Genomic DNA, 72,089 nt, shown 5'->3' with positions numbered 1-72,089 from the left:
TTTCTTAATACGATGTGATTTGCAGACGACCTTGCAACTGCACTTGGTAGCGAGGCTTCGCTACAAAGATCTATTTATAGACTGAACCAAATTTCTAAGGAATAAAATATGAAAATGCTCATTCCAAAAACTAAAGTGGTGGCTTTCAAAAGGACAAAACCCCTGAAGACTAAATTCATAATAGGAATCGAAACCATTGAACAACTTAGTCATTTCAAAAACCTGAGACATATTATAAGCTAACAGAATGAACAGGACATTGACAACAAATTATAGAATTATCAAATGTCGTGCGGAACAGCCAGCCAATAACACAGTGAAATAAAGTGAGAAAAGACACAAAAATCAAATTTTGTAACTTAATAGCCGCCCTCACATTATTATTTAGAAATGCGACTTGGATAATTGCTAAAAGGCAAGAAAGTAGAATCCAAGCGGCAGAAATAAAATTTGTATGATCAGCTGAGGGCTATACAACATTAGATAGAATGAAAAACGAAATCATAAGAGCAGAGCTTGGGATATATTCAATAAATGACAAGAGCATGACTAATCCACAAAGCTAGCTAGAATATCACACTACTGGCCATTAAAATTGCTACACCAAGAAGAAATGCAGATGATAAACGGGTATTCATTGGACAAATATATTATACTACAAGTAACATGTGATTACGTTTTCACGCAATTTGGGTGCATAGATCCTGAAAAATCAATACCCAGAACAACCACCTCTGGCCGTAATAACGGCCTTGATACATCTGGGCATTGAGTCAAACAGCGCTTGGATGGTGTGTACAGGTACAGCTGCCCATGCAGCTTCAACACGATACCACAGTTCATCAAGAGTAGTGACTGGCGTATTGTGACGAGCCAGTTGCTCGGCCACCATTGACCAGACGTTTTCAATTGGTAAGAGATGTGGAGAATGTGCTGGCCAGGACAGCAGTCGAACATTTTCTTTATCCAGAAAGGCCCGTACAGGACCTGCAACATGCGGTCGGGCATCACCCTGCTGAAATGTAGGGTTTCGCAGGGATCGAATGAAGGGTAGAGCCACGGGCCGTAACACATCTGAAATGTTACGCTCACCGTCCACTGTTCCAAGTGCCGGCAGTGCGAACTAGGGGTGACCGAGACGTGTAACCAATGGCACCCCATACCATCACGCCGGGTGATACGCCAGTATAGCGATGACGAATACACGCTTCCAATGTGCGTTCACCGCAATGTCGCCAAATACAGATGCGACCATCATGATGCTGCAAACCGATCCTGGATTCACCCGAAAAAATAACGTTTTGCCATTCGTGCACCCAGGTTCGTCGTTGAGTACACTATCGCAGGCGCTCATGTCTATGATGCAGCGTCAAGGGTAACCGCAGCCATGGTCTCCGAGCTGATAGTCCATGCTGCTGCAAATGTCGTCGAACTGTTCGTGCAGATGGTTGTTGTCTTGCAAACTTACCCATATGTTGACTCAGGGATCGAGACGTGGCTGCACGATCCGTTACAGCCATGGGGATAAGATGCCTGTCATCTCGACTGCTGGTGATACGATGCAGTTGGGATCTAGCACGGCGTTCCGTATTACCATCCTGAACCCACCGATTCGATATTCTGCTAATTGTCATTGGATCTAAACCAACGCGAGCAGGAATGTCGCGATACGATAAACAGCAATCGCGATAGGCTACAATCCGACCTTTATCAAAGTCGGAAACGTGATGGTACGCATTTCTCCTCCTTACACGAGGCATCACAACAACGTTTCATCAGGCAATGCCGGTCAACTGCAGTTTGTGTATGAGAAATCGGTTGGAAACTTTCCTCATGTCACCACGTTGTAGGTGTGGTCACCGGCGCCAACCTTGTGTGAATGATTTGGAAAGCTAATCATTTGCATATCACAGCATCTTCTTCCTGTCGGTTAAATTTCGCGTCTGTTGCACGTCATCTTCGTGGTGTAGCAATTTTAATGGCCAGTAGTATATAAAGAATTGCACATTCAATACTACCAAAACAATCTTTGCATTTGAGACCTGTAGACACAAGATCTGTAGTAAGACCAAAAAAAGATTGCTGGATACACAGAAGGCGGAACAGCCCTATGGCGTAGACCAAAATGAAAGAATAAGAAGAAGGTGTCGTTTTTTGATAATTGTTGTGGAAGGGATGGTGAAATCAAGGAATCTGAGTGGCACGCACAGATTATAAGGCAGACGGTGACGTGGGACGGTGCAGTCATGCTTAAATGAAGAGCACAGTTGGAAAGTGACAGGAGCGGAGAGCTACCGCAAAACAACGTGACGGTTGATAACCGCAACAACAGCAGTTGTGCGTTTCTCGGAGCACAGATGTCGGACAGATTCGCAGATGTAGCTGTTCGATTAGCCACACAATATACCTTAAAACTGGGCCGCTTTGTGACTCTATTAGCACTTTTTGTAATATACAAATATGGACTGCGACACTTAATCTCCAAATATATGGTATTGTAAATTTTATCCTATAATTTTAAAAGCGATGAAGTTCTGAGTCAAATGAGGTATTTTGATATATGCAGTATTATAATATGCAGTTACAAAGATAATTTTAAAAAAGTGACTGTCTAACTCTGAACAATAGTTGACATGTATTCTACGACAGGGAATGTTGAGTAAAATTCATCTCTCGGAAAGATGACCTGAAATTGGGTGTTTCTTCATAATACACAGACTTCGTTACAGATTTGCCCAATTTTATGTGTTTACTTTTTCTGTGCATTCTTCAAAATGTTTGCCAATTTGGTGAGATCTATTTTTACAAATTTCTTAAAATCCAGGTAGTTACGGGGCTATCTTCATGATGCAAAATAAAATTCAAGAAAAGTAAACTACATTAAGTAAGGTAATGAAATCAAAATTTGTTTTTACACATTTATTTAGGAATCTATACAGTGGAACCGTATGAGAAACGAACACGTCACACCACCTACATTTAGCAAAATATTCTGTGAACAAGGTAATTAATTCAAGCGCTTAGATAATTATTTACAACTTCAGAGGTAAGAGAAAAGAGAAGACATGACATAATTAATATAATATTCTGTGTAGCGGGTCTGGCACTAGATATTGAGTGCCAGGGACAGAGGGTAGCAGAGGTCATTATTTTGTCAGGGATGAAGGGAGGAAAAGCGACACTTTGTGGGCGTTGGAATGGGTTCTCTTCTTGGCTCAGTGGGTGAGGTGTGAAAGAAACATAAAATCCCCCTCACAAAAGAATGATAAAGATTAAACAGAACTTAATTTGAAATCCAAAATAGATCTACAGAGAAGGACTCAAACAAAAGAATGACAATTTATAATTCAGTAGGGTGAAACAAATCGCAAAGTAACACAATTAAAATCAATTTTGACACAGCAGAAACAACACGGAAAATAGCAATTACTATATATGATCCTTGGTCACAGAGAGGAAAAGACAATAAGTATAGCTCCTGCAACTTACCATAGGACAATACAACAGCTCTCGGACTTAATTAAAACCACTCACATCGCACGCAGCTAAACAGTGTTTTGCTGCTACTCCTATCACCACCTAGTCATTACGGCAAGCTGCTATCCACTAGCCACAGGACTACCTACACATATAGTTCAATACGATCTTCTGTACGATAAAACATATAAATGAAATGCTCTCACATAGCAAAATAACAAGCTAACTTTCCTCGTACAAATGGCTTACACCAAATCAATCATTCTCAAAATGGCTCTGACCACTATGGGACTTAACTACTGTGGTCATCAGTCCCCTAGAACTTAGAACTACTTAAACCTAACTAACCTAAGGACATCACACACATCCATGCCCGAGGCAGGATTCGAACCTGCGACCGTAGCGGTCACGCGGTTCCAGACTGTAGCGCCTAGAACCGCACGGCCACTCCGGCCGGCCAATCACTCTCACTGCGTAATAAAAACCAGATCATCTTCTTTTAAGTAAATCACGCTCAAGGCGCATAATTAACAAAATTGTTCTCGCTTCTAGAGAGTACATTCGCACACCTATAGCGGGCGCCTTGGCCGCCATGCCCATCCAGACCTCGGCAACGTGCCGCTGGCTTCTCCGCTGCTTTCACCGCAATGACGGCTCTGCTCTCCGGAAGATACTGCTTCTCCCACTTGGGGTCGAAGCTCACTAATCTCTCTCTTTTTGGTCCTCCTCCACCTCCGCCGCAGTAGTGGTTGAGACAACCACGTGTACGTGGCTCGCCCTCTTGCGAGGCCATGTGACACGCTGCCAAGCATGACTCTCTGGCCGCAGGCAAGACAGGAGTGTAGCTCTACACAGCACAGCTGCCTGCCAGAAAGGTTGTCCTTTCTCCGCGAACAATTCCCCTTTGGTTACGTATATGTGAGAGTTGTACGTGTATTTGTACATGGCCCAGTCACATCAAAGTGACAATGGCCTACGTTTGGCATGAGCCTGTAATAACCATTAACTGGGGCAGATGGCAGCACTAGAACTGCATGTCTGGTGGGAGGAACGCAGAAATAGTGCAGTTGTTGTCATAATGCGAGTTATATGACATCCAAAAGGGCATGATCATTGGTTTTCGAAAACAAGTGTGGTAGCATTTCCTAGACAGCTTAGTTTGTAAACTCTTCGTGTACTGCCTTGGTTAATCTGGTACCGCGCGCCGCGGACTTTGAATCCACGCCAGACGTCATGGACGTCGAAGACCCCTGGAGGTCTCTGCACCATCGTTCCAAGCTGTGGCGGCGCGCGCCTCCTGGCCCACATTTAGTGTCAGGGCGCCACAGTGGAAGACGTGGTTCCAGCGGCCAATAGCTGCGTCCCCGATCGTGTACTTAAGTACCTGCCTCTCGCTCAGCCAGCGACTCTAATCGTTGCGTGAGTCTTGACATATCGTCTCGACAACAGACAGCGTGTTTACCGTTCTTAGTTTTCATTACTAGTGGTAATCTTGGATTCGTTTGGTTGTTTTTGCCACTCCGTTGCTTCTTGTGTGTTGTCGTCGTTAGCTCTCTCTCTTTCGTCCGTCGTTTCGTGTCCGTCCTTTCCGTTCGTTTGTTTGTTCGCAGGCCACTTTCCGTTTGGTCCCGCCGCGCTTTCTCGGTCAGCCCGCGACCGGAACAGTGGCGGTTACAACAGGTTACAATAGTTAAAGTTTATCGTACATTGCAAAACGGCGCTGCAGTTGTGTGCCATAGGCCGCAGATGACGGGGATGGCTGATTGCAGAGAGGAGTTCCGGCGAGTAGACGTGCAACAGTAACTGACCGCCCAGGTGGACAGAGGGTCTATCGACAGAGTATCCTGAGCGACCATTCAGAGAACGTTGCTGCGTATGGACCTCCGCATCAGTCGCCTGGTTCATGCAACCATGCTGACTGTTGTTCACCGGCGACGAAGGCTTCTACTTGTACGCCAATATAGCAACTGGACGCCTACTGCTGACTGGCGACAGGTGGCCTTTCCACGTTTTATGCTCTATTGGACAGATGGCCGTTGGCATTTACAACGCTATGACAATCGACTTAGAGCTCCAGACTGGAGGAGGGACCATTATCGTAAGGGGAACGTTTTTGTGGCATTCCCTGGCTGATCTCTTCACCCTGGAAGTGCATCAACACTAGTATGCATCTATCGTTAGGGATCATGATGACCCCTACATGCAGCTTGTCTTTTCTCTGACATGATGGCATCTACCAGCAGGACATTGCACATGGATGAGTTTATTGTACATCCCTGGCCACCATACTCCTCGGATTAAAACCCAATGGGACCATCTCGATTGGGCTGTTACCATGAACACGGATTCTCAACCCAGAAACCTAGTGCAGCCTCTCATGGCATGACTCCAAATTCTTTTCAGAACTTTCCGTAACCTCACTGACTCTCTTCCTGTATGCACATGAGGCAAAAGACGGTTATCTAGGCTTTTGACCGGCGGTCACATTAATGTGACTGGACGGTGCATATGGCTGTTTGTGTTGCTTGATGATGATGATGATGATGATGATGATGATGATGATGCCAAGAGATAGGAGAGGGAGACACCCTGTGGCATTACACAGCCTACTCATATCCGCAGTACCAAAGGCGCCATTGGGGTAATGTCCCCTCCGGTGGAGGGATTCCCATCAACAGTGTGACATGCCCTCATTTCATGAGACATTGCAACTGACAACCGCTGACCAACACAGAAATTTCCAAGAAATGAAGTATTTCTTTTTGAGCTAGTAAAGAAAAAAAATTTGCTCAACCAGGAGTAATGTTATTAGTGTACTGAAGACAAAGAAGAAGTCATCTCAGTGGAAAACATAAAACCAACTACAATAATTACAATGGATTTACGAAAGATGAGCTCGAGTAAAATGTGAAAAGCAACAGGTCATTATCAATAAAATGTCAAAAGAACGAGAAGCTGCACTGGATGTGTTGTCACAGATGATATCTAAAAATCTTAAACACACTACTTTAGATAAACTGGACAGGCCACTCAGTTACCCTACGAGCTGTTGACCCAAGTGGTCAACATACTGCAGAAAACTTGTACATGGGTTATTTAACGACACCCTGAAAGGTGTTCTTGTTATGACAGTCAGTGGGAGATCCAGTACAGCCTATGCCACAGCTCCGCACATGTAATGGCTGCTAGATGTTTCTCTTACATGTAACCAACCAACGCTACATTTAGACCAATCGCCACCTCGTAAGGAAACGAACTACAGCACTTTGCTAAATGTCTTTCAGCTAGTTGGAAAATCTCATGTAACATCCAATAAGCAATATTAATATAAAGGTAACGCAATAAAGATATTATAGTTTTCTTATTATTCTCAGTGTGGTCTAAACACATAGCTCAAAAATTAATTCTGAAAAAACGGCTGTGATTAGATGAATACTGCAAAACAAATATTTAATACAAATAGGAGCCATTGTAATATATTTTAATACACATATTGTAAGATGTCATGGTCTCCCGACCTTCATTGCTTACATATTCCGCCCTCACAATCATATTCTGCACATCAAGACGCTTCATTCGAACCCAAACTCGATAAGATAAAGTCAATGTTGTATGAAGTCATGTAAACGATACGCGAATAACAAGTCCGCACTGGGGTTGAGATACTTGTGGCTGGTGTACACACATACATTCCAGACACGACGGTCACAGGAGCTTTTAGTTCTAGAGAGGCAGACCGCACGCTGGGAGGCTGATCCCTTCAGAGGACGAGTCAACTTTGGCTGTTCCCCTTGAGCGGACAGCATTTGCCCGAGTAAAAGAGGAGACTGTCCCCGTGTTCGGCTTAAAAGCAAATTCTGCTACATTGTGTGGGAGCGCCCACCCTAGGCATTCTTTACAAACATAGCACGCAGTTTCAGAGGTTTTCACAGGGAGACAGAAAACGCCAAACGCCGATGCTACAGATTTCCCGACTGGTCACCTTAAACGAAACGTCATTCTCCCGTTTTAGAAGAGCAATGCTGATTGACAGACGATATTCCTGACGCCTATAGCTGAAGGAGTAATGGAAGGGACCAAAAGATACACCCCTTCATGTCTGGCATGGAGAGGAGCCATTCCATTGTCACTCTTGGAGCGAGAACGCGTAACAGAGCGTGTGCACTCGTACGTGTACTCAAAGAGCAAGGAACAAGTCTCTCCTCAGTACTTCACTGGGAGAACACCTCTGTCAAGAGTGAATCGGAGTGCGACTCTATATTGAGTCCTTGCGATTAAGCGTTGTTCACTGTGTTAGCCATCACACTTATTGTGTGGTGTGAACGGACAGAGTTATAGTTAAACGCCTGGGAGCGAATTTTTGAGTGGCATCGTATTGGACTGGTTATGTGACCGGTGTACCATGCCAATAGTCAGACTAGAGACGAATAGGAGTCCTTGACTTCATCAAGGTGAAGGGAGAGTTTGATTGGCGAAGGTCAATCCAGATAGAATGAGAGTTATATTATTTGTCAGCAGCGAGCGGCGCAGACAGCAGTCATCGCAGCTTATGGTATTGGATGCTACAGCTCTTGCGAGCCCCATATTTCCTCCACAACAGTAAACTTCACTGCATTTCACATGCGACAGCTTCGACCGTACCTAGCAACATTCTAACGAATAATTATTCAAGTTGAGTAGGCGCGGCTCTCAGACATTCTGACAAGTCAAGAACAATCTTAAACTCTGTATAGAAATCTCATTAGCGAATCCTATCCTTAAGAGGTAACTTCATATTCCGAAAAGAACCCGGGAATAGCTTGTTCAGTTCATAACTAAAAGTGCCATTGTGATTTTGCAAAATAAATAATAATTTTCGTTAGTTTCGTGTTTTTCTTACACTAACTAGCACTACTGCAGTACACAAGTATCCCACTAGTTACGTAAGAAATTTTGTGAATTTTTGTGTCATTTCCTTACAGCGGACGACTCCAGAAGATATTTATTGCTGAAAGATTTTTAGGAATATCCCTTTAAAACATTAGGAGCGTCTGTCTGAAAATTGCATCTTGCAGGAGCCACAGGGTAAAGGGTACATCTCAAAATAATCCGTTGTGCAGAATGACGGAATAGCACCCACACACTCACAACATCAAAAAAAGTTCTTGCGTAACCTCGGTTCCGAGAGTTCTGGAACCTGTACGGAAAATTGGAATAGAGATCAACATAAACATCATTTCCGCCCTTTTAATTGCTCATGAAAACCACACATTGCATGTTGTACCACCATACAGCGAGACCTTCAGAGGTTGTGGTCCAGACTGCTGTACACTCCGGTACCTCTCATACCCAGTAGCACATCCTCTTGCATTGATGCATACATGTATTAGTCATGGCATACTATCCATAAGTTAATCAAGGCAGTGTTGCTCCTGATTGTCTCTTTCCTCAACAGCTATTCGGCGTAGATCCCTCAGAGTGGTTGGTGGGTCACATCGTCCATAAACAGACCTCTTTAATCTATCCCAGCTGTGTTAGATAGGGTTCATGTCTCGAGAACGTGTTGACCACCCTGATCGAGCGATGGCCTTATCCTGAAGGAAGTCATTCACAAGATGTGCAAGATGGGGGCCCGAATTGTCGGCCATGAAGACGAATGCCTCACTAGTAAGCTGCCGATATGGTTGCATTATCGGTCAGAGGATGGCATTCAAGTATCGTACAGACGTTATGGCGCCTTCCATGACCACCAGCAGGGAACGTCGGCTACACATAATTTATTTATTTAATCGTATGGCTAGGGCCACCCATCAGGCAGGCCGTTCGCCGGATGCCGGTCTCTCAATTTGACACCACTTCGGCGACCAGCAGTTGAAGATTATAGGATGATGGTGAAGACAGCACAACACGCAGTCTCTGGGTAGGGAAAATTCCCCGACCCAGCTGGGAGTTGAACCCAGGCCCAGAGGATTAACAATCCGTCACGTTGACCATTCAGCTACCGGAGGCAGACAGGCCCCACATAATGCCAGCTCGAAACAGCAGGGAACCTCCACCTTGTTGCACTCGCGGGACAGTGTGTCTAAGGCGTTCAGCCTGACCAGGTTGCCTCGAAACACGTCTCCAACGATTGTCTGGTTGCAGGCATATGCGACACTCATCGGTGAAGAGAACGTAATGCCAATCCTGAGTGGTCCATTTGGCATGTTCATGGGCCCATCTTTACCGCGCAGCATGGTGTCGTGGCGGCGAAGATCAACATCACCCCAGACGTCGGGGGTGAAGTTGCGCATCATGCAGTCTATTATATGCAGTTTGAGTCGTAACACGACGTCGTATTTCAGCACGAAAAGCATTCTTCAACATGGTGGCGGTGCTGTTAGGGTTCCTCCAAGCCATAATCCGTATTTAGCGGTCATCCACTGCAGTAGTAGTCTTTGGGCGGCCTGGGCGAGTCATTTCGTCGACAGTTCCTGTCTCTCTGTATCTGCTCCATGTCTGACTACCATCACTTTGGTTCACTCCGAGACGCCTGGACAGTTCCCTTGTTGGGGGCCCTTCCTGGCACAAAGTAACAATGCGGGCGCGATCGACCCACGGTATTGACCGTCTAGGCATGGTTGAACCACAGACACACCTCCTTCCTGGTAGAATGACTGGAACTTACCGGCTGTCAGACCTGCTTCGTCTAATAGGCGCTGCTCATGCATGGTTTTTTACATCTCTAGCATTACGGCCACTAACTGTTTGTCACTCCTCCCATGCCTTCTTTGCCGATCTCAATTCGCCCTCGTTTCATTTTATAATTTCAGTATGTTGTGCTGTTTACATTTTACATGCCCATTGTTCTACACCTTTATTGTTTCAATCTGAATTTTTAAGTAAGTCCATAATATTTGCATGAGCCTTATGTTGAACTCATGACAACGCCACCACCTTCTCTCTACTTCCTTTCCCTCCACCAATAGAGCCTCACTCCGTCTCACCCCGGCCCTTGTCTCTACCTCCAGCATTATCTACTTAAAACATTGACCACAGTAGCAAAAGACAGTACTCTTATATGTTGTTCTGAATAGACAGGACGGGTTGCCGTCGCAACTACTCAGGTGAATTCTTCATTTACACTCATGCTCATGCCATGCAACGTGGCACTACACAAAACTGGCGCTAATTCCATAGGCACAGAGGGAACACAAGAGACAGATCTGTAAGTACATGGTACAGATGATAAGCTGAGAAAACCGTTCCGAAACACTACAAAACGGCACTGTTTCCTGTGCATGTACCCCGACATCAATATGGGATATGATCACCATGCACACCGTACACAGGCCGCACAATGTGTTGGCATACTCTGGATCAGGTGGTCGAGCAGCTGCTGGGGTATAGCCTCCCATTCTTGCACCAGTGCCTGTCGGAGCTCCTAAAGTGTCGTAGAGGTTTGAAGACGTGCAGCGATACGTCGACTGAGAGCATCGATGAGGTTTAGGTCTGGAGAACAGGCAGGCCACTCCATTTACCTGATATCTTCTGTTTCAAGGTACTCCTTCACGATGGCAGCTCGGTGGGGCCGTACGTTATCATCCATCAGGGGGAAGATGGGACCCACAGCATCCCTGAAAAGACGGACCTACTGGTGCAAAATGACATCCCGATACACCTGACTTGTGACAGCTACTCTGTCAAAGATATGCAGGGGTGTACGTGCACCAACCATAATCCCACCCCACACCATCGAACGACGAACTGCATACAGGTCCCTTTCAAGACATTAATGGGTTGGTATCTGGTTCCTGGTTCACACCAGATGAAAACTCTGTGAGAATCTTTGTTCAGACTGTGTACCTGGACTCGTCTGTGAACATAACCTGGGACCACTGTTCCAATTACCATGTACTGTGTTCTTGACACCAGGCTTTACGGGCTCTCCTGTGACCAGGGGTCAGTGGAATGCACCTTGCAGGTCTCCGGGCGAATAAACGATGTTTTATTCAGTCCTGTAGACTGTGTGCCTGGAGACAACTGCTGCAGTGGCTGCGGTAAGGTCCCGAGCAAGGCTACCTGCATTACTCCGTGGCCGTCCGCGGGCACTGATAGTGAGGCATCGGTCTTCTTGTGGTGTTGTACACTGTGGACGTCGCGTACTGTAGCGCCTGGACACGTTTCCTGTCTGCTGGAATCGTCGCGATAATCTTGAGATCACACTTTGTGGCACACGGAGGGCCTGTGCTACGACCTGCTGTGTTTGACCAGCCTCCAGTCGCCCTAGTATTCTACCCCTCATAACGTCATCAATATGTGTTGTTTGAGCCATTTTCAACACATAGTCACCATTAGCACGTCTGAAAACGTTTGAAAAATGGCTCTGAGCACTATGGGACTTAACCTCTGAGGTCATCAGTCCCCTAGAACTAAGAACTACTTTAACATAACGACATCACACACATCCATGCCCAACATCACAAACATCCTGCCCGAGGCAGGATTTGAACCGGCGACCGCAGCGGTCGCGTGCTTCCAGACTGTAGCGCCTAGAACCGCTCGGCCACCCCGGCCGGCGAAAACGTTTGCACACTTACTCGTTGCACCGTACTCTGACGTGCACCAACACACCTCCGCGTAAGTGGACTGCTGCCAGCGCCACCGTGAGACGACCGCAGGTCAAATTCACCGCATGGTCATACCCTGAGGTGATTCAAACCCGCAAACTGCCCACCAGAGCGTTGTTTCCCCATGTATCAGCATTATCCTTCATTTATGAGCGTGAGTGTATATACTGTTCTTATCATTTCTACTAACTGTAAGGTATTATAAGACACATATTTATTATTACTTTGTTTTAAATCGGAAGATGACCGAGAGTGCTTAAAACATGTAATCGAAGGAAGAATATGCAACTGAACCGGAACAATAAATGGGAAATAACTCAAATATTTGAATGGCTAGAAGGTGAAGCTCCCTTTGATCGAGAAGATAGGAACGACTCAGAATTTGATGGTCTCCGTGGAAAATGGATTCGTGTCTTCTAGCATCCCAAATGAGGAATGAGACGCAGTGATTACAGATGTACTGACTCGTTTGTTATTAAATCAGTGATTTTACAACCAGAAGATAAAATGTCAGAATGATAGTCATTAATGATTCAGGAACTTCGAGGAATGAATGCCGTGTGGACGGATGAAGATAAAGAAGAAGAAGAAGCAGCAGCAACTGGCAGTAACAAGATTACTCTGGCAGCGCGAGGGAAAGACGAAACAGAAGACGGCGCATGGTTCGTTACGGCACGACGGGGAAGTCTGCAGAGTTGGTGTAACAGGAGGCGCGGCCCCCGTGACGCGCTATCAGCCCGGAGGCACGTCAAAACCACTGTGCGGCGGGCAGCGCCGGCCCGGCTATTAGATGTGGGCCGACAGGCGGACGGCGGCGCCGCAGCGCGGCCCGTAATGAGGTTAGCCGGCGTGGGGGTAGTGGGGGCGGGGGCGGCACTGTGCTATACCTGGCACCTCTGTGCAGCGGCCGGAGCCCCGAATATCACCGCTACGTGCGCGGCATGGCACCGCTGCTGTTTGGCGACCTCGTCACCACTCATTCATTCTCAGTGTTGTAGCCCCGTGGATGCGGGTACGTACGCTCATCCTAAAATGAGTTTATCGTAATTCTTCTGTGATCATCGGGATTGCAACAAGGTGATGAATTCGAAATGAGTTTCTTCATCACAACAGGATAATATATTTCCCGTTATTGTTTCACAGTGAGCTTCAGCGTGCCTTAATTTCAATACAAATTAGGCGTATTAATACAGAGTATTTGGAAATTCATGCTACGCAGGTCTAGGACTTGTAGAGGGGAGTGAGTAGACAATATTTTTAACTGGAACGCATGTCAGGAAATGTACCGTTTCCATGCTACAAACATGTTGATGACATGACCGCTTTTAGAAGTAATTGACTAGGCGTGATCCAGTGCATCACTTGTTTTACAGTTCCACTCATTAATAGCCAAAGACATTGCTCGTGTACTCATTGATGGGTTCGATTCAACGTGACGTGGTACGACCTCCTCCAATCCGGGTTTGTGGCGTCTGCATGGAGCACCACAGTCACGCCTGCTGACGATAACGGTAGCTTTTCTCGAAGCCGTTGCGTTAATTGTAGCGAAAAGGGTATGCGATGACGTCGGACGCTGTGGAGTACGATCTCGATGAAGGCGACGAGCAGCTCTTCCATTACCTTGAGCTTCGTCATTCAGAAGGATTATGTCGGCGTATTTCTCGAACACGTACTCAACCATGTCGCTCTAATTGCCGGTAAACATTTCGGAATGTGAGGTCGTGGTCCAAGAAACTCATCTATTCCTGACGTTTCGTCCAGGATAGCGCTGGACATCCTCAGAGGCGCTCCTCCACTGAGTCTTGCCGACTGACAGATCGGACTTTTTTTTTCTTTATTGTGATTTTAAAACCTGTACAACAGGCGGGCTGGCAGCAGTACTCTATGCTGCTCTTCAGCCGTAGAATAGACAATGAGTGAAAAACATAAGGAATACACATAATTTAAATAATGGCGGGTAATGAAACTGTAGACACATAAATACAAAAACACGGAGCCGTTCACACTCGACGATAATCCACACTACAAACTGTTGACATGACGCACAAACACTGAAGATGTCGATGGAGTGTGACGGTGAACACTAAACACAAAACACGATGGCTCACACGAGAAACGGATGGCGATGATCTCCGGCGCGCTAATGTTCACGTAATGTGTGCGAGTCCGGGGACCTGCCAAGAGGGGGAGAAGGGGAGGGAGAGTGGAGAGCAAAGATGCCAACGGCAGAGGAGATGGGAGGATGACTAGAGGGACAGGGGTAGGGGAAGCCCGGGGGAGGAGTGGGAAGATAGGGAGGAGGGAGGGAAGGAGGAGAGAAGGGAGGGAGGGTGCCAAAAGGAAAAAACACAGGAAGTGGGAGAGGAGGTCAAAGTTGATAGGAGGGGTGGATGGAGGGGAGTAGGGCATCATCAGGGAGGGGAAGCTGGCGGAAGCCACCTTGTGAGAGGGTAAGGAGGGTGGAGAGATGGAGACCGGGTGGGACGTGGGAATACAGGCGCGGCAGTGGTCGGGGTGGCAGAGGATGGGTGAGACAAGTGGGTGAGGAGGATCGAGTTTACGGGAGGTGTAGACGATCCGTATCCGTTCGAGGAAAAGTAGGAGGTGGGGAAACTGAATAAGTTCGTACAGGATCCGCATGGGGGAGAGGAGACGGATGCGATATGCGAGGCAGAGAGCATGGCGATTTATAAAAGGTAGGGGCGGGGGGCGGAGATCCAGGCCGGATGGGCATAACAGAGGACAGGGCGGATGAGGGATCTGTAAGTGTGGAGTATGGTGGAGGGGTCCAGACCCCACGTACGGCCAGAAAGGAGCTCGAGGAGATGGAGTCTGGAGCGTGCCTTGGCTTGGATTGTCCGGAGATGGGGGGTCCAGGAGAGGCGACGGTCGAGGGTGACGCCAAGGTACTTAAGGGTGGGGGTGAGGGCGATAGGACGGCCACAGATGGTTAGATAGGAATCGAAGAGGTGGAAGGAAGGGGTGGTTTGACAGATCGGACGTCCGAGATCGTCTTATTTAGGCCTACTATAGGGAAAGGGGTGTGTTCGAAGTAATACGTGATGAACAGTGATAATCCTTGTCAAATATAAGACTTAACTATCGATTGTCGTATTGTCAAAGATAAATGTCAATGGCTTCTCTACATAGTCGTCGACAATAATTTGAAGCTGTAGATAAAATTTCTGTTTCAGAAAACTTCACTTCGCGGTTTCTTGTCTAAAGAGCGTGCTCTGCGACGACTGATATTTTTCCTATTCGTCTAAGACTTTCGTGGTCCCTTACCAGTATATTTACGCTCCTCTTGGTAGTTCCAATATAAACTTTATCACACGTACACGGAATTTTGTATACACCACATGTCGACAGAGGAGGGCGTTTAATCTCCACAGATCAGAGTACTTGACTTATTTTCTTTGTTGGGCTAAAGACCCGTCTGATGTCATGTTTCTGTAAAATCTTACCGATCTGATCCGTTACTTTTTTAATAGAACTGTATTTTTCCGTCGTTATGGTTCATCCTTGTCCTTCGGTCTTCTGTTCCTTGGTCGCAAAATTCTGTTTACCTCTTTCTCTGAGTAGCCATTTTTTCTCGAAGGCCTGCTTCAGATGTTTTATTTCAGCGTCCAGGTGTTCCGATGTGCATATCCGTTCGGCTCTATCGACAAGACTTTTAATGACACCTCTGTTTTGTTGTGGATGGTGATTGGAGTTTTTATGCAAATATCTGTCCATATGTGTTGCTTACCGAAAAACTTTATGTTCCAAACTTCCATCGGACCATCTCATAACTAAAACATCCAAGAAAGGTATTCTGTTACCATTTTCCATTTCCATGGTGAACTGGATTTTTGGCCTGGGCCCATAAGCTCCGACACTGGACTCTCTTTCGCCACGACACTGATACGTAAAACATTCTCGGTTTTCTTGCCGCGTCAGTTCGGAGTAAGACCTGGAGCTTTCGACTATAGCCTCCATCGTCATGAGCAACTGACTTTCTCCACTGCTGCTATAGTGGCCTTATATAGCCTGTGGACTGCTTCTGATTGGTCGGCTTCTGATTGGTCGGCGATTACGTACTACTGTCGCAGACGGTGTCAGTGTCTGCGTTGGTGGCTACACCGCTTCCGTGGGAACATAAGCACTGCAAGGAGCGTCTCTGCTGCTTCTCTGGATTGAGCGCTCGTTTCCATGCAGCGCGCCGGCCGCGGTGGCCGAGCGGTTCTAGGCGCTTCAGTCCGGAACCGTGCGACTGCTACGGTCCCAGGTTCGAATCCTGCCTCTGGCATGGATGTGTGTGATTTCCTTAGGATAGTTAGGTTTAAGTAGTTCTAAGTTCTAGGGGACTGATGACCTCAGATGTTAAGTCCCATAGTGCTCAGAGCCATTTGAACCAATCCATGCACCGCTCAGATAATGACCGCTATCACGGTTATAGTTCCTCTTGCTTATTGTTATTTTGACAGCCTCCTCAATAACAGAATCCCAGTATGTGGGGGCATGGGATGAAATTTTTGTTTCATCAAATAGTATTCAATGTTTGTTAGTGAGGCTGTCCTCCGCAACTGCCGATTCCTCTAGTCCTCCATTTTTAATATGCCTTTGATGTTCTGCGCAGCGGTCGGAAACGCTACGAATGGTCTGACCTATATAGTTGCTTCCACACTCACGGGGGATATAAACTCCAGTGACTCCGAGGCCGAGACTGGCGCATCATCTCCTTAATTTTCTTAGGAGGACGAAAAATCGGACTTACACCCCGTCTACACAGGAGTCTTCCTATTTTACTGGATATAGAGCCAGAAAAGAGCAGAACGGAAATCGGTGGTTCATCCTGTGAGTTTGCAGCATTTTCATGTTTCCTTTTCTTGAAGAACGCTGCCTTTATAATGCGTGTACATAGCCATTCTTTCGGAACACGTACTAGAGATGGTTAATTTCAGACTTCAAGGGTTCCTCTTAAGAAACAGATTTTACTCAATATACCAATGTGTTCAAAACGGTTCTCTTCTGGAAAGGTTGCGTCGGCTTACGGTACACAGAGTGGCCGAGAGGCCCGTCCGCCTATCGTTGTACTAAAACGTCTAAGAATGGCAACGTTCCTTCCTTCTCCATCTCGTCAGTGAAGTGGATGTTCGGATGTATGCTGTTCATGTGTTTCGAGAATTTTTCGAGAGCTTCTGTTGGACAGACCACTAATGTATCGTTAACATAACGGTAAAATGATGGACGGAGGGGAGTCGAATTTAAGGTACGTTCCTCAAAATTCTCCATAAAAAAGTTAGACAATGATGGCGACAACGGAGAGCCCATCGTCATATCGTCCTTCATTTCATCAAATTTACTGCCATTCAAGAAGTAGGTGGTCATCACATGCCGGAACAATTTTATAGTTTCAGGAGGAGAAAGACCCGCCAGCATTTCCAAAGTACCTTCCACACCAACTTCTGTGAATAGCGATACCACAGCCAGGCTGACTAAAAAGTCGTTTGAACCAACTCTAAGCTGTTTCATTTTCTCAATGAACATCTGTTGCCTGGTCGTACGAGTCTCGTTTCAAATTGCGTCGAGTGGATGGACGTGTACGGGGATGGAGACAACCTCATGAATCTATGGAACCTGTATGTCAGCAGGGAACTGTTCAAGCTGGTTGAGGCTCTGTAATGGTGTGGGGCGTCTGCAGTTGAAGTGATATAGGGCCCCTGATAGGTCTCGATACGACTCTGACAGGTGACACGTATATAAGCCTCCTGTCTGATCACCTGCATCCATTCTTGTACATTGTGCATTCTGACGGACATAGACAATTTTAGCAGGACAATGTGACACCCCATACGTCTATAATTACTGCAAAGTGGCTTCAGGAGCACTCTTCTGAGTTTAAGCACTTCCACTTCCCACCAAACTCCCCAGACATGAACAGTATTGAGCATACCTTGGATGCTTTTCAGAAAAGATATCCAACCTCTCGTTCTCTTACAGATTTATGGACAGCCCTGCAGGATTAATAGTGTCAGTTCCCTCCAGCACTACTTCAGAGTCAATGCCACATCGTGCTGCGGCGCTTCTGCGTGCTCACGGGGGCCCTATAATACATTATTAGGCTCATCAGTGTATGTGACCGTATACAACACAAAATAGACCTTAAGACAAACACGAAGTAAAACAAAAAGTAGCACCACTAAGGAATTTATCAGAATGAGACGGAAATCAATACGAGGTATGTACACCGACAGACAAACAAATGATTACAATTCAACACAAAGAATTTAACAAACTGACCAAGTCAGTAACGTGTTAGTCCACCTCTGGCCCTTATGCAAGCAGCCAGACAGCAAGCCTTCCCCAATCAAACATCGGAGCCTCCTTGGCGGTGTCAAGCCAGATGTTACTGCGAGCCGCTTCCAAATTTTTCTTTATGATCGCCAGATGGTTGTTCACTGGGAGCAGACGAATAAACTGGAGATTGGTGAAGGGGAGAATTACCTGGGAAGGTGAACATGAGTTTGACGTGTGTTATTTTGTGACCTTCATGCACTGCTGTATTGAACGTTAATTATAGCCAGGCTATATAGACCTATCCCACTTCTGCCGCAACTCAGTGTGACGTATGATGAGAGCTGACTTTAGATTGCAACTTACTCTCTCATCAAATATAGGCTGGAATGGTGCAGTGTTGTGGGCACTTGCTTGATAGCACTCTTCAAGGAGCACCACTTGAAGTCTCCAGACAAGGAGGTTGGCGCGTTATCGCCAACCAGAACCTTCGGAGCACAGAACATGGAAAATATTCGTTGCAGAGGAGTGCGGTAAACCGATCTAATAGGAACTAACCATGCGAAGCGGGAAAAGGCAACAACGACAACTAGGATGTAACAATGACCCTCCAGAGTCTATGGCAGTGGTCCTAGATAACCTGTTATCATCTTATGGTGTTCAGCGCAGTCCGAATTAAGTTCCCCAAGCCGGATGTTGGGTTTGGACTTATCCTTAGTTTACTCATCCCAAGCCTTAATCATCTTACGAGCATCCTCGTTGAGCGTGGGCCACGTCAACTGATCCTTAGTTTTCACCATAGTTTCATACACCCCCAGTAGCCCTACCTCCCCCTCCACAGAGAACAATGGAAGTAATAAAAAACTGGTGTTATTAATTGAACGAGCAGATAGATTATATCCTTCTTATCCTGTCGCGTATGCTAACTCAACAGTCCAACCTTCAGAGAGCGTATGTAAGAATCCTGCATCCATTCATGCCCATTGTGCATTCCGCCGGACTTGAACAATTCCAGCAGGACAATGCGACACCCCACACGTCCAGAATTGCTAGAGAATGGCTCCAGGAGCACTCTTCTAAGTTTAAACACTTCCGCTGGCAACCGAACTCCCAGATGTGAAAATTATTGAGCATATCAGGGATGCCTTGCAACGCGCTGTTCAGAAGAGGTCTTCACCCCCTCGTACTCTCACGGATTTATGGACAGCCGTGCAGGATTCATGGTGTCGATTCCCTCCAGCACTGTTTCAGACCTTAGTCGAGTCCATGTCAGGTCTTGTTGCTGCCCTCCTGCATGCTCGCGGGGCAACAGAATGCCGACATGTTGCCTTGGCCTAATCGATCACCAGATCTGTCCCCAGTCGAACATATATCGGACGGCAACTTCAGCGCCATCCACAAACAGCAGTAACTGTCCCTGCACTGACAAAGTGCCACAGGCATGGAACTCAATCGCAAAAACTTACATCCGGCATCTGTGCAGCACGATGAATTCAAGTTTGTATACTTGCATTCTACGTTCTGGCGTTGTTATTAATGTACCAGTATTTGAAATTTGCAATAATAATTTTTATTCCACACAAAACTTCGTGAAAAGTGTGGTGGAGACGATCTATGCCAGGTCTCTGTGTTATCGAGTAGCGCTGGTCGTAAAGAGTTCTTGAGTAGCGCTGGTCGTAAAGAGTTTTGGACACATTGAGCGTTTATATTCAGTTGATGCATGACCAGGTTAGTTTCAACAGCTGACTATTAAAAAACTTGAAATGATCGAGACTCGTGAATTACGAACTCCTCTTTTCTGTTGGTGGCATTAAACCTCCTCAAATGACGTAGTTATGATAGAATGTAATTCAACTTAATCATTTTTCGCGAAAATATAATATATTTTTGCACATTAGTCTTAAACCATTAATTACCACAAAACTCATAGCTCGAAATTTTTTTGAAAGAGTAAGATATATATTTTTTCCTGTGACTTCCTTTGGAACTCCACGAGTCTCTGTACTAAGATATCCATTTTGGTTGTAGTATAAAAGCCGAATTTTCTGCTTAATTATTTATCAGATTTCAGATATTACCATGACTCAGGAAACGATCAGTGCAATATTTATGAGCCTTGCTTGTTTTAGAAGTGCACGTTGAAGTTAATAATTCCATAAAAGCATAAGAATAAACAATTTTTTTTCTCACCGTAATTATATTTTCTGGGAAACCAATTGCAATTCCGAGGAACTGCAACCAGTATCATGCTGAAGTGTGTAAGTAAGACTGCAGAGGTGTCGGTATTTCAATGTGCATTCTCCTCGATGTACAATCACAAACTGCCAAAAATCGAAGCCTCTCATCCCTTCCCAGTCTCCCTCCTTTACCCCCCCCCCCCCCCCCAATCCATCCAACCCAACTACAGGGAGGACATAGCCGCCTTTTTCAAATGGCCAGCTTGTCCACTGAGCGTCTTTTAGCTTTTCTACAACCAAAATCCAGCCCCACGTGGTAGCTGGCCACACTCGGCCTTGATGCGACGGTCTTATGCCAACGGAACAGCGTTTATATTGAACTAAACAATAGGAGATAAGAGGACGGCCGCTCAAATGCAGCTTGTTCATCTAAAATATAGTGACAGAGACCCCACACTTCACCCCATGTCGGAACGCGGCTCTATCTGTCGATTATCCCCAAATAGACACGCCCGCCTTAGCCCCGGACACTATGTCATTCTGTGATGGAGAGCAATTGTGTTTAACATCAACGTAACTCTTTTTTGCAATCTGTTAAACGTATTTCTCGAAAGGGCTGGACTCCAATGGAACAGGCCGGCCGGTGTGGCCGAGCGGTTCTAGTCACTTCAGTCTGGAACCGCGCGACCGCTACGGTCGCAGGTTCGAATCCTGCCTCGGGCATGGATGTGTGTGATGTCCTTAGGTTAGTTAGGTTTAAGTAGTTCTAAGTTCTAGGGGACTGATGACCTCAGATGTTAAGTCCCATAGTGCTCAGAGCCATTTGATTTTTTTTCCTATGGAACAACAAAATTCCGAAGAACTCTCCAGATGGCTTTTTCAAAATCCGGCTGCTTGCAAATAAAGAAGCCTTCCGCCTCAACCGAAAACAGCCTCACACAGCACTGTCTACAGTGCGATGCGCTCTGCAGAACACGATGGCAGGCGATCAACAATATCTGCGCCGACAAAAGTTACACAAGAGAGTGGCATGCCGGCATCCCTCAGAACAAAACCATGATAAATAAGGGCTATCCTGACTGCGGGTTGTTTGTCTAAAGGGACACCCACGACCTCTTACGGAAGTTGGCCACTACTGCATTGCGAGCACTAACATAACGAAACTCCTGTGATAAAGCAATTATTAACAAATGATAACACAATTGTGAAAATAATAAATGTCCTCTTTCCACGAAAATAGGCACAGTCCATTTTCTTTCAGTTTTAAGAGCTAAATCAGATTAGTTTTTACGTTCAGCTGCAGGTTGGAATTCGTATCTCATTACGAAGAGCACCGTCGCCAATCACAGGTGATCACGTGTGTATTACAAACATTTCAGACAAATGAAATAACATTAGAGAATACAATCCTTCACGCCATCAGCTAACATGTCGACAAAAACATAATCATTTTACGTTCGACAACAACAAGCTATAATTGAAGAGGACGTAGCTGTTTTGTACACTATGGCAGGTCTCATTTTACCATTGCAATACTATATCATACAGGCATTTGCGAAATAAATCGTGAGAGTCTCTCTCGTAACTTGTATTAGAAACTCTTATAAGATTTTACCACACGTCTCTTCCGTTACATCGAAACCAAATAGCATCTGCATGCACAGCTGACATTTTTTATGCGTAACTCACCTCTTCCGACTTGTTTGTAAAGTTTCTGTCATACGGCATCAGATTCTTGCGTTCTAGTTTTGTAAGCACTTTGATCATCATAACCTGTTTCCCGCAATCTGCTCACATGACGAAAAAAAGAAAAAAACATTATCATTTCTAGATTCCTCAATGAGCTATAATTCAAGTGGCGTCTACTTTATAACCAGAGAATATGAAGTATAAAATAATACCTGTTTTTAAACACGCAATCGTAACCATAATAATAAAAAGAAAACAGTAATGATTCCACGAATATAGAGACAGCCGATTCCTATTGGTTCTATCAGCAAAATCGGTGTAGTCTTGAGAGAACTATCTGCTTCCAAACTTTAACCAGTTATACCACACCTTGTAATAGTACCTCCGATAAGACACACAGAGCAAACTGGATCAAACGTAGAATATGTGGTTGGAGGTGACTGGATGCGTTAGAGTACAGTGCCATACTATGCCGCCCGACCAGAAAAAAAGTGCCTTTGTGCTAGGTGTTGGCAGCCGTACTACATTTACAAGCAATTTTAGAATACAGAACGAGAAGTGATGTCATGATAGCATGGATAGAAGTGACGTAAAATCTATAAAATTACGAATACGGATAAATTGAGGGAATATACTACGAAGTGCGGGGAAATGGAGGGAGTACTTGCATATCTTCTGAGTGGCGCACAAAAATTCTTGTTCATGGGAACGAGTATACGACAGCAATAGCAATACGAGAAAAAATTGAGATGGAAGCACTGGGAACCGGTGAAACAGTCTTTTTTATTTTTCGTCAAGGCAACATTGTACTGTATATCTATTGAGGTAATAGTGACACACGCGGCCTGACTACTGTCTTCGACACTTTCCTGAAAAAAAAAAAAGAGAGAGAGAGAGAGAGAGAGAACCATCTGCCGCTGAACATACTTGCATATGCATTTAAGGATGACAGAGAGTGGACGGAGAGATCGGTCGAGATAGGGTTGTAACGAGGTAGTATTTAATGGTCCGTTATTCTGTCGGGATGCATCAATTGTATGACACAATCTGCGTTCGACTCGCATACATCTGCGTGCTTTGTGTGTGACTTAGAGCACTGTCTACTTGTGATCGTTAACAGCAAACGTCTAGGTCATCAGAGGACTTACTCCTGTTTCGATACATTCTTCTATACGAATGTAGATTTATGCGACGTACTCCATTCCGTCGCCGCATCTTGAGCATAAAATCGTGTCTTCAGTTTCATAACTACGTTGATTATATGTTAGCGACAGGTGTTTATGAGGTACTATAATCCTCTAGTATACATCTGGTTGACAGTTGTCCTCTTTACGGACTTAGTGGCGGCATGACGTGTAATTTCACGTGTCAAACACCGCTGCTATGTGTTTGTCTCTTTCTTTGTAAGGGGCATTCTCCATTACGAGCGATCATTTTATATAGGACTGATGCGAGCATAGTATAATTTGTGAACCGTGATCGGATGTGAACAGTCTGGTATATACACCTATGGAAAGCTATATTGTAGATGTATAACAAGGAATCGATGTTTCAAGGAAACATTTTTTTCATTTTACAGTTTGTCACTATAGTTTATTGAAGGGAAGCCTGGAAAGATAATGTATATCATGCGCTGGAAATATATTTCTTACATTCGGGTAGTAACAGCGTTGCATTCCATACAACTAATAGGTTGGAAACTGCAACGATCTAACATTATAGCGTGTTTTAAATGCAGAACCTTGTAGCCTTAGGAGTGCATGCGTTTATGTTCTCTCGTACCAATAACTTGTTGGTAATGACCTCAGATACTAGAACAATACTTTAGAATTGATAGTGCAGCTGTTCAACGTAAAATGCTGCATACTCCAACTGTTTGGAGCTACGTCATTCATAGAAAACAACCGTTTCTCGTTCTTAACAGTCTTTTATATCATCACAACAGTTTCATATCTACTATACACCGATAAGGGATGGTAACCTCCTAGAAAGTCGCGTATTTGGAGAAATGTTGTGCTCTTGGTTGGGTGCGGAACACCAGTTACAGCCTCGGTTCTCACTGTTCCTCCACGAAACTTGGAATGTAGCGGTCTACTTTTGGTGAGCTGCAGATTAAATCGTGCCAGTGCTGCAGGGAGCGTTGGTCAAAGACAGTGCAAGGAGATCTTCCGGTCTCTAACTTTATCCTAAGAATGCGAGAATGCCCTGTGACTCCCATCCGCAAAGAGAAAGATCGTAAATTACGCAATATTATCGAAGTGCTAGAGGTATGTAAGTCACTGTCTGGTATACTTTGGTGTATATCTTCGAGAATTAACCATGAATGAACGTACTGCACAGTAATCTATTTACCTTCAGAATGGTACTCGCAAAGTAGTGGACGGGATGTTTAGCGATGTTACAGAAACTGGGAAGCATGCTGCCATGTCAGTGGTCGGTGTTGAAATTACGATAAAATTGCTAATACTGATCGCACTATCAACTGTGATGCTTATTATAACAGCAGATGAACGATGTGTTTTCCGTCCCATCCAGTTGGCCGCTGGATATTTAATAGGATTGCTGCATATGCTCAGTGCTGGCATGCAGACGGTATTTGGTTCTGATATATCAGAAGCGAGAGACGCAGTAAAAAATCTGGTGGATGTTACAGAATAACGATGATAGAATGTTTGGTTGATAAACTTGATCTGCTCAGACTGCAGTCCCTGTAAGATGTTGAGTCTTCTTAATTTTCCCAATGAGAAACACCATTATAACTGTTCGTGTTGCCTTTTATACTACTTCGTGTTGGAGGAGCAGGCTTCGTTTGGCGCTGACCTTAGATTGTATACAGCTGGCGGAGCTACGATAACATGTTCCCATTTCCACTGAGTGGTCAAAACACAATCCAATAGCATTAACTCAGCTCACTGTGGTAGATACAGCTCTCTCCGACGTCTGCACAGTTCCGACTTAAACTGGGAAGAACACATGCACAAATCTGCCGGGATGGCGGAGCAGAGTCTGAGGAGCAGTTACAAGAGGCATAGGGGCTACCTAAAACCACATTGGAATGTTAATGCAACAGATAGGTTTGAATATCTCGAGATATGAGACTGACACAAATATGATTCACTAGTGGCAGCAATCATTAAAAACTGCTCCATAGGATCCAACACATGTATATGGTTGAATGGAAAGACTCGATTCCAAATAGCAGACAGTATTTCTAGCGGAAAGCATACTTCCAGAGATCTGAAAATCCAGTGTACATTTCTTACGACCTCAATCAAAATACCATCTACTGTATGTGACCATTCTTATCAACCATCACCTATAACACAGTGCATATATCGCAGAACCTCTGACGTGGCATCAAGACAGAATGAATTACAAATACTGGAGAAATATCTAGCGGCGCCATGAGGGAGTTACAAATACCAGCTTCATACCACGTTCCTTAGCCGCATCACTTTCTAAATTCGGTGATTTTATTGCGAGCTTACACCGTCGGCGACGTGTATCAGCAGTATCGGTCTGTTAATAAATACTCCGGCCTTCACCGTTATTCAATGTCGAGGTATTTGTGTGGCAAAACCTCTTCATTCGAAGGTAATGCCATACCTCGATTTATATGGTTTGTATGGTCTTTAACATGGATATCGTTAGCGATACTTGTCAACACCTATAGCACAAAGACCGCATGTGACACTAACATGGCCTTTGCGATATTGTTTTTAACATCTGGTGATTTGTAAGACGATTACGCCTCTCTTTCTAAGAGACAGTGGTACCACGCGCAAGGTGTGTTTAATAGTTTGCTGGATATGTCTTCCTTGATACAGACGAAAAAATGTTGTGCAGATCTGCACAAAGGACTTCGAGCGCTAGCCTCCAGTTCCAATGGAGTGACAGAATATATGTAATATGCTCAATAACAACAAGCAGATGGTAATTGTTTTTAGAGATATCGGGATAGACGCAGTAAAGTCTTATAGGAGGTACTACTACAAGGAGTGCTACAACTGCTTAAAGTTTGGAAGCAGGTAATTCTCTCAAAACTACACCGCTTTAGCTCATAAAACTAATAGGAATCGGCATTCTCGTGGAATCACGACTGTCTCTTTTTATTATCGTCACAATTCTGTGTTTAAAAATAGGTGTTACTTCATTCTTCATAATCTCTAATTATGAAGCAGACACAACTTCAATTATAGCTCCTTGTGGAATCTAGAAATCATAATGTCTTTTTCCGACATGTGAGTAGATTGTATGAAACAGGTTGTATGACCAAATTGCTTCCAAGAATCTAATGCTGAATGAAAGAAAGTTTACATACATCTCGGAAGAGGTGAGTTATGAATACAAAATGTCAAATGTAAGCATTCAGATGGTAATTGGTTTCGAAGTAATGGAAGAGACGTGTAGTAAAGTCTTAGACTCTCATCATTTTTTTCGCAAATGACTGTATGATGTAGCACTGAAATGGTAAAACGAGATCTGCCGCAGTGTAAAAAACAGCTACGTCCTCTTTAATTACAGGTTGTTGTTGTCAAACGTAAAACGTTTGTATTTTTTTTCCCACGTGTGAGCTAATGGGGTGATATATTGTGTTTTCTAATGTTACTTCATGTGTCTGAAACGTTTGTAATACACACGTGATCGGCAGCCGTTCAGTTTACTGGATGTCACAAAATTATGATATGCGAATTGTATCATGCAGTCAAACATAAACCTATACCGATTTTGCATATAAAACTAAAAGAAAATGGACTGTGCCTATTTTCGTCGAGAGAGGACATTTTTACTGTCATAATTGTGTTTTCCTTTTTATAATTACTTTATTATAGGAGTTGCATTGATGTTAGTGCTCGGAATGGCATGGTAGCCAACTTCTCTAAGAGGTCGCGGCTGTCCCTTTAGACAAACAACCCGCGGTTGGGATTGCCCTCATTTATCACGGTTTTGTTTTGAGGGTGCCAGCGTCGTGCTTAATTGTATGTGTAGCTTTTGTCGGTGTCGATAACGCTTACTCCCCAGCATCGTACTCGTCAAAGCGCATTGTACTCAAGACGGTGTGGTGGGAGGGTTCCTGTTTTGCAAGCTACCAACTTTTGAAAAAGCCATCTGGAGTGTTCTCCGGAATTTCGTTGTTGTTTCAGAGGGGTCCAGTCTTCCCCAGAAATACTTTTAACAGATTGCAAGAAAGAGTTGGGTTGACTTTAAATACAGTTGTTCTCTATCACAGAATGGTGTGTTGGTTGGGGGTGATGGGGGCATGTTCCTGGGGATGGCTGCTGGACGCTGCCGCGCTCTGACCATGGGAATGAAGTTTGGGGGCTCTGTCACTATATTTTAGATGAAAAATTTGCACTTGAGGCGTCTGTCCTTGTTTAGCTGACTAAACACGCTGTTACGTTGGCGCCAGCGATCACTAGGGAGATGCCACTTGCTGGCCATTCGAAAATGCCTGTGTCCTCCACGTAGTTGAATGGATGCAAGGTGGTAGAGGGAGGGAGAGAGGGGAGGTATGAGGATCTTCGATTTTCTGCAGTTTGTCATTATACGTCGAGGAGAACGCACTTTGAACTACTGCAACCTCTGCAGTCTTTTAGGGCGACGATATTCCCCAGTACATGTGCTACATTATGACCCATTCATTCTGGTTTTTTAATGACAATTTCGAAGTGTAATTAGAGCTGTGACACATTTTTTCCATCAGTGTAGCATGTATTGGCTTCGGTTGACTAGGCTGCAGGGTGGTTTTTGAGCACGCATCTGTAGTGAACTCTGACATCAAAGAACTATAGGTACTGTCCCCAGCTGGATGCCTACAGGTAAAAATGGAAATTTGCCTATGGCATCGTTGGCCAGGAGGCCCATCCCGGGAAGTTCAGTCGCCAAGTGCAAGACTTATTTGAGTCGACACCACATTGGGCGACTTCCGCGCCCGTGATGAGGATGGATTGATGATGAGGCCAGCACAACACTCAGTCCCTGAGTGGAGAAAATCTCCAACCCTGCCGGGAACCGAACCTGGGACTGCTTGCATGCGAGGCGAGTATATTACCACCCAGCTAAGCAGGTGGACTGCCTACAGGTAATATACTTTTTAAGCTCCTCTCTGTCCAACACCAGCATCTCGTCAGTTGAACATATTTCCTGCCAAAGAGAATAAAGATAGTACCTTACAACCGAGCCTTTATTCTCGTCAGCTTGTATGTGAAGGGTAAGGTTTGAGTGTGTTTATACTAGTTTCGAGTGGTATTGCGAAACTGATCCTAGCAGGATAACACAAGTTGTATGCCATCGCCAGTTTTTGAGGTATATGGCGATTTTATTCTGTCCTTGTGTAGCGCCACGCATATTGTTGTATAATTAGACCCGATCTTTATGATCAATTACATAATTAGGACCGATTTTTGCGTCAGTTTCCCGACCAAAATAAATAAAGTACACTAACCTAACCTTTCTCTCCTGCATCTAGACAATCTCCATGAGTTGAATTACCGAGCAAGATGGCGCAGTAGTTATCACACAGAAATCGCGTTAGTGAGGACGACGGTTCAATCCCACATCAACCCATCCTGATTTAGGTTTTCTGTGATTACAATAAATCGCTTCAGGCAAGTGGTGGGACGGTTCCTTTGAAAGAGCACAGACGACTTCCCTCCCCATCCTTACCTAATCCAATGAGACCGATGACCTCACAGTTTGGTCTCCTCCCCCAAATCAACCCCAACCCCATGTGTTGGGGAGTGCACTTGGGCTTTCCATCCCAGAGTGACGGACAAAATCGGCCGTATATTCTGCAAGCATGGCGTAAAGACGATTTTCAAACCAACAAGGAAGATCAAAGAATGTCTTATATAGGCGAAGGGGAAAAGGTACCCACTTGCAATGTCGGGAATATACCGCATACCCTGCACATGCGGAAAAGTTTATGTCGAAATGACTGGACGATCAATCATCACCAGGATCAAAGAACATAAGTGACATTGCAGGTTGAGGCAGGTGGAGAAATCGGCCGTGGCAGAGCACGCACTGAGGGAGACCGACCACGTAATAAAATTCACCGACACGGAAGTTCTGATTGTAGAAGAGCACTATCACACCCGCTTGTTCAGAGAAGCTGTACAAAAACGCGCGAATAGCTTCAACAAGAAAGAGGAAAGCCTTAATGTAAACGGATCCTGGCTTCCCGTACTGCAGCGAACGACCGTCGCAGGTAGTTAAGAGGAGAAGCCCTCGGACGTTGGCCCGCCAGATATATAGAGTCTGCGGCCGCGAGCTCGGCTCCAGTTCACCACCGGCAATGGAGGGTAAAGCTTTGATAATGCCAGCGACTCGTACTGGCGAAACGTCAGCAAAATCATCAGATGAACGTCGGCCGAAGAACCCGAAACAGAGACCAATAGACAGTGTGTCAAAAAAAAAAAAAAAAAATAGAAGTTCACAAGAGGGTTAGTATTCAGTGCAAAGGGATACAAATCGTAAAAATCCCTGAAAACTTTATAGTACAGTGGGAGACTAACTGTCGACTTAATCCGTCCGAACTGGCTTCGAAAAGCCCACAGCTACCGACCGACCGCTGTGTCATCCTTCGCCGATATGCGTCACTGAATACTTACATGGAGGAGGAACTGACCAGCGCACCACCTCCACGGAAGGGCATATGTAATGAGATCAGAAACACGTTGTGCCTGAGAATGGAGGACCATGTAGAAGACGAATAAATTCTGCTCTCTTTGAAGGGAATTAACGCTTCTCAGACGAAAAAAAGGAAGATATGAGAAGCTTACTAACACATGCTTAGAGAACATTTCTCACCAGTGAAGTCTACAAGTATGAAATGTATTTTTGAGAAAAGCGGTATGGAATAGAGCGTTGATGGAAAGCGAAAAATAAACAGAGGGTATGTGCTTCAGACGTGGTACTTCAGAATATGAAAAGCACTGGGAAAACAAAGAATTAGGGCGGTGTTAACAGAACCTGCGACGAAAGAAATATATCTAAGCACTAACCCCAATGAGGGATGTGATCATAGGACAATTTTTACAATACAGTCTTGCTGCAGCGAGCCGACAGGGGGATGACAGTATGGGGAAAAACTGTAAGTTACGAGAGAAAGTGGAATATGGTAACAAACAGTTGAGGACTTTGGATGCAGATACTAGTCTGCCACGAAAGGATTAGCATAAGAGGGAAAATCATAGCGAGCTGCATCAAATAAGTGAGAAGAGTTATGAATAGAACAAAATGAACAACTTATTGAACTGGTGAATAAACCAGTGTCTGCTATTTTAATATGCTGCCTAGATACTTTGTAATATCCGATGTGGCCAATGCGATGACAGTCAGTAAGAGATCTAATATTCATAGGTGAGAACGGAACTGTAGCTCCTCTTTAGGCTAATGTAGCCTTTCAAATATTTTTAATTGCATCTGTTCCACAAATGTGCGTTTCTGAAAGCACAGTTAAATGTTAATAAAAGGCTACTATAATATTATTGAAGCCGTTTAGCAGCCACAACGCTTTGTAAAAATGAGGGATAATGTCAGATCTTATGAAGATGATGATTTTCCAACTATTCGTACTTCAAATCCTTCATTTTCCACATAGGCAATGCACACCCTCCTGAGGAAAGACGTTGTCCTTTTTTTTGCCATCAGTCTTCTGTCTGGTTTGATGCGGCTTGACCTATGTCCACAATTATTTGCTGAATGTATTCCAGTCTGTCTTGCTCTACAGTTTTTGCCCTCTACAGCTCCTACTCGTACCATGGAAGTTATTCCCTGATGTCTTAACAGATGTCCTATCATACCGCCCCTTCTCCTTATCAGTGTTTTCCACATATTCCTTTCCTCTTCGATTCTGCACAGTACCTCCTCATTCCTTATCATATCATTTCATCCAATTTTCAACACTCGTCTGTAGCACCAAAATTGCTTAGATTCTCTTCTGTTCCGGTTTTCCCACATTCCATGTTTCACTATCATACAATACTGTAATCCAGACGTACATTTTCAGAAATTTCTTCCTCAAGGCCGATATTTGATATTAGTAGACTTCTCTTGGTCAGGAATGCCATTTTACCCATTGCTAGTCCGCTTTTGATGTCCTCCTTGCTCCGTCCGTCATTGGTTATTTTACTGTCCAGGTAGCAGAATTCCTTAACCTCATCTACTTCGTGACCGTTAATCCTGATGTTAAATTTCTCGCTGTTCTCATTTCTAATACTTCTCATTACCTTCGTCTTTCTTTGATTTACTCTCAATCCATACTCTGTACTAATTAGACTGTTCATTCCGTTCAACAGATCATGTAATTCTTCTTCACTTGCACTCAGGATAGCAATGTCATCAGCGAATCGTACCATTGATATCCTTTCACCTGTAATTTTAATTCCACTCCTGAAACTTTCTTTTATTGCCCTCATTGCTTCCTCTATGTGCAGATTGAACAGTAGGGGTAAAAGGATACATCCTTGCCTTACACCCTTTCTAATACCAGCACTTCGTTCTTGGTCGTCCACTCTTATTATTCCTTCTTGTCTGTTATACATATTGTATATGACCCGCCTGTCCCTATTGTTTACCCATACTTTTCTCCGAATTTCGAACACCTTCCACCGTTTTATATTGTCGAACGTTTTTTCCAGATCGACAAATCCTATGAACGTGGCTTGATCTGTCTTTATTCTTGCTTCCATTATTAACCGCAACGTCATAATTGCCTTTCTCGTGCCTTTACCTTTCCCAAAGGCAAACTGATCCTCATCTAAGGCATCCTCAATTTTCTTTTCCATTCTTCTGTATATTATTTGTGGCCACTGTGGCCCAGCGGTTCTATGTGCTTCAGTCGGGAACCGCACGACTACTATGGTCGCAGGTTCGAATCCTGCCTCGGATGTGTGTGATATCCTTCGGTTAGTTAGGTTTAAGTAGTTCTAAGTTCTAGAGAACTGATGACCTCTGATGTTAAGTCCCATAGCGCTCAGAGGCATCTGAACCAGTTTGTACATTATTTTTGTAAGCAACTTGGATGCATGAGCTGTTAAGCTGATTGTGCGGTAGTTCTCGCACTTGTCAGCTCTTGCCATCTTCGGAATTGTGTGGATGATGCTTTTCGGAAAATCAGATGGCATGTCGCCAGACTCATACATTTTATACACCACCGTGAATTGTCGCTTTGTTGTCACTTTCCCCAATGATTTTAGAAATTCTGGTGGAATGTTATCTATCCCTTCTGCCTTATTTGATCTTAAGTCCTCCAAAGCTCTTTTACATTCTGATTCTAATACTGGATCCCCTATCCCTTCTAAATCAAAATTGTCCTAGTAGGAGATAATTATCCTCTTGGCCAGGTTCCATAAGTTTTGTGTCGAAATACATCAGACGGGTCGGCGACACTGTAACTAGGCTGTTTAGGTTTTTATGTTGGTCACGACATGTAGCGCTCTATATGACAATCACTGACTATGCTGCGAGCAGTCTGTGGCTGGTTTGCATTGTTGGAATTTGCTATTGTAGTGTTGGGCAGCTGGATGTGAACAGCGCGTAGCAATGCGCAGTTGGAGGTGAGCCGCCAGCAGTGGAGGATGTGGGGAGAGAAATGGGAGAATTTTGAGAGCGCACGAGCTTAACGTGTGTCCATCACAAACAGTAAATTTGTAATATTGGATATCATGAACTGATTTATATATATGCTGACTTTGGAACGTTATTAAGGTAAATACATTGTTTGTTCTCTATGAAAATCTTTCATTTGCTGACTATGCCTATCATCGACAGCTGGCACATGCCTGATTCATACAAGATCTGAGCAAAAGCTGTCGTTTTTGTAGGAAATTTTCTGTTTAAGAGGAACATTATCTACATTGTCATTCATTGGTCGTAATATATTTATTCTCGTTAGGTGAAGACCACGAAATAAATGGAGGTACCGAGAACGTCACGTCTTTTATTTTGGAGAAAGTACTTGTAATTATTTTATTCTATGGGGTTTCCAAGATGAAAGAAGAACGAGGGGCATTTCAAAATAAATTTAAACTGTTTTTCCTTTATAGTACAAAAAATTCAAATTAATGTGCCGATTTATGCAATTCACTTCTGGGATTCACTCTAAGATATTTGAATTTAGTGCGTTCTGGTGTCAAATCAAGACATTACAGCCGTGCGGGATTAGCCGAGCGGTCTAGGGCGCTGCGGTCATGTACTGTGTGGCTGGTCCCGGCGGAGGTTCGAGTCCTCCCTCGGGTATGGGTGTGTTTGTTTCTCCTTAGGATAATTTAGGTTAAGTAGTGTGTAAGCTTAGGGACTGATGACTTTAGCAGTTAAGTCCCATAAACTTTCACACACATTTTCAAAACATTACAAGAAAAATTATACAGTTGTGGGAATTTTGTTGCGTGCAAACTAAATCTAACTGAAATATTACATAAATTTATTATACGCATCAAAGACATGAAAGTCTGGAATTAGTTACATTCCACCGTGTAGGAATATGACATGACAGAGCCAATTCTGATGAGCAAATGTACTTACGTTTTAAATATCCGAGTGCTGAAAATCAACTGAAATTATTTACAACATTGTGGAAATCGATCGTGACATGGAATACTTAAATCAAGCTGTGCCGCGTCTGCTTGATAGTTGATGTACATAATCATAATCAACAAATATTCTGTTTGTTGAAGTAACTATGATAGTAAAACAGTTCATCATATGAACTACTGCGTAATATTCGAAATGCAACATTTACATTTTGAGATACATTTCTTTTCTCTGCGTGTCATCCGCTGTCCGCAGCTCGTGGTCGTGCGGTAGCGTTCTCGCTTCCCGCGCCCGGGTTCTCGGGTTCGATTCCCGGCGGGGTCAGGGATTTTCTCTGCCTCGTGATGACTGGATGTTGTGTTCTGTCCTTAGGTTAGTTAGGTTTAAGTAGTTCTAAGTTCTACGGGACTGATGACCGTAGATGTTAAGTCCCATAGTGCTCAGAGCCAATTGAACCATTTTTTTGTCATCCGCTCTTCGTGAAAAACATGAAGATGAAGACGCACCACACTGTGGAGACCTCTTTTACAGATTTGATAGTGAAGTTAGTACATCTAAAGTATATCTATGATGACAATTTTAGTTCGTTACCGCAAATATATTAGCTCCTAATAACGGTTGTGCAAATATATTGGTAAATAGTTAACAACAACATAACACATTTCTATCAGACGTCAGATCATTGTGCTGAATGCTAACAAGCATTTCGAACTGTTATAATAACGCAGCCGGAGAGTCCCATTTCTTATCACGGTTTCCTTATGTGCAAAAATAAATAAATTGTAGACTTTCAAAAACTGCAAGTTTTCGGTTGCAAGTTTAAAAGGAGTTCGGAAATATTGTGAAATACGTACCTATCATCCTGTATACTTATTATTGTAAGCGAAATGTATGGAGGTGTAGCAAACAAGAGGTTGAACAATCCCACTAAGAAAGCTGCAACTGACTGTAAAAATTGGCTTCAGATTTTTATGGCTATAGCAGTTCTTCTCGAACTTCTATGACCAATGAGGCAACGAACTGTCTTGTTTCCTTACGTCCTTCATGTAGTTATGTATAGAATTCAGACTTTTCAAAGCTGTTCACTGTTAACAGAGTAGGCAAGAAGACTTTTAATGAAACTGATAAAATTTAATGAAGAAGAAGATGTGTGCACCATTGTTATTGGATGTGGATGATAAGAAAGTCGCACTTCGGTTGGCTCTACAAGCAAGCACTGACTTACTGCAGTTACGTCAACGACTATCAGCCACTCACCTGTGAGGCCTTCCCGTCGAACTGTTGCTCATTAATTACGGCTCATTAATACCGGATGGCGCCGGTCGGCCCTGCGCTAAATAATTCAATGAACAGTATGCAAACTCATCACTGTTCCGTCACGAGAGTCTGTGAGCTTGCAAACAGTACTACTCGTTAACGTCATATACCGCACTAGATTTTATTTTTCGTTTATTTGCTAGTACTGAATTTTGAATGGCTGCCTGCAACAGCAGTTCGTGTATCGTATAACATGTCAATTTTAAACCCATTGGACATGTATATTTGTTTCAACACGGTGAGAATATGGTCGAGTTAGGTGCCGTATATGTGTTAGTTCACTCTACAACATGTCATATGGTAATGTGAGAGTATGTTAGTATGAAATGATTAAGATAGCGTTAAGGTTTGAGAGGTAGGCTTTGTTAGGTTGTTTCAGATATTTTGTGCTTTCGTTGTAGGTGTTTAATGTTTTGCAATAACTTTGTAACATTTCTAGCTAGTGGTTATTATGATCGAGACCATGACACCCGTGTGCAACGGGCAGGAGAGGGTACGCAGGTTTTTACGTTTAGCACCCTGCTTGAATACAAATGTGAAACTGATCTTGTTTCTGGTCGTTACATCCACTGCACATGGTTCAACTGCTGCACGGAACCGCGAAGTGGTCAGTTTCGATGTAGGGTCATTCCATGTAAGATGGCCTAATTTCGATCTTTCCTGCTCGACCATCACTAGTTTAGACGAAATGTTATGTGAATATTCACACATATCACCGAGAAACAATGGTAAAGTTCAACATTCGTTGAAGCAATATTGGCCGACATATAGTCAATTGTTTGACTCCATGAGCGACTTTGCGCAGAGAAAGCGTGAATTTCTGGCGACTTTAAGCTGATTCACGAGGCGCATTCAGAAGGTTAGGTCCGATTTGGCGCGAAATGGAAACCACTGTGAAAATCCGATGGAACTTTGCACAGAGGTGTTGGGTAGTATATGTAGTGTCCTTTCGATCGCTTCTTGTCGGTCTTTTTAGTTCAGAACGCAAAGTGATCACATAGAAATGCCTAAAACAATAGTGTCTTCCACTAAGTATGTGGATCTGATGAGAGATTTCGCCTGAATCTATGCTTCCCACATAACATAAATGTCATGCGTTTCTTTTTTCAAGAGAATTTTCAGCCTTATATTGCAGGGGCAATGAAGACGCTCCTGCAGCGATTTGATGGGAAGTGTTTAATCACCCAAAATACAACCCATAATTGGCTCCCTCCGTTGTTCATCTTTGCTGACATGAGCCGCTGGCTACCAAGACAACATTTTGGCACCAACTACCAAAGGCAGACCAATCTAGAGAATTGGCTGAAGGCACAGGAAGCTGCTTTCTGTGACGAGAGTATTGGAAAGTTTATAAAATGCCACGGCAAATATCTAAATCCGAGCGGCAACTATTTAGAGCGGTAGCTGGAAGGTGCACCAAAGTGTTGCGAATAAAACATTTCTGATTTTCACTGTGGTTTTCATTTCGCGACCGATCGGACATTTCACGACCGATCGGACCCTACTTTCCGAACAGTCCTTGTATTTCAGGCAATATTTCGGTGAAAGAAGTGAAATTTGGTCATCTCGTACACTTGTAAGCGTTCTCTTAAGAATATTAATGAAAATAATTTCACGAACCATATTGAAACAGAACATTTTGACATAAAAGCCTGAAGAAACCGGCACCAGAAAAAATGTCAAAGTTCGGCTTCTTATATCTCAGGGATTAAAAGTACGACGAATGTGAAACGCGGTACGTAGTAACCGAAAAACACAAGGTTCTCATATTTAAATTTTCATGTAGTTGCCATTTCCAATTTCATATAAATTAAGTGCAAAATTCATATTTTGTAAAAAGGTCAAAAAACTCGATATTTTCGACTTGATACTGGAAAATACTGTGTTCCATAAAACTCTCCAAACTAGGTCGATTAGAACGTCAATGGTTTGATCCGCCTAAAAAGCGTATTTTATTATTCATCTTGGGCTAACAATGGTAGGTAATTTAATTTAAAGTTGGGCACGAAATTAGCGGCATAAAAAAATGTAAGCTTTGGATTCTTATAGTTCGTAGAGTACACGGATACTAACATGAAACTTATCAAGCAATTGCTCGGTGGCACGAGGATGTGAAAGACAAAAATTTCATACACCTATTATTTTCCAACAATCTGCAGAATCGTTGCAAAGACGACGATATCTGTGAGAAGGTGAAAATAGTGTATATTCGACACTTCGTTTACAGTTACTGTTTTCTATTAAAGCTCCAAAACCTTCTAATTCGAATCAATGTGTTTTAAGTCCCTCAACCTGGAAAATGGACTAACAATGCTACGTAAATTGAGGCAAATTAGCCGGAAAAATCGCACTGCGAATAAGGTTTTAACCTCGGCATATTATAAAATACCATTCACATACTGGTCTAAATTTCTATAAAATCAGTTTAAACTTTATTTTCACAAAAATTACAAAACTGGATCACATTCAATTTTCTTTTAAGAAAATCATTTCCCATAACAGTCGGAAAGAGCATGTCTTAAACCATTCAGAAAATCACCTTAGATTTTCTAAGTGCGCTAATAATATCTGAAGACGACGGACGACTCCCAGGGAATGTGCTATGGCATCAGGCTACATTGCAGCAACCTATTGGTCGTGTTTCGTTGAATGTATTTTTTATTTTTTAATTGACAAAGTAATATCTAACCATATACTCTGTCGATACATGCTGAAAATGTCGCTACCAGCTCAAGGAGAGGAACCGACAAGTCCATCGCCGTAGGGGTCACAACAGTATCAGCGCAATGTTAGCAACAGGTGGCTTCGTTTATCCTGATTTAAAGGTCTCTAATTTGGTTTCTTAATTAGGTTCTGCCTGCTTAGAAAGACATTAGCTATGACCTTACCTCTATTTTTCAAAGCCGTAAGAGTATCTGGGTGACAAGGCAGCAAGTATTAGGTAAAATCAGTTTTGATTTTAAACTTCTCAACACTCCAAATTTATTGACATATCAACGGAACAAAATGATGCACTGATTAAGTTCATGCATCTTCAAAGCCCAGCACATTCATATTATTGGCTCAGAAGACTGCATGCTTGTTGGCCTCCAGAACGTTCGCTCAATTCCACACTCTCTGTTCCTTCAGTATCGCCATCTGGCTAACAATATTTCCAGAAAATAAATAGCAGAAATGTACTCCAAAATGTCGAAAAATGTAAACTGCTATGTTGAGAAGTTTAAAATCAAAATTGATTTCCTTTTTTACCTATGTGAGATACTCCAACAGATTTGAAACTCAGGGATAAGGTACTTAGAAAATGGCTTTGTAAGCAGACAGGTGTCACCAAAAGGCTTTGTAATTTTAAATAGGAAATAAAATTACAGACTTAGGGTCCTGAATTAAGAAACCAAATTAAGAAATCTTCCCATTGCTGGTATTGCACAGCTACCGGGCGTGACCCCTATGGCGATGGAGTTGCTGGTTCATGTTTCTGAACTGGTAGTGACAGTGTCACCAGGGACCAACACCATAGGAGACGAGGTACTGGCAGAATTGAAGCTGTGAGGACAGATCGCGCTTAGGTAGCTCAGGTGATAGAGCACTTCTCCGCGAAAAGCAAATTTCCCGAATTCGAGTCTCCGTCCGGCACACAGTTTTAATCTACCAGGAAGTTTCAGTATATAGTGAGATATTACTTTTCAATTTAAAAATAAAAACCTCATCCAACGAAACACGGACAACAGAATGTGGCAACATTGCCTCCTGCAGTGCCCTCAAAGTTGTCTGTCATTTTCAGATGTTGTTAGCGCACACTGGAAAACCGAACGTGATATTTTGAATCTTTGAAAAATTGGTCTTTCCAGCTGCGATTAGTTTGAAACGAATTATGGAAAACCGATTTCCTAAAAGCAAATTTAATGTGATCTGTTTTTATAACTTCTACTAAAATCAAGTTTGAACTGATTTTGTAATAATTCAGAATGCAGTAAGAGAGTGATACTTTGTATTGGAAAACCTCATGATGCCAAGCTGTTGCATCCGAAGTTTGAAGTTTATCATGACTTTAATCAACGAGATATATAAAGCCAAGGTAAAAACTTTATTCGCAGCGCGATTTTTTCGGCTAGTTCGCCACATTTTATACAGTACTGTTAGGCCATATTGGAAATTTTAACTACTTTGCCGTGAGGAGCGGGTGATGGTATCTAAAACCCGTTGTTTCGAATGAGATTGGTTTTGAAGCTTCAATAGAAAACGGTATCTGTAAAACAAGTGTCGAATATACACTATTTTCACCTTCTTAGAAATATCGTCATCTTTGCGACGAACTGAAGAGTATTGAAAAATAATAGCTGTATGAAATTTTGCATTTCTCATCCTTGTGTCACGGAGCTATTGTCTTTCACGTTTGTTGTTAGCCTGCGTTTACTCTACGGGATACAAGAATCCAAATATCTCAGTTACTCATGCCACGCTTTTCGCGCCTAACTTTGATTGAAATTGTCGAGCATAGTTAATCCGCGTTGTATAATCAAATGACTCTTTTAGACGGCTCAACCCGTGGGCCGTCTAATGAGCCTAGTTTGGAGAATTTCATAGTTTTTAACAAAATCAGGTCGAGGAGAGTGCAATTTTGACCGTTATACAAAATGTGAAATTTTTGTTTATTTGGTATTGGAAAGTGGAATATACGCGAAACTTTACATTTGAGAACCTTGTGCTGTTTGATTTCTGCATGCCACGTTCCATGTTCGTCGTGCGTTTAGTCCCTGATATAAGACCCCAAAATTAGACGATTTCCGGGCACAGAATTTTTCAGACGACTATGTTTAAAATTTTCCACTGAATACAGCCCGTAAAATTCTTTTCATTATTATTCTTAAGAGTACGCTTACAGCTCTGTAAGTAGGCCAGATATCACTTCCTCCACCAAAATATTGCTCGAGGAATAGCAGCTCAAACAACTGATTATATTTCGTCAGTATTACATCGACGAACGTTAAACTTTAAAAATGGTCATCTGGGACGTGCAGGAACGCTCACGTAAAATTTCGCTTAAATCCGTAACTGTCCAGCAGGGAGCCATAGGTGAGTTGACACGGAATGGTCCCATACACAACGGACCAAAAGCCAGACATCTCCATCCACACCTTCCATTCGAACAACACTCGTCTGCGTTATTCTCCCCGGGCAGCGATGGGAAGCAGTACAATTTTCTGCAGCTACTTTATTTGACTTATTTAAGACTCTAGCGCGTTGTTCACCTCCTCTTTTGCTTAAGGCTTTCGTGCCGTCATCTACCGAATACAGTGACTACTAGCCGACCGATGTGGCCGAGCGGTTCTAGGCGCTTCAGTCTAGAACCGCTCTGCTGCTACGGTCGCCGGTTCAAATTCTGCCTCGGGCATGCATGTGTGTGATGTCCCTAGGTTAGTTAGGTTTAAGTAGTTCTAAGTCTAGGGGACTGATGACCTCAGATGTTAAGTCCCATAGCGCTCAGAGCCATTTGAACGGTTGTTTCAGTGACTACTAGCAAATATTGTTTCAAAACAGGACCCAGTTTCTACGTTACACTATAGACTTCGTTCAGTGATCAATCCTTAATAAAGGATTTGGAATATCTAGGCTTTCCGAGGGTTACATATTACTCCAGTGCATTTACACTACGTTTACATAAAAAAAAACTGGCAAACGTTTCGCGTTAAAATTATATTGAAACGTGATAGCTCCCTTTAGTCTTCGTAAACTTCTACTACTTCCTAAGTGATGTGCTGAAGACATCTATCCTTCTTTGGACCAGGGCCCAAAATTTTCCAAATACCTATCGACTGTTCATCTGGTAGAATGATGCTTCGTCGTCACTGTAGCTATCATCCAAAAGGCCAGGATGCTGAGTATAAAGTCCGCTGTATCAGTAAGTTTATTTTCAAGTTGAATGATTCACTCTGCAGCGTCTGTGCTGTTTTGACGTTTCCTGGCTGATTCATACTATACTTAGTATCCTTCCTTTTGGCCGGACGGTTACGCAAAATATGCGGTAGAGCTTCTGCGAGACTTGATATGGCATAAGTTTTTAATCTGATGGGTCGTTTCAGATTGTTGAGTATTTAAGATTATGCTGCAGACTGAGTGGAAAAGCAGCTTAAGTCATTTAATAGTGCACCGCTGACGTCTTACCCTCTAAATTAGACGCACCAGCAAAACTTTTGCATCACCTCGATATGTTGTGCAGGTGTGTTTCTGTTTGCTACTGCGTCTGCTCCTGTAGCGGTCGAAAGGTCGTCCCTGATGTTATTTGTAAACATACACACAGTTACCATGGGCGCTACTTACATGTAGAACGCCGCACTCGAATCGATTGCATTTCAGGTGAATGAAAAGCGCCAGTAGAGACACATTAGAGACAACCGTAAGCGGTGATGCTATCATCCATCATGCTACGAAGGACAATCGAGACCATTGATTAGGTCCGCATCATCAGGCTATGTGCGAAAGGCTTATCTACCTAGAAAGTGGTTCGACGTGCGGAAAAGAGGCAACGTGATGTGGTAGGGACACGGATTAGGTTCCAGTTTAAGAGGTAGTGTTGAAGACTTACAACACAGAGGCCAGCTACTTCCGACCCGTGCAAGGAATGATTGTTTTCTTCGACATTTTAGTGAAAGGAACCACGCGCAGCGTGCTCCAAAACTGAATTCGCGTTGTAAGAGCCTACAGGACGTCGCGTATTGTATCAAACTGCTGAGAGACGACTGTTCGACAAAAGTCTTCATTCCCTATGGTGAAGGTGAGCACCACGCCATACAGCACAATACCGTGAACTTCGTTACAGATGAGCATGAAACCACGCAGAATAGATGCCCCAAAATCGGTGTTGGGTGTTGTTTAAGGCCGAATCTCGTATCTGTCTGTAGCCTGGTAATCGCAGCAAGGTGTGTGGAGACATGTCGCGCGATGTGGCCGCGAGGTTTGAGGAGCCACGTCACGTATTGTGCGGCCCCTCCCGCCGGAGGCTCGAGTTCTGCGTTGGGAATGGGTGTGTGTGTGGTTCTTAGCGTCAGTTAGTTTAAGTAATATGTAAGTCTAGGGACCGATGACCTCAGCAGTATGGTCCCTTGAGAATACACACACATTCTGTGTTTGGAGACAAGCGGATAGTATCGAACGCGTCCAACACTGTGTGCCAATTCACAAATAAGGTGATGGTGGTAATGTTCTCGATGACATAACATAGGGCTAAGGTACACGTACAAGTCTCGTGATTGTTGGAGGCACTATCACAGATCTACGATACAGGGACGGGACGTGATACGACAATCATTTTGGCGATAATTTCATCGTGTTAGATGATAACTAGCGTGCTCATTGTGCTTTCTCACGGAGACGTCTCTTCGACATACTAGGGTCAGCAGAATGGAGTTGCCTGGATGTTCCCTGGACATGAGCCCAATCTAACATTTGTAGGATCGATTGAAACGAGCCGGTTTTGGAAGTCGACAATGAGTGCGTACTCTACGCGACTTACGTAGAATCGGCATTGAAGAGCGGGGAAATTTTTACCGGGGTTAGCTTTATGGTCTCATGCTACGAAGGATTCAAGTATGTATCGACAAGGGGGAGATGGGGGTGGTTCCATCACGCACTGACACTGCTCAGGAGTGCTGTGAACCCTCCGCATCATGGGAAAGGATCACAGAAATGAAGGGGTGATGGGTGATGCAAAACGTTTGTTGGTGTATAGTATGTGGTTTTGACTTTTATTCCAAGCTGATGATTCCTCCTTGCACACACTTACAGAAAATAAAGTATTTTTAATTAGGAACTATTCACTAGAAGTATAATGCGTTTGTTTTGCCTTTCAGAGGCTGCAAGGCAATACACCAAGAAAAGAGTGAATTTATCTCTGTTAAGGAAGAATTCCAGGTACGATTTGGTCCTAGGCTTCACCAAAAGCTACATCAATCAAAATTTCTACGATGGTGAATGACTGAGGAGACCCTAGCGTATCTCAGGATTGTATCTGCTGTAATAAGAAGCAAGTAGTTAAATGTAGCGTAGCACCTTTTGAATTTTGCTACCAATTAGAACAAGTCAGTATGGCAACCCAACCCAATGTTATCGTTTATCTGAACGTGTTTAGTCTGTCGACGGTAGAGGAAGAGGTAAAAATTTGGAATAGGGGTAGTAATACGAATTACTACGGTTTGTCGCCTTGTAAGTGCTATACTCTGGTGAGCTGCTTGAAAACTACGTTTAGCGACCGCAAAGTGCTATTTCCTGCGTTCATAATGCAGTTGGCAGCCATTGCGAGTGAATGAAGCTATTTTATCGAATTCACTAGGAGGGATAATTGTTGCAGTTTGGTGGTTTTCAGTTTAGTTGTTGCCAAAGACAAAAATTATTAATATATCTTCTAAACAGACGTGCAGCTAGTACATTAAGCTCTAAAATGGTGTGTTTATTGCCTATTTTAATTTAATTTTCTACTTTATTTGTGTTTTTGAATTCCAAGACGGCTATGTCACTTAATATGGAATACTTGTATTCCATGTTTATAGCCTAGTACTCCATATTTGTACCGTAATTTCACAACCTGTTTTACTTATAGGTTTGGCCTCAGAAATCACGAGCTCTTAAGTAGTGGGATGACCCTGCTATGCAAAGAGCAATTAAAATATTAGAGAAAAATAGATGGGCTTCCTGAAAGCGACAAAAACTTCCCAACTTCCCAGGGCTACTCTATTTAGGCCTCTATTTAGGCCAGTAAAATCACATTTACCAGCTGATTTAGTCACAAAGACTAATCGTGGGAAACATGGGCGTAAAACTGTCCTTTCACCCGAACAAGAACAACTTCTAATTGGATACAGCATGAGAATGGACAGTAAATTTTTATGGACTTAGTCTAAAGGATCTCCAACAAATGACGTTTCATCTGCCAAAGCTAATAATATTCAGAATCCATTTTTGGGTGCGCGGGCAGGAAGGTCGTTGTTACGCCCTTACCTGAAGCGGCCAAATGGTTACCTCGATTTCAAAACCCTCGTTAACCTCATTTAATATGTCTCCAGCCTGCGCAAAAGAAAATGTGGCAATATTTTTCTCTCTGCTTTCAAACTAAATGGACGAAAACGGCTTTCCAACATATAGAATGTAGAGTGTCGACGAAACATATCTAAGCATTGTGCTGAGGAAAATTCCCCACATCATTGCAAGTAAGGAAAAGCGACAAGTAGCAGACATATCTTCCTCAGAGTGTGGATCAGGAAATTTTATCCCCCCCTCCCTCGTAAGGGCTCCAGAATCAGCTAATGAGAGGTGCCCCATTTGGGTCCACTCTTGGTTGCCATACTTCTGGATGGATTGAAATCCAGATCTACATTGACTGGTTTAAACAATTTCTGAGAAAGATAAGGCCAACAACAGATTCATAGGTGCTTCTGATTCTGGATGGACATTACACCCGCTCCAAAAAATTGGATGTTCTATACCTCGCACTCGAAAACCACGTCAGCATCTTGTATATGCCTCTTCCTGCCTCCCACCACCTGCAAATTTTCATGACCCTTTGGAAGCCTATTACGCTGAGCAGGTACGCATATTGATTACGGGAAATTACGCGTGCAGTAACAAACAGGGACATCGCCGAAATGTTTGGAAATGCCTATCTCAATTGCCAGACAGAGGAGATAGCAGTAAATGGGTTAACGGTGCTCGTTAAACCCTCATATTTTCACGGACGCAGATTTAATTGCCAGCAGTGGAGGCATAATGATGCAGCCAATGAACCATCTGCAGGAGCTATGGCTTCTACAAGTGGAAAGGCTAAATTTGAAGTCGAACCAAAAACATCTTCCGCCGCATCTGAAATTACCCTGGGGAAAATCTCACTCGTTCCACAAATTAAGAAAAGGCCGGACACCAGGGGAGGAAAAGCAGGTTCTTCATCAGTCCTGACGTCCTCTCCATACAAAAGCTCTTTCGAAGTGTAGACGACAGCTACAAATAATCCGAAGACAAAGAATCAGAGGCGACCATACCCTAGGTACCAAGAATCATCAGATTCTGCGAATGATGTTTTTAGTGGGAGAGATAATCACCATAAATGGCGTTCAGGACAACAGTGTATCTTCTAATTAAGATGCCGATTGAAACTTCCTGGCAGATTAAAACTGTGTGCCCGACCGAGACTCGAACTCGGGACCTTTGCTTTTCGCGGGCAAGTGCTCTACCATCTGAGCTACCGAAGCACGACTCACGCCCGGGTCTCACAGCTTTACTTCTGCCAGTATCTCGTCTCCTACCTTCCAAACTTTACAGAAGCTCTCCAGGTTCGCAGGAGAGCTTCTGTAAAGTTTGGAAGGTAGGAGACGAGATACTGGCAGAAGCTGTGAGTACCGGGCGTGAGTCTTGCATCGGTAGCTCAGATGGTAGAGCACTTGCCCGCGAAAGGCAAAGGTCCCGAGTTCGAGTCTCGGTCGGGCACACAGTTTTAATCTGACAGGAAGTTTCATATCAGCGCACACTCCGCTGCAGAGTGAAAATCTCATTCTGGAAACATCCCCCAGGCTGTGGCTAAGCCATGTCTCCGCTATATCCTTTCTTTCAGGAGTGCTAGTTCTGCAAGGTTCGCAGGAGAGCTTCTGTAAAGTTTGGAAGGTAGGAGACGAGATACTGGCAAAAGTAAATCTGTGAGTACCGAGCGTGAGTCGTGCTTCGGTAGCTCAGATGGTTGCCGGCACGGTAGCTCAGCGTGTTCGGTCAGAGGGTTAGCAGCCCTCTGTAATAAAAAAACTGACCTAATCGATCAACAACGAACTAAACGGCTGTCTTACGACGTCCGCCCCGAGCAGATGCAACGAACAAAAGGAAACAAAACGAGATTTAAAAAAAAAAAAAAAAAAAAAAAAAGATGGTAGAGCACTTGCCCGCGAAAGGCAAAGGTCCCGAGTTCGAGTCTCGGTCGGGCACACAGTTTTAATTTGCCAGGAAGTTTCATATCAGCGCACACTCCGCTGCAGAGTGAAAATCTCATTCAAGATGCCGATTGTCTCGTTTGCTCACATAAGTTTTCGCAGGATAAAGCAGAGGAAGAATGGGAACTGTGTATAATGTGCAGGTTAAAGTGAAGGATTATATGTGTGTGAACTCTGCAAGTAGAATTACTTACAGTAAGGAATTTAATAATTTCAAATGGTATCTTTCGTGCGTTTACCTGTTGTGTTATTATGTTTTACAGTGTTTTCTTCGATAATGAATTATTAGACTTTGCATCATTTGTTTTAACTTTACCAAACTTTAAAGGAATGGACTGTTCCATATTTGTAGCCCATAATCTGAAGAGCCAAAAATGTCGAACTTTGTGTTAAGTCCAGTTTATAAATGTTCCTAACGTAGTACGTATCTGAAAACATAAGAAGCTTTAAAGTATACCCTAAAGAATGTGCTATAGATATTTTGTTTGCTTAATGTGAAAAACTGAGAAATTTACGAACGAAAAACAAAGGGTTTTCCATATTTTTACCACTTTGTCTGTATTGATGGCTGTCAAGTATGGGTGTTAAGCCATTACTCCAAAAGTGGTACTGGCAGAGAACATTGTAGCTGACAAAAGTGCAAGAAACCTTAGCCGTGACTGGCACGTGTCATGCCTTGTTTTCTATCATTGGTTGCAGTCCAGTGGTGTCTTATTTCTTCTTCGGTTACCGCCATGACGTTGCTGTCTTCTCTCCGTGAGTGGCAGCAGGAGCGTGTATCGATACTAGTAATGATGTACTACCTTTTCCAGCAGCTGTGGCCGAACGGTTCTAGGCGCTTCAGTCTGGAACCGCGCCCTGCTACGGTCGCAGCTTCGGATCCTTCCTCAGGCATGGATGTCCTTAGGTTGGTTAGGATTAAGTAGTTCTAAGTCTAGGAGACTGATGACCTCAGATGTTAAGTCCCATAGTGCTTACAGCCATTTGAATTTGTACCATATTTGGTGTGGCTGATATATTTTCCGGATGTGCTGTGTGTGGCAGTCGGTCCGTTGGGGAGAGCAGCGAGGAAGTCTCTGTGGCGCATAGTCAGGCGGGAGCCGGTGGCGGCGTGCACGCGTGGTTGGAGTTGTAAGGCGCTTCTTGCAATGGTTACGAAGTTCGTCGCCCACCAAGGCTCGACACTAAAGTTGAATGCTCACTTAACCTACTATCAAGCCTCAACTGCTATCACATCTCTTAGTTTGATCCTGGTTGTCGCTTTCTGGGAGATTCCCACGAGCAACAACGTGTGTGCATTGAAGTCGGCAAGAGTTGCAGCCGTTTTCATTTAATTCATTCCTCATTAATGAAGCGTACCAGCGGTATCTTCTGCCCTGTGGCTGTTGACGTTCCGGTTATCTGCCTTCATCGTTGACGTAATTTTCGGCAGTGTATTTTCCTCGTCGTGTTGATGCTTTCCAGCATGGCGTGTAGTTCGACAGTTGAGGTGTTTGGCAGTTTTGGCCTTTTATTCTGAAGTGGCTGGATTGGGCACCAGTATCCAGAACGTTGTGCTGTTGACACCTTGTTGTTTTGCCGGTCAGGTGGAGCAGAACTGATCTTGTTGGTGGGTTCATCGGCTGGCTTTCGGATGGGTTGCCTTCAGTTTAAGAGGTGGTCGGTCTGGCTGTCTGTCTCACCTAAATGTGCGTTAGTGTTACCTTCCCAGGCCGACCTTTGAAATCTTCTGAGCTCCGCTCCTTGTGTTTTATATAGTGATTTCCTCTTTAGTCTTAAGTACTCTGTGTCGCCTTCAGCCAACTTTTCAGCCTTTTCAAATCAAAAGTTGAAAAACTTTGTCTAGGCCTTAAGCCGTAAGAAACATTTTCTAGTTTGTATGTGGCCTTCAGCCGAGTTTTGTGTGAAACGTTTTAGGATAAAGCCTTTAGCCTATTTTAGGTGAAAATTAGAAGCTCTTCCCTTCAGGACTTAACCCCCGTAAAATTGTTTTCTGCATGGCTTGTGGCCTTCAGCCGAGTTTTAATCTCTCTTAAATTAAAAATTCAAAATCTTTGTCTTGTCCTTAAGTCGTAAGATTGTTATTCCTTAGTATGAGACCTTCGGCCGAGTTTTACACGAAATATCTTAAGATACGCCTTCAGCCTTTTCACATTGAAAGCTCTTCTTCCTAGGCCTTAAGTCGTTAAATTGTTTTGTTGATATGCGCCCTTCAGCCGTGTTTTCAGCCTATTTAGATTAAACACTGAAAATCTTTGACTCGGCATTAAGCTGTAAAACTGCTCTTGATTAATGTGTGGCCTTCAGCCGAGTTCTATGGGAAACATTTAAGCTGAGGCTTTCACCCTGTTTATATTGAAGTTAAATTTTTTTTTCCTAAAGAAGAGAAACCTCCAGAAGAACTCCTGCATCTTAATTCCTTGCTTAGGCCTTGTGCCGTGGATTTTCGATGTGGTCTTCAGCCGATATAAATTATATCAAAGGAGATCTTTCGTTAAAACCTTGAGAGTTTTGATTCTTGCTTTTGTGAATGTGTGTTTTAAGAAATAAAGTTTATATGTTGATTGCAACTGACAGTAACTTATTTTGGCCCCTTTCCACAAATGTAACGTCATCCGCTCTGTCCTGCTAGCCCAGGGATTTCAAAACCCTATATAGTTTGGATGCACTGTTAACTAGTAGTTGCCGGCCGCCGTATCAGAGCGGTTCTAGGCGCTTCAGTCTGGTACCGCCCTGCTGCTACGTTCGCAGGTTCGAATCCTGCCTCGGGCATGGATGTGTGTGATGTCCTTAGGTTATTTAGGTTTAAGTAGTTATAAGTTTTAGGGGGCTGATGACCTCAGATGTTAAATCCCATAGTGCTCAGTGCCATTTGAACCATTTAACTAGTAGTCATAAATATCGCTGAAAGTAGGCCACTCTCAAAAATCAAAAATCTAGTCACCAAGAAGGCAGGTGCAAGATTTATTTATGTAACTAATATTTGTCGATCTGGGACGGTTACGAAGTGAGATTAAATGAGAAGACAGAGAATAGCTTCCGACTGGCTACTGTTTTGTTTCGTGTCGCTAGTCACAGTTCCACCGAAATGCTCTTCTTACTTCAATGAGAGCGCTGCATGGGATACTTCGAGCATCGCAGAGAATGGTCCCCTAAACACTCCGGGTGGTCATGATTCAATAGTTAATTAATTATTTATTTCACATGATGTTGTGAAATGGTCGACACGACCGAACCCAGGCCAATGCGTGACAGTAATAACATTAAATTTCCACTCTATAATGTCGAATGAACTGACGAATGTACTTACAGGTTAGAACGTTCAATGACATTGCATTTAAGCGACATAATACTCTTCTGATTTTTTTATGCGTTTTGGCTTTTTTCGCTCTGTAACCTGGGCTGCATTATTACTGAGTACCTTAGTATATTATTTCATCACGTTTGTTAGGAGAGAGAAACCAACCTGCGATAACGGAACTTTAGTTGAGATGTTGTATTCGGTTCGATATTCAATTCAAATACCCTCTACTCTCTGCACAGACACGACTAATGAAGCTGTTTGACACATGCGTTGTAAGTTCCTCCCTTAATGGACTGAAGTTACAGTTCTTACTGCGTTCCATTCACGAAGCACGTCTGCGAATTAGACAATAGTCGCTGGAAATGGGGTGTATATACATGAGATAAATATGAAAGGAACAAAGTTTAGACTAGGTTACATTTGTTTCTACATTATGTTCCATCATGTGCATTATTCGAGGTTGGCAGTAACTCTCCCCGTGGAGATGTCGTTGTCTAGTGTATCACCACAGCGTTCCCGAAAATAATGTAATTACGAGTAATAGCACTGTTGTTGTTGTCTTCAGTCTGAAGTCTGGCTTTGCTCGGCTCTCCACGATAGTCTATCCTCGCGCAAGCCCCCTTTCAACATTCCTATGGACGTGGTTACTGTATTCGATATTTTGCCTCCCTCTAGTGTTCATCCACCATATTGCGGTGGGACGGAGTCGGTCGTCCGCGTTTTTGTTAACGCTATCTTTCAGTCTTATCAGTACCTCGATAAGATTCTTGCCGAAGCCCCTTCACTCTGTGGTATCAGATACGTGCTAGGAAGTATAAAGCAACGTTGATTAGACCATCATCTAACACCTACCACACATAGGCCGCGTAGCACTAGCTCAAAGTCAGTTCCTGAAAGCTCATGTTTAAAAAATCGGACGTTCGGGATCTTCAGTCTACTTGCATAAAAGTGTTGAAAATTAGATTAACTCGGCGTTTTATTCATATTGAAACACATGAAATGGCTATCAAGTCTGTATTTAATATTGTAAAACGTTATCATTCAAAGTCCACCGGTGTATAACTAATAATCACTCGAAAAGCAGCTAGAATTCTAATATGTCCGACCCGACTAATTTTTACGTTTTACCGGTCACAGACCCACAACTATTCGCGAGTTAAACATTCGGTCGTTTCAGTGGTCTTCCTCGTAAGAGGTGCTGGCCAAAATACGAGGGCCGGTCAGGGTGGCCGAACGGTTCTAGGCGCTACAGTCTGGAACCGCGCTGCTGCTACGGTCGCAGGTTCGAAACCTGCCTTGGGCATGGATGTGTGTGATGTCCTTAGTTTACTTAGGTTCAAGTAGCTCTAAGTTCTAGAAGACTGATGACCTCAGATATTAAGTCCCATAGTGCTCAGAGCCATTTTTTGAAAATACGAGGGTTGTCTAAGAACTAAGTTCCGATCGGTCGTGAAATGGAAACCGCAGTGAAACCCAGACTCATTTTATTTGCAAGAGTAGGGTACACCTTCCATCGACTTCTCTGCATAGTCGCCGCTCCAACTTCGAGTTTTGTCGTAGTGTTATATCAACTTTCCAATATCCTCGTCATAGAAAGCAGCCGCCTGTGCTTTCGGCCAGTTAACTGCACTGGTCTGTAGAAAAAAATTTGTCTTCATAGCCAGCGGTTCTACTGCTCAGAGATGAGACTCAGGGCGAGTTAATTACGGACTATTATGTGGGTGATTAAACACTTCTCATCGGAAACGCTGCAGGAGCGTCTTCATTGCCCCTGCAGTGTGCGCCCGAGAAATGGCATGAAGAAGGAACTGCTCTACAGTTATGTTACGTTTCCTCATCTTATCGAGTATTCTTAGGAGCAATCTAACCTCGTGTTATCTGTAGGCCGGCTAGCAAGCGACTGCTCTCGAGGTACTCTCCTATATGCCCACTCCTCTTTTCACGCGGATACAGCTTAATTCTGACTGGCTGTTGATCGAAACGACCAATCAGGACGTTTCTTCCAGATCATTCTCGAGTCAAATCTTGCCTTATCCAATCACTAATTTGATAGTAACTAGTGTCATCAAAACTTCAAATTCTTGTATTTTGTTTAATAAAAATAAACGAAGTGCGAAATACTCTTGAAATTGATAAATAAACTTTTTCCGTCTCTAACTTCCATTCTGGCTACTTTTATACAAAAGCAAGCACACTCGGACATACGTCACCTGAGTCGTGGTCGCAACGTAACTTTCCCACAGTTAGTTTGCACAAGGTTTGACGTAAAACTAAATATTAAATTTTAACGTATGTCCCACATACAATCTCCCAATCATTCTCACGCATTCACATGGCAAAATACAATCAAATAATAATTTTGACCAATTTTTGTATTACGTAATGCACAGTGACTTAAGTTTTGAAAAAATTCTAGTTAATTTATCTTTATGCACCGACAACTTTGGAGTGGCTTTAAATGATAGTGAAAGTCTGTTATTGTTCCTAACACAGTTTTAAAAAACAAGCGTAGGTTTTAGGATGTTTAGGTAATTCTCGTTATCTCCAAAACTATAGTAAATAAAAATCTGAAATTTTGGCAGCATCATTCCATTAACAACGAAAGACTATGTACCGAATGTGAACAAAATCGGACAGTAACTAATATAGATTATTTAGATTTGTAGAGGGTGTGAATCTTCATATCGACTGAATGTTACGCTATGCAGTTCTCACGGCAAGCAAATAAATAAATAAATAAAAAATAGTCATCCCGCAGCCACCGTAGTAGACGGCTGAGTGCCTCACTGCAACGAATGTCATCTCGTAATAACTTGCTGCGTTACAATACTTACCTTCATTACCAATCTTTTGAGTCCTTTAAGCTTCAAAGTGCACGCTCTTAACCGACCCATACTTTTATTTAGGTAGTGCCAAAAATTATCTTTCTCCACGGTTCGAAGCAGCATCTACTCACCTAGTCTGCCACGTTCCTGTGTAGTGTCACATTTTATATTATAGTCTCCTCAAGAGCACCTGATTTAATTCAATTACAATCCGTTACACTTGTTATTTTAGTTGATGTTCATCTTCTGGCCCTTCTACAGTGTCATCAGCAATATCCAAAGTCCTCATTTTATTTTATTCTTTTCTCTCTGAGCTTCTCTCTGTAAGTTTCTACTTGATTTCCGTAGTCTTGTACCACAAGGAAGCAAGGGAGAGGATGCTGTTACGGGTGGCCAGTACCCTCTTTATACAATAGAAATGCACACATGAATTAATACGGTTCTTTATATACAGGAACATTTATTTATCTTGAACAGAGTACATCTATTGCGGTACAAGCTCATCAGTAATAGTCCTCTTGCAGATAATGTTGGCAGTTTTTTTATGGTCACAAATTTGGTTGCTATGTACTGTCATAACCTGCGATATACTATACCCGCTCTGCAAATGTACTGACAGATGCCAAAATGGAATATGAGTTACTGAGGCCCTCCGGTCAGCGGCAGCGGCCTAAATACTTGCTGTTGAGAGGGTGTTGGGCCTGTTGCTTGCTGGTGTGTCTCTGACCACTCTCGTGACAGGCGCGCTTGATCCAGCGGCTAATAAGCGATCTTCGCTTCATCTTTGCCAACCGGTGCGCTGGTGACAGCTTACTCCGGCACAGTTTCGTTCAGAGTTCACTCAATGTACAGACTGAATAACATCGTCGTTATTCTGAACTCCTTCCTCACACCATTCTGCACTACTGCAGCTCTTTTACGCTCCTCATTTGTACAAATGCTGTCGGATCCCTGTACAGGTAATGAAAATGTGTCTCTCCCCTATATTTTATCCCAGCTATCTTCTGAGTTTTATAGAGTCAACCTTCCCAAAAGCTTTTTCTAAACCTACAAGTGCTACAAATGGTGGTTTGCCTTTCTTCAGCCTATCCACTAAGGCAAGTTTCACTGGCAGTGTTGCCTCACGTGTTCCTACATTTTTTCGGAATCCATTCTGATCTTGCCCGAGCTCGGCCTTTGCCAGGTTTTCTGTTCTTCTGTAAATAATTCGGAATACGAAGTTACGTAAGAAACAATCGTCTTTGTATGGTGATACCAATACTGGCAAGTCAATGGTAATTGAGAAAGTTACAGGGTGCAAGCAAATTTGTTACATGCCTTTTAGTTCAGAGTTTGGTTTAGGGGGATACGAGTCTGAGATATATAACGTTGTACTGTCTGAGGAGTCTGACTGATTGACGTAGCGTCCATATTCACATATTGCAAAGCATTAATGTAAAGAATCCGCCCGTTCTCACTATTGCTCACACAAGCTTAATAATTTTGTTGCTAACAAAATTATTATAGAAGACGGGGCTATGATTGGCCGTTCGCGTGTCCGTAAGGCCGATTGTCACGTTACACATGGTCTTTTTGTGATCATCCGTCTTTTCGAAAGAGAACGAGGCTGTGTCGGAAAGTAACATATTCGCTTTGTAAACGTCAGTGGAATATCGGAACCTTAATGCCTAAGTAGCGAGGCATGGCTAAATGGTACTGTACGTATAAGGGAGTAGATGAAGTTATATTTAAGTAAGATAATGAGGAAGACTTCACTTCAACCGCATGATATGGGAAAGCAGAGTTTGTCACATATTATAAATCTTTTTTGTAGTAAGTATAATAACTGCATTATCAATAAGGTAAAAGTGTACTTTTGTATTGTCAGTTTATGAACTGAAGAAATAATAGAAAGACGCAAACACGTCGTATTATGACCAACAGGAACTTTTAGAGAATAGAAGTTTCCGTTACGTAGGATTGGGTCCATAGGTACCCTTTCAGGCAGTATGGTAAAAATAATAAATGGCTGCTTGCTATTTTTGTTTCAAAGCTCCAAATTCAGTTGCTCTTGGAACTTTTTCAGTTTGTAGGATCCTAAAGATAGAAAGCAATGCGAAGAATGTTTCCACAGTTGCTTCATTTCTACGTGCGTGTGATGGTATTAGTGGTACAGACCCGAAAAAAGTACTATGGTAAAAATATTAACATTCAGCATTATTACAAAGTAGTTTATGACATTCTGTAATCTGAAAGCCAACGTTTATTAGTAAAATAACGATATTTACAGTGAATAGCGGCACTGATTTTGTTTTTCTTCATCTACTGAGAGGACCTTCGTTTGTTTCTAATTCCATCCGACTGGTCGTTGTAGCACCGGACAAGCGCCCCATGGAAGCTGTAGGTTTACTCTTATAAGACAGCCGAATCAACTGTAGTGCTACACGTCTTGTATTAGATTTGCTTTTTCGATAAACAGACGCGAGAGCAGTTGTCACGGTGGTTGGATGACGCTTATAGGTACTTTGTGAGTACACTAAACGGACTTCACTGAAGATATAGATATCATAACATAAGGAAAGTTAAATTCTTACCTTTAAGGTACAAGTATGAGTGATTTTATATCCTCACAAGAAGATAAAAGAGCTCCACAAGAAAAGAAATAATTGCAAGTGTGATAAATCGAACTTACATTTCCGTAACATTTAAACTTGTCAAGACCTGACTGTTTTCGGATTCTAATGGTTAGATGCGTCTTGAAGATAACACAATAAGAGTTACAAAGTTTTCGAGTCAAAGTTGAACATGAATGCAACAAGCTCCAAAATCCGTCACATCCCCTTTACATGAAGCTTTACTTTTCAAGTAAATTTTCTGTGATCCAACCTTGTTTTGCAACAGCGAACTGTTCCTAAACCCAATTTGTCACCTACTACTTAGAGCTCTGAGTTAGCTTAAGTATCCAAAACCTGGTTAACAAAATTTATTCCTAAATCCAAATTTTCGAAGTTTGTATTGCTGCAATTGAGACGTTTCTCAAACAATACATTATAAAAACAATGATCACTCATTGTTTATGAATTTCAGAACTTGCTGAACATTCGTTGGGATTGTTCGCAATGCAGCAGTAGTCTAGTCATGACCTGGCGAGCAACTACCGCAGCAGTTTTGCCTGGTTAGTAGATAGCTTTTACTTTAGTCGTGTTCATATGCACTTCCGTGAAGAAATGAACAGTAACTGTCTATTGTGTTGTATACTGACAGTTAACTTTTTTATATGTTTTCTTAGCCGGGGAACATTACGGTCATGTGGGCTGACTTTGTAATGTAATACTTTCGCCCATGGCAGCTACCAGCATCGGCGTTCCAGTCTGCTTCATTACGTGTTTTGTAAGTGATCAGTGTATGATTATATGTTACGGATGTTGAATAAATATTCACATTTTTCTATTTTCTTACATATTTTTCGAGTAAAATGTAAATGTCGTGTGACTAGCGCCTCCCTTCGGGTAGACCGTTCGTCAGGTGCAAGTCTTTCGATTTGACGCCACTTCGGCGACTTGCACGTCGATGGGGATGAAATGGTGATGATTAGGACAACACAACACCCAGCTACTGAGCGGAGAAAATCTCTGACCCCGCCGCGAATCGAACCTGGGTCCTTAGGGTTGACTTTCTGATCACTAACCTACCGGGGGAGGACATTTTTCGAGTGTTAAGATAGAATTATTGGGGTTCGTAGTGTTGTTTCACACTAGCTAAGCACCGTACCCACCTAACTCAATTTGATTTGTGAGCGTTGCAAATATTCAGCAGTGCTCCTTTCTTTGTCGTGTGAGTGATAGTCAGGATCAATGCAGCAGCAGTCGAATATATACCGATTGTGTATGGATGCAGGGGTAATTAGATGCTGTCTGTAAGACGTTGGAAGCAGCTGGAAGCTCGGTACGCCAAGGTCTACAGGCTTCTTACTGCTGCTCGGGCGGCGGTGGTGTTGAGGCACTTGTGGCGAAATCTGTGGTGCCTCCAGTGCCTCTAGCGCTATCTTTGTTTCCAATGTCGCATCGCCTACCGATAAGCTTTACTTAGTCTATACACGCTTTGTGGGTATATGGTGACCAATACGTGTCCGCCAGTCCCTGGGCGGAAGGCAAATGCGAGTAGAGACTGAAAAGGTGTTTTCTTCATTTTTAAAAATGAGACGGAGATATTGTCCACTTAGAATCACAGAGGAAGGATTATATGTCTCTTGGTGACTGCAGACGAGCTGCCCGAAAGGTCCGGGTAAGTGCAAAGGGTGAATCGAATATTCGGCAGGTAGCCGAGCCTAATAGGGAACCATCAGTCAGGATGGGATGAAGGCCAGTGCCCACTCGATTAGTTTGACGGTATGGCCTCGTCCAATATGTCGGGGAGTCATTATCAACAGTTACTGTGAGCATTGGGTGCAGCCAGTTGCAAATTTTGGATCATGTCGGCGCGAAGGACGCCACCCACATGGCTCATTCTCGGTTCGTAGAAGCAGCTCGCTGAGATAGCTAGCCTCTCACGTGGGGTGGGATCTGAGCATCGTTCACATAATAGATAGTGTGATCTTTGGAGCCAAAAGAAGTGTTTAATCTTGCTATTGTGTTTCAAACAGAAACACACATATTGTGAGCGGGCCTGTTAGACCCGGTAATAAAACGAATTGTTTTATTCTTAGTTGGTACTTCGAAATATGTTTATTACATTGTTTTTTTATTTAGAAAAACGGACAGCGCAACTTATCAACATCTATTCAACATAATTATTAGAAAATAGAGAAAATATTTACAATATTATAGCCGGCCGCTGTGGCCGAGCGGTTATAGGCGCTGCTACGGTCGCAGGTTCGAATCCTGCTTGTGTGTGATATCCTCAAGTTAGCTAGGTTTAAGTAATTCTAAGTCTAGGGGACTGATGATCTCAGATGCTAATTCCCTTAGCGCTTAGAGCCATTTGAACCATTTGAACAAAATTTCACACGGTACTCAAAACACATTTTTGCAGGAAAAAAAAACGCATTGGTGCTTAAATTTCATATTGCCTGCAATAATTATTATAAAATTTAAATCACAAAATCCAACTTTGAGGAGCTATGCTGAACTGAACTGCTTTGCCTACTGCATTAACCTATGCAATTCTTTCAGTAAATGTTTGCATGCTCTTACCACAGTAATTATTGACATCTATAACGTTCTTTGTTTGTCTTTCGGCCTTTCTTCGGTCCACACTATTTGCACGGCCCCTCTTCTGTTCTTTTGCTTCTGGACTCGCTCCTGCAGTGTTCTCCAAACTAACTTTGATCTTGTTGGAAAGATTTTTTGTCATTCTTTGGCGGCCGGAGTGGCCGAGCGGTTCTAGGCGCTACAGTTACGGTCGGAGGTTCGAATCCTGCCTCGGGCATGGATGTGTGTGATGTCCTTACGTTAGTTAGGATTAAGTAGTACTAAGTTCTAGGAGACTGATGACCTCAGAATTAAGTCCCATAGTGCTCAGAGCCATTTGAACCATTTTTTGGTCATTCTTTTCTCTCTCTTCTCCGTCATTGGTTTTGTTACCTCATATTCAAGCTCTCTAAGAAATAGCCACCTCCTGTACAATTTTTCTTGATTTCACTTTAGATTAATGTGTACATACAACGCAAAGGCATTTATTGCAGCAATAGCTAACACGTTATAGAACAAACAAACAGGCAGTCATTTGCAAGAATAAGTGATGGTGAGTTTATCTGTTGAGTCAACTTATTCTTTTGCTTTGTTGTAACGTAGTATTACTTCAGGCATCTTATGCTGTTCTGAAGACAGGCTACAGTCACGGTGCATTTTAGACTGTAATACAACTCCTTTATTTATTTATTTATTTATTCATTTATTTTCTGGCACATACTAAACCAACATTACGTCCGTCTGCAACGCAAAGATGGTTGAAAGTACTGGTCTGATATCATTTGGCTGCATTTTCTTTGGAATCTCAGGTTTGTTTTTTCTGAGAGTTCATACTAGTGTTATTTTCTCTTGAGAAGTTCTTTGGTGAAGGTGCAGTCCGTAAAGAAATTACGGGTGGTAATGTTTCGCCCAGTTTTCTCTGAGCTTTCAACAAGCGTCAAAGCAATATTTCTGCCTTGATTTGTATCTCGGGGTCCGTTTTCCGGCTTTCCTGTATACAGTTCTACCGAACAAAAATATGACGCTTTACGTCTGATAAAAATTACAATTTTATTCCAAATTTTCCTTTGTGTTTTGAGGTATACGCTGCCGGAAGGAACACCTTTCTCTGAATGGAACCAATTGCTCGTCCACTGTGATATCTTCGTAAGGAACGAGCATTTTAGGCAACTGTTGCAGAAACATTCCAGAGAGGGTCACGATAGCAGCCAGTTTGTCATGAGGTCTGGATGGTCAATCTTCTTTGATGTCAAATCTGAGAAATCTGCTGATTGTATGGAAACGTGACACGTTCCAACACGTGTAAACATGACACATGGGAACGTGACACTGTTGCATTAAAAACTGGCCAACCATTCATGCTGTCTCGTAGCTCTTCAAATCTCAGCCACACCTGGACACACCAGCTAATATAAGAAGTCCCAAAGAAGCCTTCAGTTCCTGACTTTTAATACGAGTGGAAATCGCATCTTCGACATGCGATACTGTGTCATATCTCTGTTGGTTTCATTTAACATCTCTTCAGTTATGAACAGTGAAAATGTCGATACCTCCGTCTCGTCGAAAAGGAAACTGTGCATGTTTCCTGCCCTAAAATTAAAATGTAAAATAAAAAAAATTAAAAAAAACTAGAATTAAATACTGTGCAATCAAATAAATTACAAAGAAATACAATAAAACCCTAACCTGACAATAAGCAAAGAGTAAAGATATACTGCGTACAAGCCCCAAGGAGTGAAGGATGATAGAATTTTTCATATTTCTAGACAATCGGCACAATGTGCAGGTAGAGGAGTAACCCTGAGAATGCCTATCCCAGTGCCGCAGTCTCCACCAAAACAACCCGGCACCACAATGGTGACAGCTCGGCGCACCAGTCACTAGTCTATGATGCGGTGCAATAATGACAATAATAGAGCCGTAAAACACAGTTACGTATAGTGTATTTATTATGCTCACATTGGTCTTGACTTTGCTGGAGAATTTCTAGACCATTCTGTACCATTATGCGAGCATGTACGTCTCCAACTACAACAGTTTCTTTAGACAACGATACTCCGCCTTCAACTCCTTCCATCGCGTCACTCTCCTCACTTCCAGCCGATACGTTATCATCATCACTTGAACCATCAAGAAAACCTTGAAGATCACCGCCGCTGACAGTATCATCTACTACGGATCATCAACCACTTCATAATCCGATTCATTCAAAAGCCTTTCTAACTGATGAAGACAGACAACGTCTAACCATTTGACACACAAAATCAGACTAATGATGTAGTTGTTATACTTGTACCTATTCTTACAACAATGTGAAATGCCTCTGAACCATTGTAGACCATACGACAACAATCGCATTTATTTCAAATAATATTTTGTTAGAATTCAAATGACAGTTTCTGACTGGGTCTAAATGACACATTCGTAATAAGTAGGTCAAAGCGGTGTGTCTCCCAAATTATTTTCAGTTTTGAAATAAAAATTGAGTACAACATTATTACATGTCTGAGTATTAATATTAATCGCCGTGTCATGTTAATTTTAATAAACGAAGTGGGTTAGACACATTCGCAATAGGAACGTTAAACCAGGAGCACGGATGATAGTGTGACTATCTTGCATCCGAATTAATCGACCTTCACTACCAAGAACGGTGTTAATCTATTTAACGTACCATATATGCACCACGCGCTGAAATCGGCTGCAAGGATAGCGTAATGTGTATGGCGTGAATATTTAGGTTTCTAAGTTTAGAAAAATTCGTTCACATTCCGGTAGAAGCTAACGCACTTATTTCGGCAAGGGAGAATTTCGGCCTCATAAATTACAGTGAATAAAATTCGTTCATTGTTCATCCCAGAACGAGAATGTTAATATGGTTTCACTTATCTGCAAGAACATCCATGGACTTGTCTTAGAAATATTCTCGCTTATAAATTCCAATAATGCTCACGTACCAGGAATAGAAAGTTACCCGAAGCTATAAGTGAATAACTACGAAATTTTAAGTCTTTATTGGAATGTATTCGTGGAAACTAACCTGAAAGTCTGTCTTGGATTCGTGTTTGTAGTGATAAGTAACGTGACGTTATATTTTGGAGTTAACAGAAATATCGGTTTCTTAATGTGGATGAATATTACAAGGTGGATCATAGATGACACTAGATAGATGATACTAGTGTGTGGACCTCCTGTCTCAGAAGCATTAGTGGCGGCACATTTCCAGGAAAACTTGCGGAAGTCTGCACGTAAATTTCTCAATAATGTTATAGGGTTAGGCAGAGATTTCACCTTACTGTATATAGAATGACAGACTCTATTGGCTGGAGTAGGTTTTATGGGTGAGGGATTAGTGTAATATTGCTCTAAATTCCGTATCCTGAAATTACCTGGTGCTGTAAGCATTAGCTAAAGACGGTAAAGCTTAACAGCTGATCGAAACACGCCGCAGTTTTTTGTTCCGATTTCATTGGAGCATGGAGTCAGCAATAACAGTGCTGTTATAGCTTCACAGACTACAGACGTACGTAGTCATGTAAAGGAAGGTAGGAACGTATTTCTGCATAGTAAATGTGACAGTCAACAGATTTTGGATTGCTTGACCGGACAACATTATACATTATTATCTGAAAATGTGAACATAAATATGCAATGTTCAGATATTGTAAAATATGCTGAGCAAAGTTGTTAGTGATAGAGAAGGTCTGATGTCTTTCGACAGCCGTGTTAGAGACTTCACAAAGGAAAGATAGCTTTATCACAGATTAAAGGTATCAGAGCCTTGTAGACAAAAACTGAACGAATCTAAAATAAGCATAACAGGAGCCATGTGTGCAGTGATCAAAGAAATCGAAAGTAAAATTCCACCTATCGATCTCACAGAAAATACTAAGAAATAAACAGTAAACGAGTCAACCCCACATGTCCACTCATTTAATAAAGATGATGGCCGGAAATCAAAGTAATATTGAGGGAAATCGGAAATACTGAACTCATTTTCTCAAAATTTTTTCCATGAGGAAAATCGTATTGCTTTTCCGCCTTTCAATAATTACATGAAGCTGATGGGGTTTCTATTTCAATAAGCGATCGCCAAACGCACCGATTGGACACGTAAACGATTCTACGCAGAGGATGCGAAGTAACTTCCTCCTCTTCTATCAGAAGTCAATCGTAGGTTGCTGGAGGTAGAATGCTCACAGAATGTATTCCACTCATGAAAGAAATAGCGTGTAAAAGCGTCATTTAACCGATAACTGAGTACTGGTCCCCAGTCTGGGACCGATATCATGTAGGATTGGTAAAGGACATAATGAAGACCAGGGTGTTTCTTGATGGTTTCGTCTGGTAAGCCAGAAAGCTCCAAGAAGATGCCCATCCTACCAAAGTGGCACATATTGCAAGACAAGAGTTCCCTATTACAATTTGGAGAGCGTACATTTATGAAGACAGTCTAGTTACTGCTTCCTCCTACATAAATCTCTTGAAAGGACGACAAAGATAATTCGAGCTCATAAATAGGCTTATGATCTGTTCTTACAACGGAAAACCAGGAAACTATTGTTCCCAATTATTTTACGACAGTTTTTACGCACACGTTGGGATAATCGTACCAGCAGTGTTTCTAGAGCCAGCAAAACTGTGCACAATTTTATGGTATGCAAACAAAAGGGTGCTGGAGAACAATTGATAATGTGGTAGAAGATGGTGAAAGGATATTTCTAAAAGAAGCAGGTAAAGATTCTCAGCTATATTAGGTTTTACTTTATGTTTCAACAGTCTTCTTCATTTTACTTGAAGGCTAAAGAACTGAATTGGTATAAGCTAAGTCAGAAATTTGATCAAAAATTTTAAAATGTGAAAATCTTCGTCTAAACGCTGTCTTGCTTTTCTTCGGCGAACTTATTAACTATATCAAAACAGTCAGTAATCTGAAGTAAACTTGATTTTTTATAACATGTTAAATCGAGACTCTTGTGTCTCCCACGTTCTATACGTTCCAACCACGCGTTATGTTACCTCGGTTAAATCCGTAGCTGCCTTACAAAATGTCGCACCAGCTTTGTTGTTGAAGTATTCAACACTTCACTCGTAAATAAGCAATTTGTTCGTACACAAAAGTAATTTCTTTGTTAGAAATATTTCTTTCAAATTAGCAAGAATTCCTAGTAATTTTCAGGTGAAACTGATTTTCCGCCCACCATCTAAGATTTCGAACCTGCTGGGATCAGAGAACGATAACTTGTTATTGCGGAAGGCGAGAATTTACAAAAGACCTTGCCAGTGTGGTATGGCCTACATTGGACAAACAACACGCGCAGTGGAAGACTGTTGGACAGAACATAAAAGGCTCCATTATGAAAGAATCCGTTGAACTGTGCGGCTGGTTCCGGCGGAGGTTCGAGTCCTCCCTCGGGCATGGGTGTGTGTGTTTGTCCTTAAGATAATTTAGGTTAAGTAGAGTTTAAGCTTAGGTACTGAGGACCTTAACAGTTAAGTCCCATAAGATTTCACACACATTTGAACATTTGAATCCTTTGAAATACACATCGCGGGAATTCTAAAGAGCCCTGACAGCGACTACCACCTGCATAATACGTGGAATCCCGCCATCTGCGAGATTTTCTCCAGACAAAGACACCAGAATACTGCGATGACCGCTGCGAGCGGCAACGTCGAAGACAGGTGATCCTTGCAGTTGCACCAGCGAGAGCGCTGCCGCATGCGCGGCAGTATTATGAGTGCGCTATATAAGGCGAAGCAGAGAACGTCTTCATCTCCTTCCTGTGCACTCGTGACAGGGATACACTGCAAAGCCACAGGCAAATACAGCGGCACGTAGGGAGCCTTATTACAGCAAAGAAACGCCGCGACTGGCGCCAGACGTGCACACGACTCAACGCCACCATCCCTATCAACTCCAAGTACTGGTCCGCCTTCCATCGCCTTACTGGTTCCCATTCTGCACCTCATTGCCCCCTTCTCCATAACGACCACCCTCTTCTCGACAACCTCAGTAAGGCCAAACACTTCGGTTCCCACCTTTCCGAGGTCTTCTCCATCCCAGATGATCCTCATTTTGAATATTCTCTTTTCCCCACCTTCATGGAACGCGTCGATACCTAGGTCGCTCCAGTTGCTCCTAGTTTCAGTACTTGGGGCAGTTGCCCCCCTCTGACACCAACACTCCAATCACTGCACAAGACATTAAACTTATGCCCCAGTCCAAACGCAACACGGTCCCTGGTCACAACTGTGTTACCTACCGCCACCTTAGAGAAAGCCCCTTCTCCTTCATGACCGCCCTTGATCATCTCTATAACGTCATCCTCTCTACTGGCTTCCACCCCAACCTGTGGAAGACCTTCCGCATCCTCTTATTCCTCAAACCCCTTCTGTCACCTGTTCCTATCGTCCCCTCTGTCTTACCTCCATCTTCAGTAACGTCTTCGAATCCATCCTCTCGAATCATATCCATCAGCTCCTTAATAGACACCACCTCCTCTCCCTTACCCAGTGTGGCTTCCGACCATCCTTCTCCACCGAAAACCAACTCGTTAACCTCGTTCACCTTCTCTCCCTCCAGCTTTACTCTCGTCGCTCCGTCATTTTTGTTTCCCTCGAGTTCCAAAAAGCCTATGACCGTGTATAGCATCCCGGTCTCCTCTTTAAACTCCAAACCTTCGCCCTGCCTATCAATTTTGTCCGTTTGGTCGCTTCCTTCCTCTAACGCCGTCCTTCCTATGTCACCCTCTCACAACACCAACTCCCGTATACTTTATCCCACTGTTGGCGTCTCCCAGGGCTCTGTCCTCTCCCCTCTCCTCTATCCCCTGTACACCACTGATGTGGCCATGCCATACCTACCCGTCCACCTTCTCCAATATGCTGATGACACCGCCTTCCTACCCTTCAACAGTCCCAATGCACTCTCCTAACCCACCTTGACTAGTTCACCACTAGGCCTAACCAGTGGTTCCTTTGTCTCAACCCCTCAAAAACACAGGCAATCATCATAAGCCACACCACCTGCTCCTTCCATCTCCGTGATTTCTACACCACAATTTACGGTCATCCCATCCAGCTCACCCGCACCCTGAGATCCCTTGGCCTCACCCTAGACCCTCAGCTCACCTGGACCCGTCACCTCCTGACCATCGAGCAGAAAGCCCATTCCCGCCTTCTGCTCCTGAAACTCCTGCCTGGCCGGACATGGGGATTACAGCCATCTGCCATCCTCCACACCTACAATCCCTCATCTGTTCTATCCTCTGTTATGCCAGCATTGCCTGGATCTCGACACCCGTCCTCTTTTATAAGGCCCTCCAAATCCTCGAAAGCCAATTACTCCGCCATGCCTTCTGTATCCATTTTCCTTCCCCCACACAGCTCTTGTACGACATCTCCTTCCCCCAACTCCTCCTTGAGTAAATATATACGTTTTTCTATTTTCTTAAGCCGGCCGGAGTGGCCGAGCGGTTCTAGGCGCTACAGTCTGGAACCGCGTGAACGCTACGGTCGCACGTTCGAATCCTGCCTCGGGTATGGATGTGTGTGATATCTTTAGGTTAGTTAGGTTTACGTAGTTCTAAGTTCTAGGGGACTGATGACCTCAGATGTTAAGTCCCATAGTGCTCAGAGCCCTTTGAACCAAAACGTATACAAGCCAAAAGATAAAAATACACAAACTCGAAAAACATTTAGGCCCACGTGAACTAGAGGAGAAAAACTTAACTGAAACAACAGTCACTGTGCCGCAGAGCAGCTTCACGCAAGGTAGCAACAGCTGACAACCCCAAATGCTGTCCAATACTATCATGCCGACGGTGCACTCTCCCTTATTAGGCCGGGACAATTGCACTCATAGACTGCAGGAACAGTAGCTAACCCATCAGAAAGCAGCAAGACGCTCGTAAAATGAGCTTCATGCGACAAGAAGGCGTCTAGAAACACAAATAGGTCAATCAGCAGATAACACACTTTCAGAAAATAGCTGCCTCAACAAGCATTACCGAATAAGATACAACACCTGGCAAACAGCGATCAACAAATTAAAGTATGACTTTCAAGAATGATACAATTTAAACACTGACAAAAATCAAGAATCAGTATACTAACATACTCGAACTACAAACATAGTCTAAGTGGTTTCTAAACATCAATCTTGAATCCTGGTTCTATTAACAATATGACCGTGAGATGAGCCTATCAGACTCTAAGAATCAGGATAGGAATCTCACATTACAACACCCGTGGGTGCCAACACAAAAAATTTCACACCTCTGCAACAGTACACTGGTATGCTGATAGATCTGGCTAGATCAGAATCTAAAACCCAATTGAAAGAGCACATTAATCCTAAATGAACCAGTAGCACCTGCGACCGCCGTCACACTACCACCACCGCTCGCACAGTGTCAGTAATAATTTTACACATCGTTTTGGCAAGGAGAGACATTAAAAGGGAATATAAAAACTATCATTACAATCGTCACACCCGGGGATTACAGCTAAATTACTTTTTAGGAAAGCTACACTTGGTGCTCAGCGAACACAGAGATGGGCAGGCTCAAACAGTTTCTGTAACCGATACAGACGGTGGATCCAAACTTCCCGGAAGACAGAAATTCATTACTCAGGGAAGAGTCGCACAGAGCAGGGCAGTGACAACACAGCCCGCTAACGCCGCCAAACTAGATCACACAACGGGGCAGACAATCGGAAAGAGGTGCTAATCATAAATTCGTTCCTGTTGCAACGGTTCCCTCACAGAGAATCGGTCAGCACCTCGACCACAGACCCCTGTCGACACACGTTTGCTCCAACCGATTTCCTTCCTCCTCGTACCCTGGTGACTGTCTGTTCAACCATTCACCCGCCTTGCAAATTATTTCAAACCGGAAAACGCGGCGCAAGAGCGCCGCCCAGCGACCAGAGGAAACCGAACCAGAGATACAGTTTACAGACCGCAATCGATACAAGGCGACACGTCTCATCCCCTCTTTTGTCTCTATTCTTGTGCCCTGGTTCCTGCTCATTTCTGTTGTCATTCCTTCATGAACCCCTCGGTTTTCCATTCTCATTATCATATCTTACTCCATTCCCTCCACTCTTGTTCTGGCACCTGCTCTGATCATACTAGCTGTTCCCTCAATTACTGTTACTTTTATTATACCTGAGATCACTGTGATTTTGTTGATTATTCTTCCATAACATGGCTAATGACAGTTTTCCTGTTTACTCCTGTCAATGAAATCTAAGAAACTTTCAGTTCAATCAGAAGGACAATGTATTAATTCTCACTGTACGTTTACTTGTGGCCTTCTTGTAGAAATTTCAGTTAGTACCTCCAATGGTCTGTCTAAACGCACCAATATTCTCAATACGTCATGACAAAATTCCCTCATGCTATATTTTCCCCCATTATACACAGGACCATACAGAAATCCATTCTGTAACCGGGTTCCGCTTGACTCCAATAGCTATTTAAAAACATATATTCAAATACATGAAGGTAACTGGTCAGTACATCGATTTGCCCATGTCTGAGTAGAACCCTCCAATAATACCTTAATAGACTCAGATTTGCTTTCATCACTCATCTCATTCATGAAACAATCTTTGTATGCTCCAAGCAAGTCCATAGCATACTATTTCCCTGCATCTGTAAAGGTTTTACCATTGTTGTCTGTATTATGAACCATCCCATATTTCCAGGTACACTGCATAATTCTAAGTTACTTAATCTACTTTTAACTTCACCAATTTCGATATTGCTCGACATTAAGAACAACCACATCTTCCATTTTCTTTCTCAAGTTGCTAGCTGTGCTGCCAATTAACCCATCAATAAGTTTTTGTTTCAACACCGGTAGCCAAATTTTATATTCACCTCGCCAAGAGATTACTTTTTCTCCTCATCCCTCGTGTTATGCTATTGCTTGCCTGAATCAGTCACCACCCTCAATTCAGCCTCAATTTTATTAATTCTGGCAGAAACACATCCTCTTTCACTTCCCCAAAATTTACTGTTAAATCCGCCACTTCACTGTTTAATCCCTCAGTTTCATCACTCAAATCATCTTTTACGCTCCGGACAATTTTCCAAATGAGTTTTCAGTTCATCATCAAACCCGCCCATTGAATTATTTATTTTGACTCCCGCCCCCTCTCCCACCGAACTTTTGCCCTTACCCACAGAATTTTCGGTTTCACTTTTGACCCGAATCATCATACCAGTGAGCCTGTCTTTCGTAGTCATTTCCATTGCTTCCTCCTGACTTCACGAGTTCTGAGGCTCGCGTCTCCTAGCTGTGGAATCGTAGTCACTACGTGACCGTTTAATTCCACAAGCCGTTGCTTTGGCTGGTAGAAGGACTGGAAAACTACAAAATTAATGCGTCTGCTGCTAAAACTTAATTTTTGACGTGACTGCGAGTGTGCTCCGTTGCTGAAGACTGCTGCTGTCGCAACGAGTTGTCTGATGTAGTGCGCTGCGTTGGTGGGTGACGACTATATGTATAGTAAAACTTGCCAAAATTAGAGTCAGTACGTTCAATCTCTCCTCTATACATATCTCGAAGCCCGCACGTGCTAAGGCACGAAAATATCAACACACAACCAGGACCAATACAGTTCAATGGGGCGCCACAAGATGTGGCTGGACCTAATAATGTAGCTGCGTTTTCTGTCTAATACCGCCAATTCACACCCGGTGCAATGTGCCCAAAACATCATTTCAAACAAATACAGGCGGGAATTGCTACACTATAAATTAGGTACGTACTTATAGTTCGTTAAATTTTTCGTAATGAAGTTTATGGTTTCTCCCATAAATATGTAAAAGAAAAAAAATATAAAAACATATAGTTCGCAGTTTATATCTGAAAACTCACAGTCCTAGCGAGGATTTAAATATTAGCGGAGGCTATCACGAAATTCACGATAAAACCTGTGTTCTTTCCCCAAGAAAATGCTTTAAATTCAGCAGCACCTGTTCAGATTCAAAATCCCACAGTCACTACCCACTAAAACTACTCGAAGTCCCACTTGTAACTGGCTACAACAGCTTAAATTTGATGAAGTCTCCAGAAGCTTGTCCTACCCACAATCGACACACCACGTAACACTCCGCCCAGAGTCGGAGACTAAGATTTATACAGCACTCACAAACCGCAGCTATGCTGCCGCACATCAAACACACCAACACACAGACTGCACAAAAGAAAAGTCTACACCGAACTCTCCTTTTAAAGACCGCCACCATTATATACCCCCAGTCTACGACTGTTGGAGTCAAATGGACGACTTAATAAGATAATTTCTGAAATTCTTAGTTCCAACATTTAAAATACCTATTGTACATCAGTTTACAAGGAGCTTTTCCGTGAAATCTCGTGCTGCAGCTCGTTTTCTTATGTTTGGCTGCCTTTAGTTTTTCAGTGTTCCAGGAATTAATATTAATAAGTAATTTAAAGTAAACATTCCAATAATTTCCTACTTATTTTTGGCGTATAGCACTGCCGCAACTTTTAGGGTTTTTAAAGTTATTTACCAGGAAAACTGTTTTTACTGCGCGAAATGCACATTTCTGCCTGTTGTATAAAAATATGTAAAATTTCAGTGAGTCTACTACGATTGTCCAATACAGCTTCATGAGATATATCCATTGACACCTTGTTTGCTGTAATCGCGCAAGGCGTTGCCGAGATGTTTGCTTTTATGGTTCAAAAATTATACTTAATATTTAATTTACAATAACAAATTCAAACAATGGAAATTCCAGGATGGAATAATGATAATATTACGAAAAGTACCGTTGCTGCTCACCATATAGCGGGCATGCTGAGTCGCAGATAGGCACAAGAGAAAGACTGTCAACAAGTAAGCTTTCTGTCAAAATGGCTTTCATCGGAATGAGACAACATACACACACGCTTCTGTACCCGTGGTCTAGGGGTAGCGTCTTCGATTCGTAATCAAAACGTCTTCGGTCCCGGGTTCGATCCCTGCCACTGCCTAAATTTTGATAAATAATCAGCATTGGCGGCCGAAGACTTCCGGCATAAGGAGTCAGCCGCATTCTGCCAACGGCCTTGTCAAAGAGGACGGAGGAGCGGATAGAGGTTCAGGGCACTCTCTTGTCCTAGGGGTGGAAAATTGCCCCTAAAGGCGGAATAATCAGCAATGATCAACGACATGATGATGCAGAAGGCAATGGAAACCACTGCATTAAAGACATGTAACGTGTATCCACAGGACATGTGGCCTGTAATTGAAGAAGTGTCATGATGATCTCTCCATTGGCAAAAGATTCCCCATTCGGATCTCCGGGAAGGGACTGCCAAGGGGGAGGTTACCGTGAGAAAAAGATTGAATAATCAACGCAAGGATAACGTTCTACAAGTCGGGGCGTGGAATGTCAGAAGCTTGAACGTGGTAGGGAAACTAGAAAATCCAATGAGTTAAAATTTCATAGAGTGGCTATAGGTCCGCCATGTTTGAAGCAAATTTAAGTTCTGTCCGCCATGTTTTCTTTAGTCAAGGCATTCGTCTGCTGTGTCCCGCCCCCTTGTAACTGCGTTTGACTTACTTGAAATAGCCCCTACTAGCTTTATTGTTTCTAAAAGAAGCAATAGACAGCAGTGATTTCAGTGTACACTGACAGCAAAAAGGGATGTTTTTGTCGAAATATGCCTAAACTTTTCGATGTAAATAACACTACAAGACAACTCAAATAAGTCTGTCCAACGTTACTTGTTGCCCATAAATTAATGCAATTAGAGCAGGTACCACCAGAATATTACGGTGAAACTACTAAACACGCTGTGGTTAACTATTAGAAACAGTAACGGGCGCAGAAATGCGATATTTTTGTCGCTATTTCAAAGTAAACAGTCAAAGCCTCAAAAACCAGTACACTGTGAACGAGAATATTATTTGATATATGTGTTACAAGTAGTTAACACAAGCATAGTAATTCAATAATAATAATAATCTACAAGATAAGTAAAATAATTTATTTACATTTAATTTTTACAGTGTTTTAACTGACATTCGTATTTTTTCGGTCATTTCACTGACCTTTAAATAAAATAAGCTTCGTGTATAGTTGTCTCACAACTTTACCTCTCTGCTCAGATGATTTTGATTTGCATAAGTGATTTATTCGACATAAAAAAAATGGTTGAGCAGCAGTTTTATCAGTTTAATATAATGGGTTTCTTCACCAAATTCAGTTTCTGTAAAAAGATGTTCATTGTTTATAAATAAGGAGCCTCTCACCAATTGCAACACTTCTGTCTGGAACCTCAACAAAACGTTTTTCTGACATTTCAGGATTATGTCCTCATTATTTCTGAAAACCTTCTCAGCAACATTACAAAGTTTAACATCATTAGCTGGATTGATTAAACTGGTTTTCACATCTTTCACTGCAATCAATCCAGTTCTTTTAGCCTCAATACAAGCAAAAATAACTTCTAAGCAGTCAGTACAGTTAATTTTGTTTGTCACCTGTCTCACTATACACAGCCTCTTATTTTTTCCCCATCCCAAACAAGGTCCTTCTTAATAGCCATCTCATCAAACATCAGTGTTGCAAAAATTTGGGTTGTGCTAGTCTCAACTTCAGAGGCAATTTTAGTGAAACCCTCCTCCGTAAAACCTGGAAGGCCACCCACTGACATTGCCCAATGGGGAAGCGTTCTTGGGTGGGGTAATTTCACAAATTTTCGTAAGTAGCTGTATGCCTTGGCAGAATAAAAGTGTAGGGTCAGGGCAAATTTCCTTATTTGCTGAGAATAATGGCATACTTTAGCCATGCACTGAAGTTCCAATAGCTCCTTCAACAAACCAACTACATGTTCACTGTTTAACATATCAGAAACTGAACTACATAGCCTTCTTCTCAAACCAGCAACTAAAGTCTGTAACTGCACTATTCTTCTTTTGCGTCGTACACTAAATTGCTTCATTCGCTTTATCCGCTTCTTTAGTCGCACATTCTCTACTTGTACTCTGTTATATTGTGTTTTCAACTTCTTAGGGCTTGGTAGACAGTAATTGTGGTCAGCAGAAACAGATGTGGGTCCGACAGGCACTGAAAAAATGCAGTTACGTCATAAGTTTAAAACAGAGTTACACCATAAAATTATAATAGAAAGTATGTAATTCAAAGTAATAAGAACACCGAGTAAAATTAAATTATTGACTTACTTTGTGCTAATAATGTCACTGTAACAGCACTATCTTGCAAATTGTCGAAAGATCGCTTTCTGGGTTGTGGTCGTAATACTTTATCTTGCTTTTGTAAATGTGATGGAAAGTTAAAGATAGTAGGTACTGCTTTTGACAAAAGGCGCCTCTGGACATTTGTGTGGTACATATATTTCTCTTCAAAATGAGCTGAACAGGGGTAACTGGCTGTAGTAGGAAACCAGTTCTCTCGCTTCATATTTATGACCCATCTTTTTGTAATTTCTTTATCTTTTAAAGGAAATCTGTAATCAACGATAAATAATTTACTTTCCTGCATTTGTTTTAAGCATAATTACAGTTCCTATGCAAATGACTCTTTAATAAACATTAAAAAACGTGTGTCGTATTTCGGTACTAGTATACTTACTTATAATATGAAATATTTGTTGTTTTATCGCTGCGATTTGTGCAGTTGAACGCTGAACACACTGCAGGCATGTTGACTTTATATTTTGTAACAAAACAGTCAACTTGAAAAGTTAAATATTGCAGTAATATCACAACAGCTGA

Source organism: Schistocerca piceifrons, chromosome 3 (genome assembly GCF_021461385.2).
Source record: "Schistocerca piceifrons isolate TAMUIC-IGC-003096 chromosome 3, iqSchPice1.1, whole genome shotgun sequence".
In the NCBI taxonomy this organism is placed as follows: Eukaryota; Metazoa; Arthropoda; class Insecta; order Orthoptera; family Acrididae; genus Schistocerca; species Schistocerca piceifrons.
This window is presented reverse-complemented; position numbering follows the sequence as displayed.